Source organism: Chionomys nivalis, chromosome 2, assembly GCF_950005125.1.
Source record: "Chionomys nivalis chromosome 2, mChiNiv1.1, whole genome shotgun sequence".
In the NCBI taxonomy this organism is placed as follows: Eukaryota; Metazoa; Chordata; class Mammalia; order Rodentia; family Cricetidae; genus Chionomys; species Chionomys nivalis.
The window spans coordinates 2,225,269-2,288,688 of record NC_080087.1 but is presented as its reverse complement, the minus strand read 5'-3'; the positions used below and the strand labels follow the sequence as shown (position 1 = coordinate 2,288,688).

At 37.8% G+C, this 63,420-nt stretch overlaps 4 protein-coding genes across 5 annotated transcripts in view; 2 read left to right on the top strand and 2 right to left on the bottom strand.

Annotated features, from left to right (window-relative positions):
* Positions 1 to 9,572: 9,572 nt before the first annotated feature.
* Positions 9,573 to 27,267, top strand: LOC130869454 (olfactory receptor 5M9). Its single transcript, XM_057761647.1, has 2 exons — positions 9,573 to 10,172; positions 26,332 to 27,267. Exons 1-2 carry the CDS (start codon positions 9,573 to 9,575, stop codon positions 27,265 to 27,267), a joined length of 1,536 nt encoding a protein of 511 aa, XP_057617630.1.
* A 6,158-nt stretch (positions 27,268 to 33,425) lies between these two features.
* LOC130869833 (olfactory receptor 1038-like) lies at positions 33,426 to 38,738 on the bottom strand. 2 transcript variants are annotated; one of them, XM_057762288.1, is made up of 2 exons: positions 38,732 to 38,738; positions 33,426 to 34,381 (listed from the first exon to the last, which is right to left on the bottom strand). In XM_057762288.1, the coding sequence occupies exons 1-2, from the start codon at positions 38,736 to 38,738 to the stop codon at positions 33,426 to 33,428; spliced, it is 963 nt and encodes a 320-aa protein (XP_057618271.1). The 2 variants fall into 2 exon arrangements, with proteins under 2 accessions (XP_057618271.1, XP_057618272.1); XM_057762289.1 differs by lacking the exon at positions 38,732 to 38,738 and adding an exon at positions 35,767 to 35,773.
* Positions 38,739 to 49,063: 10,325 nt separating this feature from the next.
* LOC130869821 (olfactory receptor 1038) lies at positions 49,064 to 50,023 on the top strand. Its single transcript, XM_057762271.1, has one exon. The coding sequence runs from the start codon at positions 49,064 to 49,066 to the stop codon at positions 50,021 to 50,023; it is 960 nt and encodes a 319-aa protein (XP_057618254.1).
* A 4,490-nt stretch (positions 50,024 to 54,513) lies between these two features.
* LOC130863465 (olfactory receptor 5AL1-like) overlaps positions 54,514 to 63,420 on the bottom strand; it is a 9,069-nt gene continuing 162 nt past the window's right edge. Inside the window, exon 2 of the mRNA XM_057753475.1 lies at positions 54,514 to 55,504. Coding sequence (XP_057609458.1) covers positions 54,514 to 55,504 — 991 coding nt within the window. The remainder of the gene's footprint in view (positions 55,505 to 63,420) is intronic.

Below are 63,420 nucleotides of genomic sequence, written 5' to 3'. Positions count from 1 at the left end.
AGGGCTCCTGTAGAAAACTTCAAATAAAGTCTTAGCCACTGTATATTTCCTAATAACCTTTGAAAGTCATTAAGAGTTTTTAAGTCATCCTTCCTGATTTCTACCTTTTGCAGCTTAATTTCTTTGGGGTATAATATAGGACCTAGATATTGAAAAGGCGGGTGCCTCTGTACTTTCTCAGGAGCGATAACTAAACCTGCATAGCTTAGACACTGCTGTAACAATGCATATGTCTCTAGTAAAGTATCTTCATTTTTATGAGCCAGCAAGATGTCGTCTGTGTAATGGATTGCGTAAACCTGTGGAAATTGATTTCTAACCTCCTGTATAGCTTGGGCTACGAATTTTTGGCATAACGTAGCACTATTTAACATACCCTGGGGTAAGACATTCCATTGATACCTCCTCATTGGCTCTTTAAAATTAACTGAAGGAATGCTAAAAGCAAATCTTTGACAATCTTGTGGCGCTAACGGAATTGTATAAAAACAATATTTCAAGTCTAAAATAATCTTATGCGTGCCTTTTGGAATGGCTGCTGGAGACGGCAATCCTGGTTGTAAAGATCCCATCGGTTCCATGGTTGCATTGACCTCTCTTAAATCCTGAATTAATCTCCACTTTCCCGATTTCTTTTTAATAACAAAAATTGGAGAATTCCATGGAGAATTAGATGGTGAAATATGTCCACTATCCAGCTGTTCCTGCACTAACTGCTGGGCAGCTTGCAATTTTTCTTCTGTTAGAGGCCACTGACTCACCCATACAGGTTCATCACTTTTCCATATTATTGGGTCTGCATGGAGTGCAGGTCTTTCAGTGACCTCTCCTAAAAATACCCTAATCCTGCTTAGAAGGTCTACCATCTGACACGACAGGATCTACCTTTCCCCTATTATTTTTGCCTAAACCTTGATTAGGTAATAATCCTTGTTGAAACATCTGATTAGTAACAGCCGTGCTGGGAGAGTATAAATATACTTCCATTCTGGACATGATATCTCTGCCCCATAAGTTTACAGGTAAATGGGGAATAATATACGGCTTAAAAGTTCCTTCATGTCCTTCCTCATCTTTCCAGTGCAGTTCATTGCTACTCTGTGCAGGATTTCTAGTCTGACCAATTTCTTGTAACTGTGTAATAGTCTCTGTTTTTGGCCACTTAGAAGGCCACTGACTGGCGGTTATGACGGAAGCATCCGCACCAGTATGCAGGAGGCCAGAAAATCTTTTTCCATTTATAAACAAAGTGAGTTCTGGTCTCTGAGGACCTATGGTCTGTATCCAAAATGCATCAGATGAACCAAATCCATCTTCTCCTCTCTTCTTTTTAAGACCTCAACATAAAACCAACAATACTTAACCTCTTAGAAGAAAATTTTAGAATTAACACTCGAATGCACTGGTAGAACTCTAACACAGCCTCATTGGCATACACTTTGAGAGAAACAATAAGATCTCTTGAACTGAGAAGCTTCTATATAGCAAAGGACTTAATCAACATGACATAATAACCTATACAACTGGAAAATATCTTTAACAATCACTAATCCACTTCAAAAACATATACAGGACTAAAGAAATTAGTCACCAAAAGAACAATTAATCCACTAAAAATATATGCAACAGACCTAAACTGAAAACTCTCAATAGATGAACTTAGAATGCTGAAAGACATTGAAAAAATGCTCAAATATAACATCCCTAACCATTGGAGAAATGCAAATCTAAACAACTCTGAGACTCCATCTTATCTCTGTAACATGACCAAGATCAAAAACACTGCTCACAACTTATACTTAAGAGAAACTCCTCCATTGCTGTCGAATTCTCCGAAAATTAGGCAACAAACTATTTTAAAAGTCAGTTATACCTCCTCTGGGCCTATATACAAAGATGCTCAACCATACCACGAGGACACGTGCTCAACCATGTCCACAGCAGAATTACTTTATCATGCACAGAATCTGAAAACAACCCAAATGCGTCTCTTCTACATACATCTTTGAGTAACTCTAATCACACAAATTGAAAAACCTGTATAAGAACTTTAAACCTTTGAATAAATTTAAGCCATCAGAAAATGTAAAGATCTCCTATTCTCTTGTAAAAACAGTGCCAACCTAGCAAAACTGACAATCTTAGTGAAAGCAATCCATAGATTTAATGCAAATGCCCAAAACTTGTAACAAAATTCTTCAGACTCCGAAAAAATAATCCTCAACTTTATGAGAAAAAACAAAGACTCAGGATAGGCTAAACAATCTTAAAATCCTGTACAATCAAGTAACTTCTGAATGCATTACAATCTCTGACTTTAAACTTTACTACAGAGCCACAGTACTGGAATCAATCCACCTTGGATACGAATTCACTTGCCTATAAACAACAGACTTTTGACAAAAAGGCAGAATTATGAGATGGAAAACAAGCATTTTAACCTACTTATCTCAGAGGCTATCTTAATTTAAACCTGGCTTTTTAATTTCAGTTAAAGCTGCGCTGCACGGCAGGGGGTAGGACACAGGCTCTCTTTGTTAGACTGCGTTTCTGAGCTCTGGAAGGCAGATTTTTAACTATCTTTTTTATTTTAACTTGTAAATCATAAAATTAAGAGAATTTCTGAATCCTCTCCTCTGTTCTATAGACTGTGTGAGGTCAAATTTGCTCTCTAAACTTATTCTTGCTCCTGCTTGCCTTTTACCTGCAGGTGGCTGTGAGCACGTGGCTACTCAATCTCAGCAGTAACTTGGTGATTCTTGGGCCAAGTCATTTTTTCTTACCTTTTCCTACTAATTTAGCAGGCAATAAAAGTTGCAATTCTGCATCTATCTCACTTACAGATTTTCAATAACTCTGTCATTGTTCTGCTCCACTCTAAATTAAGTTGCCAACATATATACCCGAATACTTTTTCCTTATTCCATATCTACCTTATTTACAAATTTTTAGTACCAATTTAAATTTTACCCCTTTTTTTTCTACATTTCTTTCTCTATTCTACATCTCTGTTTCTGAGCGCTCACTACTCACGCATCCACCGATTTTTTTCTAGCGGGTTCCTCATGTCTGGTCACCTCTTCCTTGCTTTTTGGGGTGCGCTGATCAGCCTCACGTTCTCCTCCGTCGTTAGTCCGCTTTCCCTCTGGGATCCAGTAATCAGCATTCACCGTCTCTCTCGTGTTGTCCCTTCTCCGGGGTCATGGAGTTCGGCGGTCAGCACCACGTTCCTTTTCATACTTCTTGCTCCGGCATTCGTCTCGGGGTTCAGTAGTCAGCACCACGTTGTCTTTAATCTTGGGGTTCAGTCGTCAGCACCACGTTGTCTTTAATCTTGGGGTTCAGTCGTCAGCACCACGTTGTCTTTAATCTCGGGGTTCAGTCGTCAGCCCCACGTTATGGCACCATTATGTCGGAGCCATGTGGGTCCAACATAGATTCCCTAATCCGGCTGAAACGGAGTCGCGAGGAATAAAACTGACACAACTTACAAGGTCATCTTGGAAAAGGCCAGAATCTGAATATTTTGATAATTAAAAATAAATGTTTAACTGCAAACGTTATTATAATATATAATAAATAATATATCACATTATGATAATAGTATATTATAAATATAATATATAACATGTAATAAATATATAACATTATTTAAATATTTATATTTGATTATTATGTCAAACATATTCAAATGTTAAAATCTCAACTTTTCAAGGTAAGAATATAATTGCAAGTCAGTATTCAAACAGAATTCAGGACTATAAGGCCATGTGATGTCTATGTCACATTGCTTTTTCCATGTTTGTTTGTTGTAAGGCTGTGTGGTAGGAACATTTAAATGTTTGCTTCTACTTTTGTCCTGATGATTACTTAGTCTCTCTTAGTTACTTAATTAATATTCCTTAATATTTTCATTTTTCATCTGTAAGTAAAATTGTCTCTATACCACTGAATTTTATTAGTTTCATTTCTTATTTTTTCTTTACTTATCCTGGGACAACAACTTTGTGAAGAGGTGAATAGGTGCCTATCCTTGATCCCCATTTTTAGCCATACTTATTTCCTACATATATCGTGAAAGAATTACCTATAACTTTGCAGTTTTCATTGTTCATTTTTATTGTTCACAGTATATTAGTAAGTGAATTATCATATAAGTGATTATTATATATTGAATATTATCTACATAAATCCTGTACTCTCCTCCTTTGTCGTCCTTCATTCTGACCATTGTCATCTATTAGTCATCTTCAGACTCCACCATTCATCAATGTATTGTAGGTTTGAGTTCTCCCTCCTTCCCTCCCTCCCTCCCTCCCTCTCTCTCTCTCCTTTCTTCTTCTTCTTTTTTTATTGTTTGCTTTTTGAGGCAGGGTTTATCTGTGTAACAGCCCTAACTGTCTCATAGCTAGCTCTGTAGACCAGGCTGGCCTCGAAATCACAGAGATCTACCTGCTTCTGCTCCCAAATGTGTGTGATTAAAGGTGTGTGCCACCACCGTTTAGGTAGGTTTCAGTTCTCAATACAACACCAAATTTCTATATCTGTGATTATTCTTATTTTCTTTTTTAGTTAATGAAGAATTTGTTGATGTAGTTTGGTTTCCTGACTTCTGTCAAATCTGAATGGTGTATAACCTTATTTATTGATAAACTTGATGTTCTTATCTCTTGCTGAAAATTCTTAATATATTTGACAGATGTCTATACTGTACAAATTTGCTTTCTAATAATTTTATCAAGTTTAATTATGTAATTTTTCTGGCCTGAAATCACTAAAATAAGAAAATTATTAGAAAGTATTTATTTTATGTTGAGTTTTGTGACTTGACTACTCATGTTTTCATCATTGTGAGGGGTTGTACAGTCCATAGTTCTGGCTTTGAAAGGATCATAGAAAAAACAAATTCCATGAATTATGTCAAGACGTTATACTAATTGTTCTAGCAATTTTCTTGCAACAATAGTGATTTCTAATGAAAAAAAACCCTCTGAGGATCAATTCATAATCAAGCAAAATATGTAACTCAAGATGGTTAAAAGGTGATGCAATCCAATTGCTCAAATCCCAAGGTTCAAGTGATTTCATGTCTAAACCAATTACTATGTTTTCTTTAATTATTACTTTGGGGTCTGATGAAAATTAGCTTAAGGATAAACACTGACAATTACAAATAGGGCATAAATCATTTTCAGTAGCTCCTTGGCTGGGCTTTACGTGTTTCTTGGAGAATTTTACCTGAGTTCAGGTAGGAATGAAAATCATGACTTTTGTATTCCAACTTTTTTGTTTGTTTCAGTTTAGATATTCATCATGAGGAATTAAATGTTAACAAAATCCTTTTGAATACCAGTGTATGGTTTTATCTCACGGAAAGTATAATCTTGTAATTATAAAAAATGATACTATTTTTTTGTACTAAGAATAACTCTAACTCCTTTCATTCATGTTTGCTTTACTATAACAAAGACAGCTGAATGTTTTCTCCATGTGGTTAAAGCAATTAAATTCAAATTTTTGACCCACTACCAGAACAGAGTTGCCAAAATTATAACATAGGCTGTGAAATATTTCATTTCAGAAAAATAATGAGAAGCCAGGCGGTGGTGGCACACGCCTTTAATCCCAGCACTTGGGAGGCAGAGGCAGGCGGATCTCTTGTGAGTTTGAGACCAGCCTGGTCTACAAGAGCTAGTTCCAGGACAGGCTCCAAAACCACAGAGAAACCCTGTCTCAAAAAACCAAAAAAAAAAAAAATGAGAAAATAAATTGATAAGAAGATGAAAATGTGACCTAATTATTAGTAATTTAAATTTCCTTTATCTATGTCATACAGACTGCTGTGTGTAAAATTCTTTATTTAGTAACTCACAAATATCTTTGTTATTCCAAGTAACTTCATGCTTTTGCATTTCCACAAAAATGCTACATTCTCAAACTTTAATATTATAGCCAGTCACTGGGAAAACTTTTTCTAATTTTTTTAAAAGGAGACTATCGTTTCACAACAAACTATGATGTGAATTTGGAAGTTCATCCCCATTTGGACTATTATTGCATCATGATTCCCTCCTTCATCCTAAGGCAACTGAATAACACAGAATCTTTCCTGGGTAGAAATGAATTGCACCTGTGCTTTTAGCTAAATGCTGCTGTGTTTGATCTTCAATATTACGAGCCCACATGATTATGAGCCCTAGCTGGGGAGATAACTCTGATGGAGATGGGTCTTGTATTAATCTGTTGCTTTCATTGGTTAATTAATAAAGAAACTGCCTAGGTCCATTTATAGGCCAGCCCTTAGGTGGGAGGAGTAAACAGAGAGAATGCTGGGAGAAAGAAGCCGAGTCAGGAGTCGCCATGATTCTCCCACTCCAGACAGACGCAGGTTAAGATCTTTCCTGGTAAGCCAGCTCGTGGTACTACACAGAATATTAGAAATGGGTTAGATCAATATGTAAGAGATAGCCAATAAGAGGCTGGAACTAATGGGCCAGGCAGTGATTAAAAGAATACAGTTTCCGTGTAATTATTTCGGGGCATAAGCTAGCCATGCGGGCGGCCGGGTGCCGGGGACACAGCCCTGCCGCTCATATTACAACAGAGTGGCACCCAACGTGCTAATGAACTCCACGTAAAACTTGAGAGGGCTTTAAAAGGACACAGAGAGAATTTAAGACAGATTTTTGCTGTTTGTGGGTTGCGTGCCGCAAAGAAATTGACCTGACTCAGCAACAGGAAAAAACTGGCTGTTTTAAAATGCCGGCTTTCTGGGCTGTGCCGCCATCGCGATCTCTGTCTGGCTCCTGCTGGAGACGAGCTTTTGAATGGAGCATTTGGAGTAAAGTGCTATGGCTTGCTTGATGGCAATGTGGACTGCTATGTGCCTGGAACTGTGAGTGGCTCAGGGGCACCAAATGGTTCTGATGCAGGAGCAGCTCAGCTCCGCCATGAGGAACTCTGCTGGTCTCAGGCAGGAACTACCATAATTACCATAATAACAGCACAGTTAAGGTTTCCACTGGGCAGGACACACACAGGCGGTACCGTATTATCTGTATATGGTGCAACTTAAGTTTTTAAGAAGTGCTTAACATTTTAAGAAATGCTCCTGGATAGTAAAAAAAAAAAAAAAAAATTACAGATTCACAATAGAACTGATTCAGACACTGTTGGATGAATGTACATAGGCTTGAGAGAGAGAAAAAAATATATATAAAGAATAAAGGTAATGTCTTAAAGGGTAAAGTCTTTAAAGAGACAGAGTACAGATGGTTGTAGATTAAAAGAAATAAAGAAAAATAAGCCACGTAAAAATGGAAAATTCACAGAGAGTCTGGATTCTTTGTATTATTGTGTTTTCTTTAAAATTTTTGACTGTGAAGGAGCTAAGTGCAGAGAGACATTTCGTTATATGGGCTGCCAAGCTAAACCAGAATGGATATAAGGGTATTATGATTTCAGAATTTGGGTCTAAGGATATGATGCTTTCGAGAGGGTCTTCTTTTGTTTTCACAGAGGATGCGACCCTGTGGATTTTGTCTATCCCAATATGGTATGATAGACCACGCCCTCCTGAAAGGTTGCTGTGAACACCTTCAGAAAATTACTTTGCTCAACTGCCGACTGAGATGACCCTGACACACAGGTTATACCATGAAAGATCTAAATACAGCGCCCCCATTCAGCAGGAAGCAGTTTGGAGAAAAAAACTGCGCCCATGTTCCCAAATATGGTTTATAAATGCTCTTTTACATTTAAAGGGGGAAATGATATAGGTATGAATAATTTGCATTTGTATAGATTTGAAGGTCAATTTTGTTATATGTATATGCATATTTCTAATTTTGATTAAGGTATTGTGATTGTGTAGTTCATTTAAAAATGTAATGTATAATTAAGAAATATAGATTAATGGATAATCATCAATAGTCAAGCTTGTAGTCATGTTAGTTAGATTTTCTAGATATATAGAGATATATTTCAGCTAGATAGGCATTCTTCATATCTTTCAAAGACTGCAGAATATGGCATTTAATGTTTTAATAACTTAGGGCTTTTCATGACAATGAGACACGTCTGCTCCTGGCAGCACCAATCTACTTCAAGAGGATGATGGGCACCGAAGAGGCTCCTTAAGGAGTTTGATAGCCATTTGGGCAAGAAACTGCTCTTGCATGGACTGATGCATAAACTGGACACAGAGAACCCACAGAGAGAGGACTGCTGAACTTGCCTAAAGGTGAGATGTTCTTTCGTGGTTCCTGATTCATGAAAGAGTCTGCGAGACATTCTGCAGGACACAGCAAAAAGTGACTGAACTGTCTTTGGAATTTCCTGCTTCATGGAAATGTCTGCTGAAAAGTATGGGCCTATAGGCTGAAGATGGGTGCCCCAACGGTACAGAGGAACTTTGGGTGACTGTCCAGGCAGCGAGATGTCTCTGTCATTTCTAAAGTTTGAAGTTTCTTATTTCTTGTTTACTTAGGTAATATTATATCCTTCTGGAGTCTTTGATGGAGTTGAAGAATGGTTAGTTATAGTTATAGTTTTCCTTAGTTATGATAAAAGATAAAATAGATATAAATATTGTAACTGTAATTCTTGCTTGATAACTGTTTTGTTATATGTAATTTTACTATGTTAAAGTTAAAGTCTTTCTTTTTTGTTTAAACAGAAAAAGGGGAAATGATGGAGATGGGTCTTGTATTAATCTGTTGCTTTCATTGGTTAATTAATAAAGAAACTGCCTAGGTCCATTTATAGGCCAGCCCTTAGGTGGGAGGAGTAAACAGAGAGAATGCTGGGAGAAAGAAGCCGAGTCAGGAGTCGCCATGATTCTCCCACTCCAGACAGACGCAGGTTAAGATCTTTCCTGGTAAGCCAGCTCGTGGTACTACACAGAATATTAGAAATGGGTTAGATCAATATGTAAGAGATAGCCAATAAGAGGCTGGAACTAATGGGCCAGGCAGTGATTAAAAGAATACAGTTTCCGTGTAATTATTTCGGGGCATAAGCTAGCCATGCGGGCGGCCGGGTGCCGGGGACACAGCCCTGCCGCTCATATTACAACATAACTCAGTGCATAGAGCACCTGCCTTTATCCGTTCACCATATACATGAGGTCATGCATTCCCTATAACGTATTCAAACTGATTGTGGTAATATGTGTCTGTAATCTCAGTTTCCCTATATTGATAAGGTCTTTTAGTAACAAGAGATGCTAAAAGTCTCTCCCAACCAGGCAAGAGGGAAGGACCAACACCCATGCTTGTACTGACCTCTTCGTGCACATTGTAGCGTGCACATACCACTCATGCACTTCGGAGTGCATGTATGCACGCACATACACACACATTCACACCAAAGAAAGAGTTTCCTTTTTTTCTTTTTTAAGGATTTGAACATCCAGTGTAGTAGCTCTGGCATTCTAAGACCTGTGTAACAGTTTTGAGGATAAATAATAAGAGAGAGGTAGGAGAATAGGAGAAAAAAGAGAAAATATCTAACAAGTATTCTCATTTACACTTCTCTAATCTATCTAAGTGATCATGCTGGCACCTAAGAAAATGGTCAAAGGCAATTACTCCCTGGTGACTGAATTTGTTCTCTTGGGATTGACAGACCGTCCAGAGCTACAGCCTATCCTTTTTGTGCTCTTCCTGGCGATCTATCTCATCACCGTTGGAGGGAATCTTGGCATGATCGTGTTGATCAGGGTAAATTCACGCCTGCATACTCCTATGTACTACTTTCTTGCCAGCTTGTCCTGCCTGGATCTGTGCTATTCTACCAATGTGACTCCCAAGATGCTGGTGAACTTCTTATCAGAGAAGAAAACCATTTCTTATGCTGCCTGTTTAGTTCAGTGTTATTTTTTCATTTCTATGGTTATTACTGAATATTATATGCTAGCTGTGATGGCCTACGACAGGTACATGGCCATCTGTAACCCTTTGATTTACAGCAGCAAGATGTCCAAAGGGGTATGTGTGCGTCTGATTGCTGGTCCTTATGTCTATGGCTTTCTTAGTGGCCTGATGGAAACCATGTGGACATATCGCTTGACCTTCTGTGGCTCCAATATTATCAACCACTTCTACTGTGCTGACCCTCCTCTCATCAGACTTTCCTGCTCTGACACTTTCATTAAGGAAACATCTATGTTTGTGGTAGCAGGATTTAACCTCTCCAATTCCCTGCTTATAATCCTCGTTTCCTACCTGTTCATTCTCATTGCCATCCTGAGGATGCATTCTGCTGAAGGGAGGCGCAAAGCCTTTTCCACCTGTGGGTCTCATCTGGTGGCAGTGACTGTGTTTTATGGGACTCTGTTCTGCATGTATGTTAGACCTCCCACAGACAAGTCAGTCGAACAATCCAAAATCATTGCTGTGTTCTATACTTTTGTAAGCCCCATATTGAACCCCATCATTTACAGTCTGAGGAATAAGGATGTGAAACATGCTTTTTGGAAGCTGGTCAAAACAAATGTGCTTTCAAAGTAAAATCAGTTTACCTTTATAAATCAAATAAAAGTTCTGTTTATGAGAATGACATCTAAGTTTATTGCAGAAATTTAGTTCTATAGAGAAGTTGGAAAACTATATTCTTACAACAAAATGTGTAATACACAGACTCTAAATATGAGCAGTTTACATGCTATGTGCAAGAGCAATGCATGTATAAACGTGGGAAGTTTTATCCTCCTGTTTTGCAAGTTTATATTCATGACTTTATATATTACTTTTACATTATAAACATTATGTATTTGTTGCAGTAAAATATCCAATCTTAAAACAAATGTCAAAGTAAACGAGTGAACTATATGTGTCCTCCATCTCCATCTTCCAGTAGTAATTCCCAGAATGACTATTTATAGTTTTAAAAGCTTTTAGAAAAAGGATGTATATACCCACAAACAAACGTGTAATTATGTTTGTACACATAGGCACAACATTGACAAAGCACAGACTGAAGGACAGAGCTGTAACCACGCAGAAGTTCCATCATAACACATCACAGGACTGTCAGGAGGTGTGCTGGTGATGCTATTTTTTACCTTCAGTTTCAACCCCTGACAGTTACTTACTTTTTTCTACTTGTAAGAATCATTTTCAAAGCCAGGTGGTGGTGGCGCACGCCTTTAATCCCAGCACTTGGGAGGCAGAGGCAGGCGGATCTCTGTGAGTTTGATACCAGCCTGGTCTACAAGAGCTAGTTCCAGGACAGGCTCCAAAACCACAGAGAAACCCTGTCTCAAAAAAAAAAATCATTTTCAAAACCAAAAGAAGAAAACAACCCTCCCAAAACAACAACAACAAAAACAAACAAAGAAACAAATGAAATAACAACAAAAGAAACCCTTTCAGCAGAAAACACTTCTCTGCCCAGGTAGAAGCCCAGTACTTCCATGTAGTTCTTTCTTTAAATATTAGCTTATTTATTTAAAGATTTGTCTGTTTATTTTACACTTGCGGTGTGTTGTGTGTGTATGAGTGAGTGTGTGTCTCTGTGCTACATGTCTGCCTAGAGCTCTTTGAGAGTGGAAGAGGGTATCAATCCCTAGGAACTACAGGCAGCTGTGAGCTGCCATGTGGGTTCCGGGAATCAAGCTGAGTCCTGTGGAAGAGCAACCAGTGCTCTTAACTGCTGTGCCGTCTCTCCATACCCGGAGATTTATTTATTTTGAAATTAAAATTTAATTATACTATTTCTCTTTCTCTTTTCCCTTTCCTCTCTCTATTATAGAGTAAAACACACACACACAGACGAGAGAGAGAGAGAGAGAGAGAGAGAGAGAGAGAGAGAGAGAGAGAGAGAGAGGGAGAGGGAGAGAAAGAGAGAGAAAGAGAGAAGGAAATAAAATGCAGTGAAGACTAGAAGAGAACATTAGATTACCTTTATCTGGAGATACAGTTGGTCGTTAGTCACCTTGTAGGTGCTGAGAACTTATCTCAGGCCCTCTGCAAGACCAAAATGGGATTTTATCTGGTGAGTCATCTTTCTAGATCCTATTTATTGCCTTGAGGCAGGCAAAAAAGGGTTTACACAAAGAATTATGGGTACCTGTGTCCTAATGAATATTTTTTGGTTGATCTAACCAGTGAAATATCGTATCTCTTGAGCCAAGTGTTTTTCATACCTTTCCTTGTTTCTTCTTTATTAATCCATCTTTTTCAGGCTGCACAACGTATTCGATGTTTGTTCTATAGTTGAAATATTATCCACTAGTGTTCTGTGCTACGAGTACAATGACTTGTAATTTTAGAATGAAACTTCTTCCTTTAAAAAAAAAAGGAAGTATATTTTTGTAAGTATTTTCATGCTAAAGAAATCAATTTTATGGTGTATTTTTGGTAACTTTTCTCATCTGTTGTCTGAGCAAAGACAGCCAGTGTTTACTAAACATCTTCATAAGGGATTCATTGCTCCTAGTGTCAAGAGGTTTGTGAAGAGTCTTCGGGTAGTTTATTTTTGCAGAGAGTGTAGCCTTTTAAGAAAAATAAAAACAGACAACACAACTTTTGGGTGCTATTATCCAAGACAGTTGAAGTGCTTATATAGTCAAAGAAGTGTGAGTTTCTTCTCAGTACACTGAAGCCAACTCTATGACTAAGACACAAGCTTCTTATGCTTCACCACCCAACAGAATTTGGAGCATCGATTCAGAACTGCCTTTGCTGATTTGGATATAAATGGAAAAGAGAGAGACATGGAATGTCCTTATTTATGTCAGCAACATTGCTTTTCAAAGTTGTTTTATACCCAAGAGTTTATTTTGGTTCAATATTACACAAAAATGACATTTTTAGATTATCATTTCTATACTAAACTACACAATTATTTATCCTCAATGATATAATTTAAATATTTTTACTTTGAATGTAATATTGTTTATATATTCTTCTAAAACACACATTTTAAATATTTGCTAGTTTGTCGTATTCCCCTTAATAATGTATACACATGGCGATCTAAACAGGTCTTTTACTTACTTAGTAAAACCAGTCTCTTTATTATTCATATTTTCTCAGAACTCAGAGTCTATGCATGCCTCTATACTGACATTGTAATGGCCCAAATAAAGGTTCACTAATAATGGTTTATATAGAATTTTAAGCTTAACATACCTTTTATGTCAGATAATTTCATGGATCTAATGTATGTGTGAAAACATTTGAACATATTCATACATGTGCACATGAAGATGAAAAACAGCATTCATTTAAAAATTCATTGCATCTATTTATTTGTGTGGGGGCCCAACTTGCAATAGTTGGTTTCTTCTTAATAGTCTTGTTGAATCACTCACCTTTTTATTTGCTTTCCAAGTGATTCACATGAATCTCCCATTTATTACCAATATGTGTTTTGCAAAATGAATTATGAAATATCATCATTGTTTTTTTTTTAGAGCACACAAGTCTGTCTTTCTTTCTAATGCTTATGTGATAGTTTCATTTTATGGTTTCTTTGAATGTGAAGGGGATAATTCATTAAATTACTATGATTTCATAATAAAATCATGGCTTTTAAAGATGCTTTTACAGTTATTTTTTACATTATAGACTTCTCGCTCTTCTCCCATCCTTCCAATTGTAATATTCATGTGGCCACATATTCCACTTCTCATGTTCTTTTATGAATAATGTTTATACTGACTAAAGAACAAAATTTGAAAGTAGATGTACCTCTGTAAAATATGTTCTCTTGAGTTAACTTATAGAATTAAGCTGGCACCTTTGTTTCCAAACTACCCAACCTGCACGGAGATCTGATCTAGGCACCAGGAGAGACAGCAGCGGGGTGAGTTTGTGACCGGTGGCGGCGGAAGCAGCCCTGGACAGGGAACTCTGAAGTTCCTCATCCCCCACCCTATACTCCCTGGGGTCCCTGCAGGGGCTCTACACCCTGCATACTGCCTCTCTCTTCTTGTCCCACCCAGTTTGCATCCAGAACCCTTCTTCCTTCTGCCCCCTTTCCTCTTTGGGCACATAACACCATCCAGCCCAGTCTGTCTGGCGCTGGGGGCAAATCCTCAGGGCAAGTAGGCAGGCGAGACTTCCTTCGTTTCTCCAGCCTGCCTGCACCAAGCAAGGTAAGGCCTTTGTTTACAAACTACCCAACCTGCACGGAGATCTGATCTAGGCACCAGGAGAGACAGCAGCGGGGTGAGTTTGTGACCTGACCGGCAGCAGAAGCAGCCCTGGACAGGGAACTCTGAAGTTCCTCATCCCCCACCCTATACTCCCTGGGCTCCCTGCTGGGGCTCTACACCCCGCATACTGCCTCTCTCTTCTTGTCCCACCCAGCTTGCATCCAGAACCCTTCTTCCTTCTGCCCCCTTTCCTCTTTGGGCACATAACACCATCCAGCCCAGTTTGTCTGGCGCTGGGGGCAAATCCTCAGGGCAAGTAGGCAGGCGAGACTTCCTTTGGTTCACTGGCCTGCCTGCACCAAGCAAGGTAAGGCCTTTGTTTACGAACTACCCAACCTGCACGGAGATCTGATCTTGGCACCAGGAGAGCCATCAGTGGGAGAGCTAATCTGGGTACCAGGAGAGCCGTCTTTGGGCACGGAGATCTGATATTGGTACCACGAGAGACATCACTGGAGCACCAGGAAAGCTACCACTGCAGGGTGCCATAACTGGGAAAGTACATCAGTAGGCAAGGAGACCTGATCCGGTAAAAGAAGATCCATAGGGGAGCATTCGGAGAAAGAGATGGGCAGGCGCCAATGCAAGAATTCACCCAACAATCTGAAAAACTATATGAAACCACCAGAACCCAGCGACCTCACAACAGGAGGACATGAACACCTTAATCATGAAGAAGTAGATAAAATTGACTTTATGAAAGTGATTGACGCCCTTAAACAGCATGTAAAAAATGCCCTTATAGAAATGGATGAGAAGTATAACAGAAAGTTTGAAGAATTGAGTAAATCAGTGAGTGATACCCTAGGAAACCAAAGAAAAACAATCAAACAAATAATGGAAACAGTTCAAGACTTAAAAACTGAAATGGAGGCAAAGAAGAAAACACAAACAGAAGGCCAGTTGGACAGGGAAAATCTAGGTAAATGAATAGAGACTACAGAAGCAAGCATAACCAACAGAATACAAGAGATAGAAGAAAGAATCTCAGATTCTGAAGATACCATAGAGAAAATAAACACGCTGATCAAAGAAAACAGCAAGGCCAACAAATTCTCATCACAAAACATTCAGGAAATATGGGACACAATAAAAAGACCAAACCTAAGAATAATAGGAATAGAAAAAGGAGAAGAAGCGCAGCTCAACGGTCCAGAAAATATATTTAATAAAATTATAGAAGAAAACTTTCCCAACCTAAAGAAAGATATACCTATGAAGGTTCAAGAAGCATACAGAACACCGAATAGGCTGGATCAAAAAAAAATCCTCTCGCCATATAATAATCAAAACACAAAGCATACAGAATAAAGAAAGAATACTAAGAGCAGCAAAGGAAAAAGGCCAAGTTACTTATAAAGGTAAACCTATCAGACTTACACCTGACTTCTCTATGGAAACCATGAAAGCCAGAAGGTCCTGGATAGATGTACTGCAGAAACTAAGAGACCATGGATGCAAGCCCAGACTACTATACCCAGCCAAGGTTTCGTTCACTATAAATGGAGAAAACAAAATTTTCCAGGATAAAAACAAATTTAAACAATACGTAGCCACAAATCCAGCCTTACAGAAAGTAATAGAAGGAAAATCACTAATCAAGGAGTCCAACAATGACCACAGTAACTCAGACATCTAGAGACCCTTTACCAGCACATCTCAAAGAAGGGAAACACACAAAATCTACTACTAAAAAAAATGACCAGAGTTAACAACCACTGGTCATTAATATCACTTAATGTCAATGGACTCAACTCACCTATAAAAAGGCACAGACTAAGAGATTGGATACGAAAACAGGATCCAACATTCTGCTGTTTACAAGAAACACACCTCAACCACAAAGACAGGCACCTACTCAGAGTAAAGGGCTGGGATAAGACTTATCAAGTAAATGACCTAGGAAACAAGCAGGTGTGGCCATACTAATTTCTAACAAAGTTGACTTCAAACTTAAATCAATCAGAAGAGATGGAGAGGGACATTTTCTACTCATAACAGGAACAATTCATCAGGATGAAATCTCAATCCTGAATATCTATGCCCCCAATATAAAAGCACCCACGTACGTAAAAGAAACATTGTTAAAACTCAAGGCAGCCATCAAACCGCACACATTAATAGTAGGAGACTTTAATACTCCTCTCTCACCAATGGACAGGTCAATTAGACAGAAACCTAACAGAGAAATAAGAGAATTAATGGAGGTAATGAATCAAATGGACTTAACAGACATCTATAGAATATTCCACCCAAATAGGAAAGAATATACCTTCTTCTCTGCAGCTCATGGAACCTTCTCAAAAATCGACCACATACTCGGTAACAAAGCAAACATTCACAGTTACAAAAAAATATTAATAACCACCTGTATCTTATCAGATCACCATGGATTAAAGCTAGAATTCAGCAACAATGCTACCCCCAGAAAGCCTACAAACTCATGGAAAATGAATAGTCAACTACTGAACCATACCTGGATTAAGGAAGAAATAAAGAAAGAAATTAAAGTCTTCCTTGAAGACAATGAAAATAAAGAAACAACATACTCAAACCTATGGGACACTATGAAAGCAGTCCTGAGAGGAAAGTTCATAGCACTAACTGCCCACTTAAAGAAAACAGAGAAAGCACACATTGGAGACTTAACAGCCCACCTGAAAGCTCTAGAAAAAAAAGAAGCAGACTCACCTAGAAGGGGTAGAAGACTGGAAATAATCAAACTGAGGGCTGAAATCAACAAAATAGAGACACAGAAAACAATTGAAAGAATCAATAAATCAAAAAGCTGGTTCCTGGAGAAAATCAACAAGATTGATAAACCCCTATCCAAACTAATCAAACGGCAGAGAGAGAATTTGCAAATTAATAAGATCAGAAATGAAAAGGGAGACATAACCACAGACACAGAGGAAATTCAGAGAATCATTAGATCTTACTACAAAAGCCTGTATGCCACAAAACTGGAAAATGTAAAAGAAATGGACACTTTTTTAGATAAATACCATATACCAAAGTTAAACCAGGACCAGGTGAACAACTTAAATAGACCTGTTAGTCGTGAAGAATTAGAAGCGGTTATCAAAAACCTCCCTTCCAAAAAAAGTCCAGGACCAGATGGTTTCAATGCGGAATTCTACCAGAACTTCCAAGAAGACCTAATACCTATACTCCTTAAGGTATTTCACAATATAGAAACAGAAGAGTCATTGCCAAATTCCTTTTATGAAGCTACAGTAACTCTGATACCAAAACCACACAAAGACCCAACCAAGAAAGAAAATTACAGGCCAATCTCACTCATGAACATCGACGCAAAAATCCTCAACAAAATTCTGGCAAACCGAATCCAAGAACACATTAGAAAAATTATCCATTATGATCAAGTAGGCTTCATCCCAGAGATGCAGGGCTGGTTTAACATACGCAAATCTATCAATGTAATCCATCATATAAATAAACTGAAAGAAAAAAACCATATGATCGTTTCATTAGACGCTGAAAAAGCATTTGACAAAATTCAACATCCCTTTATGATAAAAGTCTTGGAGAGATTAGGGATACAAGGGTCATACCTAAATTTAATTAAAGCTATATACAGCAAGCCGACAGCTAATATCAAATTAAATGGAGAGAAACTTAAAGCCATCCCACTAAAATCAGGAACATGCCAAGGCTGTCCACTCTCTCCATGCCTCTTCAATATAGTTCTCGAAGTTTTAGCAATAGCAATAAGACAACATAAGGGGATCAAGGGGATTCAAATTAGAAAGGAAGAAGTTAAACTTGCATTATTTGCAGATGATATGATAGTGTACATGAGCGACCCCAAAAACTCCACCAAAGAACTCCTACAGCTGATAAACGCCTTTAGTAATGTGGCAGGATACAAGATCAACTCCAAAAAATCAGTCGCCCTCTTATACACAAAGGATATGGAAGCAGAGAGGGAAATAAGAGAATCATCACCTTTCACGATAGCCACAAAAAGCATAAAATATCTTGGGGTAACTCTAACCAAGGAAGTGAAAGATCTATTTGACAAGAACTTTAAGGCATTGAAGAAAGAAATTGAAGAGGATACCAGAAAATGGAAGGATCTCCCTTGCTCCTGGATTGGGAGGATCAACATAGTAAAAATGGCAATTCTACCAAGGGCAATTTATAGATTCAATGCAATCCCCATTAAAATCCCATCAAAATTCTTCACAGATCTTGAAAGGACAATAATCAACTTTATATGGAGAAACAAAAAACCCAGCATAGCCAAAACAATCTTATATAATAAAGGAACTTCTGGAGGCATTACCATCCCTGACTTCAAACTCTATTACAGAGCTACAGTAATGAAAACAGCGTGGTACTGGCATAAAAACAGAGCAGTCGACCAATGGAATCGTATAGAAGACCCGGATTTTAACCCACAAACCTATGAACAACTAATTTTCGATAAAGGAGCTAAAAGTATACAATGGAAGAAAGAAAGCATCTTCAACAAATGGTGCTGGCACAATTGGATGTCAACCTGTAGAAGAATGAAAATAGACCCATATCTATCACCATGCACAAAACTCAAGTCCAAATGGATCAAAGACCTCAATATCAATCTGAACACACTGAACCTGATAGAAGAGAAAATGGGAAGTACCCTACAACATATGGGCACAAGAGATCGCTTCCTATGTATAACCCCAGCAGCACAGACATTAAGGGCAACATTGAATAAATGGGACCTCCTGAAACTGAGAAGCTTCTGTAAAGCAAAGGACACTGTCATTAAGACAAAAAGGCAGACGACTGAATGGGAGAAGATCTTCACCAACCCCGCTACAGACAAAGGTCTGATCTCCAAAATATATAAAGAACTCAAGAAACTAGACTTTAAAAGGATAATTAACCCAATTAAAAAATGGGGCACTGAACTGAACAGAGAATTCTCATCAGAAGAAGTTAAAATGGCCAAAAGATACTTAAGGTCATGCTCAACCTTCTTAGCGATCAGAGAAATGCAAATCAAAACAACTTTGAGATATCATCTTACACCTGTCAGAATGGCTAAAATCAAAAACACCAAGGATAGCCTTTGCTGGAGAGGTTGTGGAGAAAGGGGTACCCTCATCCATTGCTGGTGGGACTGCAAACTTGTGCAACCACTTTGGAAATCAGTGTGGCGGTTTCTCAGAAAAATTGGGATCAACCTACCCCTGGACCCAGCAATAGCACTCTTGGGAATATACCCAAGAGATGCCCTAGCATATGACAAAAGCATTTGTCCAACTGTTGCGGAAGGTCCTTCCGCTCCTCCAGCCAATAGCCGCCAAGATACCAGCCCATTGGGGCGTGGTATCTTTCCCTTTAAAAAAAGCGGCCACTTCCCTCCTCTCTCTCTTTACTTCCTGCTCCGGTTCCGGCGACTAGACTTCTTCCTAATTGCGTGCGCAGAGGGCCGTTGTCTGGGACCGTGATCTGTAAGTTTATTCCCCTTTAAATAAATACCACCCTATTAATCACAATTCCAAACTGGTGTGGGATTGTTTATGACTTGCGCCTTCATCTGGCGCCCTTGCGTGCGGCAAAGAAATTGTCCTGACTCAGCAACAGGAAAAAACTGGCTGTTTTAAAATGCCGCCATTTCTGGGCTGTGCCGCCATCGCAATCTCTGTCTGACTCCTGCGGGAGACAGAGCTTTTGAATGGAGCATTTGGAGTAAAGTGCTACAATTTGTTTGATGGCAACTAGACTCACTGTGTGCCTAAAAGGAAGTCATTTTGTGCTGCGGCTCAGAGGCACAAGCAGCTCCACCATGCTACTGGTGCAATGTGCAAGAATCAGAGGCACGAGCGGCTCCGCCATGTTGGACTGGGCGGGGCAAGCAGGCAGTACCTGTTTTTGACCTAGGAATGACACAGCTTAGATTCTTAAGTGCTTAGCGATTTAAAAGCGCAAAACAAAGTGCTCCTGGATAGTAAAAAAATTACAGATTCACAATAGAACTGATTCAGACACTGTTGGATGAATGTACGAAGGCTTGAGAGAGAGAAAAAATATATATAAAGAATAAAGTTAATGTCTTAAAAAAAGGGTAAAGTCTTTAAAGAGACAGACTACAGATAGTTATAGATTAAGAGAAATAAAGAAAAAATAAGCCACGTAAAAATGGAAAATTCACAGAGAGTCTGGATTCTTTGTATTATTGTGTTTTCTTTAAAATTTTTGACTGTAAAGGAGCTAAGTGCAGAGAGACATTTCATTATATGGGCTGCCAAGCTAAACCAGAATGGATACAAGGGTATTATGATTTCAGAATATGGGTCTAAGGATATGATGCTTTGGAGAGGGTCTTCTTTTGTTTTCACAGAGGATGCGACCCTGTGGATTTCTTCTATCCCAATATGGTATGATAGACCACGCCCTCCTGAAAGGTTACTGTGAACCCCTTCAAAAAATTACTTCACACAACTGCCAACCGAGATGACCCTGACACACAGGTCACACCATGAAAGATCTGAATAACAGCGCCCCCATTCAGCAGGAAGCAGTTTGGAGAGAAAACTGCGCCCATGTTCCCATATATTGTTTATAAATGTTCTTTTTTACATTTAAAGGGGGAAATGATATAGATATAAATAATTTGCATTGGTATAGATTTTAAGGTCAATTTTGTTATATGTATATGTATTTCTGATCTTGATTAAGGTATTGTGATTGTGTAGTTCATTTAAAAATGTAATGTATAATTAAGAAATATAGATTAATGGATAATCATCAATAGTCAAGCTTGTAGTCATGTTAGTTAGATTTTCTAGATATATAGAGATATATTTCAGCTAGATAGACATTCTTCATATCTTTCAAAGACTGCAGAATATGGCATTTAAAATATTTTAATAACTTAGGGCTTTTTATGAAAATGAGACACATCTGCTCCTGACAGCACCAATCTACTTCAAGAGGAAGATGGGCATCGAAGAGGCTCCTTATGGAGTTTGATAGACATTTGGGCAAGAAACTGCTCTTGCCTGGACTGATGCATAAACGACACAAAGAACCCACAGAAAGAGGACTGCTGAACTTGCCTAAAGGTGAGATGGTCTTTTGGGGTTCCTGACTCATAAAAGAGTCTGCAAGACATTCTGCAGGACACAGCAAAAAGTGACTGAACTGTCTTTGGAATTTCCTGCTTGACGAAAATGTCTGCTGGATACTATGGGCCTGTAGGCTGAAGATGGATGCCACAATGGTACAGAGGAACTTTGGGTGACTGTCCAGGCAGTGAGATGTCTCTGTCATTTCTAGAGTTTTGGATCTCTTGTTTGCTTAGGTAATATTATATCCTTCTGGAGTCTTTGATGGAGTTGAAGAATGGTTAGATATAGTTATAGTTTTCCTTAGTTATGATAAAGGATAAAATAGAAATAAATATTGTAACTGTAATTCTTGCTTGATAACTGTTTTGTTATATGTAATTTTACTATGTCAAAGTGAACGCCTTTCTTTCTTGTTTAAACAGAAAAAGGGGAAATGATGGAGGTGGGTCATCTTTCTATCTGTTGTTTCATTGGTTAAGTAATAAAGAAACTAACTTGGCCCATTTATAGGCCAGCCCTTAGGTGGGTGGAGTAAACAGACAGGATGCTGGGAGAAAGAAGCCGAGTCGAGAGTCGCCATGATTCTCCCACTCCAGACAGACGCAGGTTAAGATCTTTCCTGGTAAGCCAGCTCGTGGTACTACACAAAATATTAGAAATGGGTTAGATCAATATGTAAGAGCTAGCCAATAAGAGGCTGGAACTAATGGGCCAGGCAGTGATTAAAAGAATACAGTTTCCGTGTAATTATTTCGGGGCATAAGCTAGCCATGTGGGCGGCTGGGTGCCGGGGACGCAGCCCCGCCGCTCCTATTACAACATCCAACTATATTCATAGCAGCATTATTTGTAATAGCCAGAACCTGGAAGCAACGTGATGCCCTTCAATAGAAGAATGGATGAAGAAAGTGTGGAATATATATACATTAGAGTACTACTCTGCGGTAAAAAACAATGACTTCTCAAATTTTGCATGCAAATGGATGGAAATAGAAAATACGATCCTGAGTGAGGTAACCCAGACCCAAAAAGAAGATCATGGGATGTACTCACTCATAATTGGTTTCTAGCCATGGATAGGGGCCACTGGGTCTATAATTTGTGATCCTAAAGAAGCTAAACAAGAGGGTAAACCCAAGGAAAAACATATAGATATCCTCCCAGCTATGGGAAATAGACAAGATTGATGGGCAAAAAATGGGAATCTTGGGGGGTGGGGTGGGATGGGGATGAGGGGAGATGGGGAGAGAAAAGTGTGAAGGAGAGGATGAGGGGAACTGGGGGAATCGGTGTGATTGGGGGTAAAGGAAGGTTGGATGGGGGAGCAGGGAAACTCATACCTTAGTTAAGGGAGCCACCTAAGGGTTGGCAAGAGACTTGAACCTGGAATGGCTACCAGAAGCCCAGGGCAATGTCCCCAGTTAGTTCATTGGGGCACCTGAGGATAGGGAACCTGAAATGAACCTATCCTATAATCATACTGATGAATATCTTGCATATCGCCATAGAACCTTCATCTAGCGATGGATGGAGATAGAGACAGAGACCCACACTGGAGCACCGGACTGAGCTCCCAAGGTTATAATGAGGAGCAGAAGGAGAGAGAACATGAACAAGGAAGACAGGACCATGAGGGGTGCACCCAACCACTGAGACAGGGGGGCCGATCTATTGGGAGCTCACCAAGGCCAGCTGGACTGCTACTGAAAAAAACATGGGATAAAACCGGACTCTCTGAATGTGTTGGACAATGAGAGCTGACGAGAGGCCAAGGAGAATGGCACAGGAACTTTCATCTGGCGATGGATCGAGAGAGAGACAGAGACCCAATTTGGATCAACCGTCTGAGCTCTTAAGGTCCAAATGAGGAGCAGAAGGAGGGAGAACATGAGCAAGGAAATCAGGACCACGAGGCGTGCACCCACCCACTGTGACAGTGGAACTGATCTATTGGGAGCTCTCCAAGGCCAGCTGGACTGGGACTGAATAAGCATGGGTTGAAACTGGACTCTCTGAACAAGGCGGACAATGAAGGCTGATGAGAAGCCAAGGACAATGGCACTAGGTTTCGATCCTAATACATGAACTGGCTTTGTGGGAGCGTAGCCTGTTTGGATGCTCACCTTCCTGGACCTAGATAGAAGTGGGAGGACCTTGGTCTTCCAGTAGAGCAGGGAATTTGGACTGCTCTTCAGTATCGAGAGGGAGAGGAACTGGACTAGGGGGAGGAGAAGTGGAGTGGGGATAGGGGGAGGGGAGCGTGGGGAGGGGGCAATATGTGGGAGGAGGGGGAGGGAAATGGGAAACGGGGAGCAGTTGGAAATTTTAAGTAAAAAAGAATAAAAAAAAGAATTAAGCTGGCATTTCTCTGGAATATTTTGTTTGTGTAAGGCACCATCATATTTTTGTTAATTTTTCCATTTCAATGAAAATTTATTCAGGATACTCTGTGTTTTACCAGTTATATTGTAATCTGTCAAATAAAGATATATGTTTTTGTGTGTTCACTTACATAGTACAATGATCTACAGAAATTTTTCAACTTATTCTATTAAAAATCATATTCTTAGAAAATCAGCTTTGTTTTGGTATAGAAAAGATACAGCTTCGTTTTCTGGAGTTCTTGTGTATTAAATCATTAGTTTCTTGTGCAAAGGTCTTCCTATAATGGACTTTCTTCATAATAGGTGTGAGGAAATTTAGGACAACTGAGTTCTTAGATGTTGAAGTATGTGGAGGAAAATTTGCCTGAGTACAGTTCTGTCCTCAACTTAGCAAACAAAACTGATGAAGAATCCAGTTGAGATTTCATGGATTTGTCAGCTGTCTGAACTGGATTTAAAGATATTCCCTCACAGTTATTTTACATGTGAATATTTTCTTCAGTCTGAGGTTAACACTAATCCCAAACCCATAAAGTCAGATAATGAAATATGTTAAAGTTAGATAATACAAATAATTATATATATATTTTAATTCTTCATATGCAATTGTTCAGAGATATGGTTATCCCATGCTATCTGAGATCCCACACTCACACTATGAAACCTTTTCTATTCTTTGTAAACAAAATGATCAAAGGTGGTACATTTGCACAAATTCACATAGAATATTGACACAGTTGTTTGATTAAGGATGAACTTCATAGTTCATTTCCTAATTTACTGTGTAGTTCCATCCACCCATCCAAATGCTGACAAGTAGCTTACATGTTGAACCCCAACCCCTTTGACATCTGAAATCGACACAAAGAAGAATCCAGCACATATTGTTGAAGTGATCTATCCTCACACATATGTTTTGGATCTGTAATTGACATTTTGCAGAGGAAAGTGGACAGGACCATGTGCCAGTGGGAAGCAAATGAGACAATGTCAAGAATATTGATCTCAGTTTTGAGAACTATTATTTTTATCAAGTTTACACAACTTCCACCCAGGAGATGTCGCTAGTGTTTCAGCCACGATTTCTTTCGTAATTATTTTGGTAGTACCTTTGGGAGATTACCTCAGTGTTCTTAATGAGCAAGATGATATCATAAATAGTGGGAAATGACCATTTATTGTTCTCTTCTGCCTTCAAGGTAGGTCTGCATGTTTTAGGGTAGTTGCAGTGTAGATTGATAGTTGAACATGGTAATATTTCATGCCACTTTAAAAGAAAAATTAATACAATTTTCCCTGACTTATTTGTTAACAAAAATATTTATTGGACTACTTTTTTTTAAATATGCATGAATGAATTTGGGAATTGATTTGAGTAACTAATTCAGTTATATATAATTTTGTTGTTTATCATTTTGAGAAAAGTACAATGTTAGTACAATCAAATTTTTTCTGTCTGTAAATTATACATTCTACCATTTTGGTAGATGATATTCATTTATGTAATAAAATAATATTCTTGCAGAAGTCAATTGTCATTTGAGAGTTCATCAGAATTTAGCACAGAATAAAGAAGTGACGGCCCTTTGTCTCTGAAGGTTAGACATCTCTGGGGTTACAGAAATCCAAGTTAATTCATAGAAACTTAAGTGGAAATTGAATGATTTGTTTCTGTCTTAGAGAATATTCAACAATGTCAGTTAACATTAAAATATTATTAGGCTAAGTTATCAAATACATTTGAGAAGAGGCTATAATGCTGTAGCTTCTGTTTTTATATGTAAAACTGGCATGCCATTTGCAAAGACTGCCAAATTAAATTCTAATGAGAAAATATGTATTATTTACTTTAAGTCAAGGTATTTTTTACATAGGAATGCCCATGACTTCAGCTGTATAAACTGAGGGAACTTCAAGCTATAAAAGATGCTTGTATATTCTCAATGCAGTTTCACTGATAAAAATTGTATATGAACATTCCACCATATGTTTTGAATATCAAAATCATCAAATTTCTGTGCCCCTCAAAATGAGTGTAGAAATAAATAAATTCTGATTTTGTTATTTATATTGAAGCTATAGATTTTACAAAATCTACAATGAGGAAAGATTTGCATAATAATTGTCCTAAGAGGTAATATTCAACTCTTTTGCATTTTATTTATTCATCTCTCACAAAATACATCCCGACTACAGTTTCCCCTCCCTCCTATTGTAAGAGATTTTCACACAAACAGTATTAATTAAAACTAATTTGCAAATTACCCCCAAATACTTAATTAGCAGAAATTCATTACACTTAGAATGATTGTTTATGATAAGACATGCTAACTAGGGACTAATCACACAGTAAAGCATTGCTGTGGAAATCTTGATTTTGGAGTTTCTGCATCTTCCATCATTTTAATAGTTTATAACCTATAAAATTTCCTAACTATAGATTAAATAAAATTCTCTATGTCTGTACCAGACTACCCTGTATCAGATTTGAAAATTTAGAACCTTTTCTGTTACACAATCAAGCAAACCATTTTACATATAGTATATTTAATTCCAACAGTAGACACATGGGAAAAAACTGCATAATTTTTAAAGTGTATACCAAGGAACAGAAAATTTTAAATCAAAACTTTTAAGAATGAGAAATGTATTTATAAATGTTTTTCTTTGCAGGAATCACAGGCTCTATATTAAGGCAATGCCAAATTTTACAGATGTAACAGAATTCCTTCTTGTGGGCCTGACAAGGAGACAGGAATTACAGGTTCTCTTTTTTGTGGTGTTCTTGGTGGTTTACATGCTCACTCTGCTGGGCAACGTTGGTGTGATAATTTTGATCAGCGTCAGCCCTCAGCTTCAGAGTCCTATGTATTTTTTTCTAAGTCATTTGTCCTTCGTGGATGTGTTTTTCTCCTCCAATGTTACCCCCAAAATGCTGGAAAACTTATTATCTGAGAGAAAAACAATTTCTTACGTGGGGTGTCTGATCCAGTGCTACTTTTTCATTGCCCTGGTCCACGTGGAGGTCTACATTCTGGCTGTGATGGCCTTCGATCGCTACATGGCCATCTGCAACCCTTTGCTCTATAGCAGCAAGATGTCCAGGGTTGTCTGCGTCCGCCTCATTTCTGTGCCTTATGTCTACGGATTCTCAGTGAGTCTTATTTGCACTCTGTGGACATATGGTTTATACTTCTGTGGAAACTTTGAAATCAACCATTTCTACTGTGCCGATCCTCCTCTCATCAAGATTGCCTGCGGAGGAGTGTACATCAAAGAGTACACGATGATTGTGATTGCCGGGATTAACTTCACATATTCCCTGTCTGTAGTTCTCATATCATATTCGCTCATTGTGGTTGCGGTGTTGCGCATGCGCTCTGCTGACGGCAGGAAAAAGGCCTTCTCCACCTGTGGATCACACTTGACAGCTGTTTCCATGTTTTACGGAACCCTTATATTCATGTATCTCAGAAGACCAACGGAGGAGTCTGTGGAGCAGGGAAAGATGGTGGCTGTGTTTTATACTACTGTGATTCCCATGCTGAACCCAATGATATACAGTCTCAGGAACAAAGATGTGAAAGAAGCTGTCAGCAAGGCAATCGCCAAGGCAAACTTGAGAAAGTGACAGAGAAGCAGATATTTTATAGGCCTGTTAATACAAATGTTTATGACCAAGCACAAAATCCCTAGCTTGAAACCTTTCTATGAACAACCCTTACACAAGGTCTAAGATCCAGCTTTGCAACATGATTGTCTTTTAATAAGCATGTTTTCTCTTACATACTCAACCATGTTATGAAAACATATATTATTTAAAATCTTGTGTTAATTCAATTGGAGGTAATCACTAATAGGTTTGGCTAATAAATGTTAATGTGGAAGTCCCATACTTGTTTTTATTTTATTTTTTAATTCATTTATTTTTTAAAAGAAAACAATCTATCTTTTTTCATTTTACATATCAATCCCAGTTCCCTCTCCCTCCCCTCCTCCTATTCCCTCCAACTATTCCCCCACCCCATCCCCCATCTACTTCCCAGAGCGGGTAAGGCACACTACTTTGGGGAAGGTCCAAGTCCCTCCCTACTGTGTCTAGGCTGAGCAAGGCCTCCCTCCAAAGAGAAAAGGTTCCCTAGAAGCCAGTACAAGAAGTAGGGTTAAGTCCTTGTGGGGGTGGGTGGAGAAGAAAGGGTGGAAGGGAGAGGTCCTGCTCTCACTGTTAGAAACCGTACTAAGAGACAAAGTTACAGGACTGTCACACACTTGGAGAGGGCCTAGGTCGGTCTCTGCAGGCTCCTTTACTGTTGGTCCTGCCTCCCTGAGCTCGGGTCAGCTGTCTCTGTGAGTTCCCCCATCATGACCACCCCCTGGCTGGTATAATCCCTCCTCCATTTCTTCAGTAAGACGCTTAAAGCTCAATGCAGTGCTTATCTGTGGATCTCTGCCTCTGCTTCCATCAGTTACTAAATAGAGTAAATCTGATAGCAATTAGGGAAATCACCAATATGCTTACAGTTGATGACCAGTTCAGGCACCTTCTCCACTATTGCTAGAGTCTTAGCTGAGGTCATCCTTTGGAGTTCCTGGGGTTTCCCTGGCACCAGGGTTCTCCCTAGCCCAGAAACAGGATAAATAACTAGGAGGGCCCAAAGAGGAATGCATAGATTTCCTTGAGAATGGAAAGTAGAAAAGATCTCCTAGGTAACTGGGGCAGAGTTTGGGGGAATGGCAGGATGGGAACTAGAGGGAGCCTTTTGGGTGGGCTGGGTGCTGAAGGAGGATTGGAGGCAGGATCGAGCGGGAGAGAAACAGGTTATGCTTTTTTGTCCTTTTTGAGTCACCACTTACTTCCTTGAATGAATGAAGTTCTCCCATGGTTAGAATGACTTAAGCCCATATGTTTTTCAAAGAGGAGTATCTAACTTAATGCTTTTTGAAACATAGCCTAAGACACTGAGAGGAAGCAATCCAGATGCAATAAGGCAAATACTGCATGTTTTCTCTCACGCGTAGGTGGTTTCTAATTTCAATTCTACTATTTTGTGTGTTTAACATGAGCACATTTGAAAACTAAGAAACTATAAACAGTACTCATTAGAAGATCTGCTTATAAAAAAGAGATAAAATGAAAATAGAAAGAGGGACTTCTGTGTAGGGATATAGCCCCACCCATTGGGGGCGTGTTCGCCTCGGGCTAATGTTTACTGATAAATCTGCTGGGGGCGTGATCCCAGCAGCCCTTTTTCTTTTGCTCCACTATTCCTGTTCTCCACGGGAACCTGTGGTCCTGTAAGTCTATTTCCTTATTAAAGCTGTATATATCTATATAATCTGTCTGCATTCATTTACGCCGCCACATTTTGGCGCCCAAAGTGGGGCTATTTTGCCCCCGACCCGGCACAGGGGGGGCGCAAGCTCCAATCTTTCCCAGCTAGTTACCGGAGCTCAGGAAGTGCGATTTACAGTGCGCTCCCTGCTCGCTTTCCCTTCCCCCATTCCAGGCCACTACAGTCACAGAGCAGTGACCCCCACAGAGCAGTTAATAGCTCCCTGCTTCTTCCAAACCCTCACTGCCTGATTTAAGGGAAGCACCTGCGGTTTTGAAGCAAAAGCCGCCAACCCCTTCCCTTAACAGGCAGTACAATAATTTTTGTTTTGAGTTAATTGTTTCAGACCGGCTCTGGCTTAGACCACGTGGACTCAGGTGCATTTCTTTCGCCACCACTGGCAGAAAAACTTCATTACAGGTACATAATTTTCTTTTATAAATAAGAAAAATGTCTAAAAACATTACCATTCAAGACTTTAACAGCCTTTTCAGTTGTACCATGTGGGAGATTTTACAAGAAGTGTCTGTCAGCCCACAGATATGGGTCTTTCTGGGATTCGTAGTTTTCCTTGGTACTGTATGGTTTGATAATAAAAATATGATAAAGTCTTTACAAGACGAGGTTGAACGCTTAAAAACAATTGAAAATGACAACAATCTTCTCAAAAATCAGTTTGAAGTTCTCCAGGCAGAGAACAGATCTTTGTTTAACACAACTCGACAAACTGAACAAAATTTAGAAGAGGTACAGGCTGATGTTAAGGAGAAATTCATTACTATGAAAGAGGAAACAGCTGATTTGAGTCGTAAGCTTCAGTCCCTTTCAGTAAAAACTAAAACATTAACGGCTGATATGAAGAAGGGGGATTAACTGGTTTTATGGGATGATTGGTATCTGTAAATTACTGTTTATAGAAAATTGTATTGGTACTGTTTCTTGTATATTGATATATTGAATATTGAATGTGAGTGTTCCTACCTCTATTTTTGTATGAGTATGCTTATAACTTTGTCTATATTGTATTGATACATCTACCATATTACATTGTACATTTCTACCTCTGATACTATGACACTGTTTACAGTTGAAGATCATTGTCTTCATATATTGCACAGTTGTTTATTCTTTTAGTCTTCAACTTAGATAGGTATTGAGAATTATATGTTTGTCATATTTATTTTTAAGTTAATCAGGTCTTTTAGTTACATAGAGATTATATTTAGTATAGATAGTATGATCTTCAGCCTCTTCAAGAGCTATAGAAAATGGCCTTTAATCTAACCTAAAATTTCTGTGCCAACGAGACACAATTACTCCTGGCAACACCACTCTACTCCCGAGAGAATGTTGAGCACCAAAGACACTCCACTGGGAGCTTGTCTTCTTGGCAGAACTGGCCTTTGGGTTAAGAAAAGCCCATACCTCAACTTCTGACAAAGATACAGACTATCCCTAAGTGGATAAAACAGGATTGTCTTATCCTGCCAAGACAGGATAGGATAGTTCTAAGAATGGTATGCCAGTTATGTTAGGCCTTAGCCAAAGTTGGTTGACTCAACATTACAAACGAGACTTTGGGTGATTGCCCAGGTAGTCAGTTGTCTCTGTCAATTGTTGCACATTTTGGATATCTCTCGATTGTTAAGTAATATTTATTCCCTTCTCAGATCTTTGACGGAGTTAAAGATTATATAATTGTAGTTACTCTCTATGTTATTTAGACTCCTTGAGATAGAATGTTTAACAAAAGTTTTGTTCTCAATATTGTTTGTTATATTTATTATTTGTTATTATTGTATATAGTTGTATTTGGTTTAGTTCTATCTTATTTAGACAAAAGGGGGAGATGTAGGGATATAGCCCCACCCATTGGGGGCGTGTTCGCCTCTGGCTAATGTTTACGGATAAATCTGCCGGGCGTGATCCCAGCAGCCCTTTTTGTTTTGCTCCGCTTTTCCTGTTCTCCACGGGAACCTGTGGTCCTTTAAGTCTATTTCCTTATTAAAGCTGTATATATCTATATAATCTGTCTACATTCATTTACACCGCCACACTTCTGGGAGCAGATAAACATGGATGCAAACATAGAGTTCAAGAAAATGGAGAGGCAAAATTAAAGATTGCTAATCAAAATGAAGGATGTACGTAAAAGACATATGAAAGCTTGTTGTCTTGAAACACAGTTTTAATATATTTGGAGGAGATTGTAGAGTCCTTGAGATATGAAAGAAAGAGGTCAGGGAGATATTGTGTTTAAATGTTTATGGGGAAGGGAAGCAGGGAGGTGAGGAATAGGAGAAGGTTAGTGGTTAATTAAGCAAAACTATCCAGAAATGGGCAAACCTATTAAGACCTACTAGTTTTAAAAGTAATTAAAAGTATAATTTTGAAAATATTATTTGTATACAGATCCCCTTCTGGGCAGATAATATTATTCCTAGAAGGCAGGGATTATTCAATTTTCACAAGTGTGAGTTACATCATCATGTGTTTAATGAGGTGTTGGGTTACTTTCCCTTGACTACTCTCAGACAGATCTCTACTCTTAGACTTTTGACAGTGACAATTTTGGCTACTTAGACTTAAGAGACTCCATTTTACAACTATTCTATTGCAATATCTTCACTTTTTCAAGAACTGAAAAAATATTTTGAAATTACTTGGGTAATTGAGACATAAGTCTTCAGTTTTCCTTGAGATAAGTAAGAGAAACAGTCTCCAGAAACTGATTTTCAGATTTCCACAATGAAAATGTCAGCTTGTCAAGGAATGTGTTAAGTGGTTCCATAAAAGTTTTTCTAAACTGATAAACCTAAAGGGCTTGCATAAAAGGAAAGATGATAGATGGTGATGATGATGAAGATAGGTAGGTAGATAGATAGATAGATAGATAGATAGATAGATAGATAGATAGACAGACAACTAGATTATAGGCATTCCCTCACGTGACTTTTGGCTTGAATAAACCAAAATACTTGCAAAGAAAAATATGCATTGGTAGATGATTTAATTCAAAATGTGTTGAATATCCTGTGAACTCAAAAGTCTTCCAGCCTCAGCATGAAGGCTTGAAAATTAAGCCCAATGAGGATGAGCTGGCATAAGTCTCAGAGTCGGAAGGTTTGAAAATCATTATCTGGTGTCTGAGGGGAGACAGACACTCAGCTCAATGACCAAGGAAGAAAAATCACCCTATAACTACATTTTCTATTCTGTGTCTTAGACAGATCAGATTATGTCTGGCCACATTAGTGAGATGGCTTTCTCTGTTGATTTTAAGTGCTAACCTCTTCTAGAAAACCCTTATGGATACACCTAGAGATAAAGAATTGGCAACATTGTGTAGTCCACTTGGCACATAACCTTAACGGTGACGTAAACTAATTTCAGAAAGTCACAACTATTGTGTTTGTAAAAGATATAGTGAAAAGTGATGACTAGCATACATGGTACAGATAAAGTGCAAGGAGTTACATAGGATCATGTGATATCCATGGACTTGGAGAGTTATCCCCATAGTTAAGAATACTTGCTTCTTTTACATAGGAACACGGTTAAAGACTCAGCAGCAACTAGTGGGTTAGGGAATCTGATACTCTCTTCTAGCTTTCAAGCATACCAGATATGCACATGATGAACTTTACAGATGGGTAGGAAATAAACTTACTAGCAAAATTAAGTACATTTTAAAAGTTTTTCCTAGAATATCACATCTCTGGTTTAACTACTAATATTTTACTAAATGCATTGAACAGAAAAGAAAGTAGAAAGCCAAAGATAGATTTACCAACTGTGTTCACTTTCTGTTCAGTGACATCAGAGCTAAAATTCATTCAACAAAGAGTTTATCAAGGCCTTAAAGTAGTGTCTTTTGAAAAAAATCTAGTGTGTGTGTGTGTGTGTGTGTGTTCATGTGTTAGTAGAGGCACACCTGTGCCATTACATCTGTGTGGAGGTCAGAGAATAATCTCTGTTGTTGTCTGTCACCTCCTATCTTGTTTGAGACACATCTCCTACCCTTCATCATAGCCTACATAATGTTAGTTGACTTATAAGCTTCTGGGATCTTCTGTCCCAGCCTCCAATCTTCCCATAGGAGTACTGAGACTATAGATGTCCATTAACATGTTAAAATTTAGGTGGGAATTTTAGGTTCAAAGTCAGAACCTCATGCTTGTATGGAAAGTGTTTTATTGACTAAATAATATCCTAGAAAACTCTCTCTCTCTCTCTCTCTCTCTCTCTCTCTCTCTCTCTCTCTCTCTCTTTCTCTCTCATCTATCATTTACAAATAATCTGTCTACTTCTCTGATGAACTTCTATTGTGTTTGTCATGTTTGAGAACTCTAACAAATGGAAGCAAATGGAAGGACTTTACTCATCAGAAGTATGATAAAAATGAATTTATTTCAGAGATACAAAGAGACATATCTGTGTATTGCATTGGTCCTGGTCAAGAAATTCCTTTCTTAAGGTGCCTTAGAGGTACTACATAGCATTTTTCAAGGGCTTTCCTCAGAGCATTCTTTACCTCCTGGTTCCTTAAACTGTAGATCATGGGATTGAGCATGGGGATGACAATTGTGTAAAACACTGAGGCCATTTTGTCTGTGTCGAGGGAATGGCTTGATTTTGGCTGCAGGTACATGAAGATGAGTGTTCCATAGAATATGGTCACAGCTGTGAGATGAGAAGCACATGTTGAGAAGGCTTTGCACCTGCCTTCTGTGGACTGGATTCTCAATATGGCAGCCACAATGTACAAGTAAGAAATAAGGACAGTAGTCAAAGAACTGATCATGTTGAATCCAGCAAAGATGAATATCAGAATCTCCTTGAGGCTGGTGTCAGAGCAGGCAAGAGCCATCAAAGGGACATCATCACAATAAAAATGATTGATTATATTAGGACCACAATAAATCAGTTGGAAAGTAACTACTGTGTGGAGCAAAGCAACCACAAAGCTGTATAAGTAGGGACCCATTACAAGCCATAGACATACCTTCTGAGACATGACCACCATATACAGAAGAGGGTTACAAATGGCCACATAGCGATCGTAAGCCATGACAGCAAGGAGGAACATCTCTGAAATCAAGAAGTTCAGGAAAAACCCAAGCTGGGTTGCGCAAGCATAGAAAGATATAGACCTTCTATTGGTGAGTAGGGTCTCCAGGAATTTGGGGGCTACTGAAGAGGAATAGCAAAGATCCACAAATGCCAGATTACTGAGAAAGAAGTACATGGGGGTGTGAAGTCGAGAATCCAACCTGATTAGTGAAATCATTCCTACATTTCCCACCACAGTCAGACTGTAGACCACTAGAATGAGCAGAAAGAGAATGATTTCTATCTCTCTATGGACTGCAAACCCTAACAGAATGAATTCTGTCACACCAGTGTAGTTCCCTTTAGGCATTTCTTCAAGTGTTAACAGCTGAAAAGAAAAAACAAACAAGGTAAGACTAAAAAGACAAATTGCTGGGGGACAAAGACATTGATATCAAATTCAACTGTTCTGTGTTATGGTTTGTGAGACAATGCTGTTCAATACAGCAGCACAGCAAATATATCAATTGTATATTCTTTCAACAGCTTCCAATTTTCAAAGCAAATATGCAAATTTTAATAACATAAAGTAAACCAACTGGGCTGTGGCTACTGTTCAATAGTTGATTACTTCCCTAGCATATCATATCTAAAAGAGAAAGAACACTGCCCTCTCATTCACGTTCATTTGATGATAAGAACACTTTTTGATAGTTTGGTGTGGGTGATCTGAAAAGTTATCATTTTAATTTAATTTCCTTTTAAAATATAAGTTTAAAACTATATATTTTTGCCCATTGTGTTTGTTAAAACCTAGACATCAACTATATATCTTTATCATCTATATCTATATCTACTATTTTGCTATATATCACAAATATAAATATCTATCATCTATCTATATCTTTATCTATCTTTGCATCCATTCATGTATCTATCTATCTATCTATCTATCTATCTATCTATCTATCTATCTATCTATCTATCTATCTATCATCTATCATCCATCATCTATCTATCTATCTATCTATCTATCTATCTATCTATCTATCTATCTATCTATTTATCATCTATCTATCTATTTATCTATCTATCATCTATCTATATCTATCTTTATCTATCTTTGCATCCATTCATCTATCTATCATCTATCTATCTATCTATCTATCTATCTATCTATCTATCTATGACACAAGACATGTTCTGTCCCAACAATTTAGTTTCTAATTGGTAGATTCAAAGCCCATTTTGAAAGAAAGAAGGTTGTTAGAATAAAACTGATGAACTCACCTGAGTAATTAAAATAATTTTAATAACTCACATCAGCATTTTGGGAAACAAATGGAATAGAAAATCAGACAAATTTAATACTGGTCCGTATTGCTCAAATTTCAGATGTGGGAATGTAGAGATTGCACTTCCATTTCCAGACCTCTGTGGCAAATCTCTCTGCAGGTGCTGTGAAGGAAACAATGGGGACTTGGTTGGCACAGGACACTTTCCTTTAAAAGTTCACCAAGATAAAGCTTATTCTCCTTCATGATATATCCATATTAAAATGGAAAGTTATAAAACACATGAAGCCCCATGAAAACACATGTTTTTAAATCTCACTTCTTGAGAAGATTGCCGCGCACCGCGCCCCCGTGTTTACACTCTGTGCGCTGGCACACAGTTCGCGAGCTTCGGGCAAGGGGCTGGAGGTTAAAACACACAGACACACACAGACAGAGAGACAGCAACACGGGTCATCCTTGAATTCCCCAAGAATGCCCCCTTTATTCTGTTCAGGGGCAGATTATATAGAGATAGCCACACCCCAGCCAAACCCACCAGAAACAACTCTCCTGCCATCAGGAACTCCTGAAGGTCTCGTGCTCAGAGCAGCTGAAGGCACTCAGATCAGGAGATTACAAGAAATTCAGGATCTGGGGTCTCACTGCTCCCAACAATTGTCCTCATTTTAATGTGTTGCCTCCAACCATGGATCTGTATTTGACATACACTTTCTTTCAAACCATTCAAAGTCTCTTAGGAGAAAGCCAATTCTCAGTCAAACAAATGTTCTTTTTGCACAAGAACTGTTCATTTCATTCATCAAATTTTCTATAGCATTTGCAAGAACAGAGGAGCATTTGAGGGAATATTTACTTTGTACATAGGATTGTTGAAGTGTTGTATGTAGGCATCAGCTCTGTGTAGCTTCAGCACAACTGGACAAGTTCTGAGTAGGAAAATTAATGGAAGACTTGAGGGAGGGAGCGACTGCAAACATCAGCAGAATGTCACTTCTTACCTGGTTATGGAAGAAATCTTGGCCTGAGTGTTGCCATTATCTTTAAGGCTCTTCTCTAGGAGTGACACTGGTGTATATATGTCTATGATGTTTCTTTTTCAGTGTTTGTTCCTAGTATTCCTTACATGGTAGTCTCCAAGGTCACTGGCTCTCTTGGGTCTAACTGGCATTTGGAAATTCTAAGGAGAAAATGACTGTCCTCTGGAGGCAAAGGTGTCATGAGGTCATATTTGAATCAGAATCATCTCACCCACCATGAAGTAACAGGATTCGCTTATATGTATGAATTCTAATTTGTGCAAACACAAGGCTGGGCTTGAATGAATGGTAAACCAGGGAAGTAGCACATCTCTTTTTAATGTGGTTACTTTTTTTGATCTTCTTCTCTCTCTCTTGCTTTGTTTCCAGCTTAGTAAGATGGTTTCGATTGAAGAGTGTTTTAACAGCTCCCAATCTTGTGTTTTACATCTATGAGTTAGAGAGTTTTAATTAGACAATTTATTTCATTTTTTCTTTTGCAAGTGTAAAAGTGAAAATAATAAAAATTATCTTTAAGGAAAGCATAACTCCAATTTTTAAATATATTAAAAATAGTGTTTGAGAGCTTCATATAATATCGTTGGTAGTCATTTGTATTCTATATTATTTTAGTATACAATTAAGTGAGGGCCTTCCTCAATGCACATTGCTGATGTTTGTTTTGTTGATGCAGAGTAGAAGACAAAATTTTCACCATGGCTCATGATAAACAATACAACTTTCCCCCTTTTGATTTTCTGGATTTCTTGATGCCTGCACTAAATCTCCCGTTCTTTTCTCTATCCTAACCTCAAACTCACCAGTTTCATTCAGCCTTGTGAATTTGTGTTTTCTTAGATACTCTTTAATTATTTTTATACTGACATTTCCTATATGTTTTTTTTTCAGGGCTCACTGTAGTCTTTAATAAATCTGAATTTTACATCAGTATGTGGTCTTAACCAAACATTCCAATTTTTATTCTTATATTCTTCATACAATTGGTTAATTATTGGATCCTTACTTAATGATAACTTACTTATGTCATTTACTTAAAATATCAAGAAACTACAAGTTCCAAATAGTATACAGTTTCCTGAGACACAGTTGTGAGTAAATGCAGATAAAATTCACAGCTTTAAGCAGTACTTGATAATAGAGGAGTGTGATATAAATGCACAGTGAAACATCTTTTCCAAAATTATACTCCATAGTGGAGAAAATCTATGGCTGTATGAGAAGGGGTGGCATAGGGATTAGGGAGAAAATTGTGATGATAGAAGCAATTTCTACTTCTCAATTTCATTTACTGCATGATAATCAAAATTGAATCACAACACAGAAGCTTAATTATGTTGCCTTTTCTTATTGCTGTCTTCCTAATTCTATTTATGTTTATTATTAATACTCAAATAAATTTAAAAATTTCATTGAAAGAATGTCTTTCTTCTTTATACTTTCATTTTTTATTTTCATGCATGTGTATGTGCTTGTGTCTGTGTGTATGTATACACCTATACATATATGTGTGCATATGTGTGTGCAGGTTTTGACAGAGGCCAGAAGTGGGTGTCAGATCTCCTTACGTGAGGCACCTTACGTGGATGTTGGAAACCTAATTCAGGTCTTAAAGAGCAGAAAGTGCTCAACCATCTCTTCAGGGCTCTTCTCTTTCCCTTTGTTCTTAACATACTTACCAGCTCTTACCAACAAGCTTAAACAGTCTAAATTTACTAGAATAATCTTTATAACATGAATATAAAGCAAATAGACACATTATCATACTTAAGTTTTTCACTACCTAATTCTATCAGGTTGCATTTTTAAAACCCATTTTCTCTGTGACCATATCTTTTCTGTTGATAACCCCTTAACGCTGTTGAACATGAAATCACAATTTCCAGTTTGAACCCCTGCTACAGTATACAGACTACTCTTTTCTGGGGCCTTTTCACAAGTTGATTCAATGAACACAAAGCAACTCCTGACTTCACTTTTCTATTAAGAAAATATAACTTCAATTACAGTTATACATTTGCAAATTTGTGTAATAGAAGAATAAAATTAGAAACCAATATAATGTTTCTCTCTTATCTAAACATTGGTGAATAGTATCAATAGGATGTTTCTCTCTTATCCAGACATTGATCAATAGTATTAATTGCATCTGTGTAGACCACACTGACTTCTGTATTTTCACTTTCCCTTTCATTTAAATCCAAATCCCACTACACATATGCTTCCTTTACTTAATTTTTTAGCATGCCTGCTTTCAGTGTTTCTTATGAAATTCAAGGAGATTTGGTGGCTATGTGTAGATATCCTCTGTGATGCTTTTCCTTGCAAACAAGCATGTATGAAATTTTTTCTATTTATTCATATCAAAAATTTCATACTCCTCATTTAAACAAGTTTATGTCAGTAGGGCTAAACCAGGGTGACTTATGGAAACATATGTGTTTGAGGCTGGTTGTGTTTTGGCTGGTTATGTTTTCAGAAAACGATCAAGGCACAGTCAAGCATTTTATTTAAGCTCAGTTCAAAATGCTATTATGCATAAGTAGGAATCAATAATCTAATCATTGAAACTTGCAGACTATCACACTTATTCAAGTTGCTGACACAGAATATCTCATTGTTCATTGTTCAGACGTACATGGGCATATTTGAGCTTTATTTCACATCTTTAGATGAATTGGGTCTGTACTGATTGACTCCTGGATTTCTCTGTTGAGTAAAGAGAGGCCGGGCAGCTCTTAGTTTCCTTAATGTATTTGGTCTAGCAGTGACTTCTATACTTAGTGAATGTCAAACATTTTAATTAGGTTACTAGCTGCAGTTTCCCTATCAATCTGAAAAGTTTTAATGAGTGATCATATTCTCTAATTAGCTGTGCATTGTAATATCTCAACACAGAGTTTAGGAGGTCCTAAGTCCCTGCTGTTGGCCATACTGTAAAATATGAAAGCAGAGAGCTCAGTCATTCTAATTCTTGTCAGATCTCAAAAATTCAGAGGAACTAAGGTAGCAAGCAAAGTGCCATTTTCTTTAAGTGCAATTTTTCATTCCTTGTTTCTAATTAAACAACTACTGATCATTCGGGGAAAAGAAACTAAAACCAGAGTTTGTTTTAGTGTTGATGATGAAACTGTCTCTTTGGGTCCTATTATAAAACTCCTCATTGCCAAGAGAATTCCCAATACTATAAATTCAGTTTACTTGCTAATCAGTGTCCAGGGGCCTTATTAGAGTGAAGGGTTCTTTAGCTTTTTCATGGGGACATATTATCTGAAAGCACTCTCAGCAAACACAAAGTTTCAACTTTTTCATTAAGATTAATGAATTTAGTTTGAATATATTGAAATAATTATGACTCCCCAGTGCCAGCTCTTTCTTCTACATTGCAGCACTTTCCTTTGGGAAACAAAACAGTTTAGTAGGAAAATTTTGAGCTTGCTTTCACTCAGTTTGTGTCCAGAATCTTTACAATTTACCTGGACACACATGGGAAGATCATAGAGTCCAAACCTCAATTATGCAATGAAAATAGTATTTACAACAGGACTACTTAATGTCAGTTTTAATACTGAGTGACTAAGATATGTCACAAGTAAGTTATTAGAAATATATCTATACATTGTGTCATTGATCCTCACAAGTACTGCATAATTTTGGTTTAATTTTCTAATATTTCAGATAAGAAAATAAAGTCTCAAATTAGATAAATAAATTGACTACATGCAAGACTGAAGGACTTAGTCACTACTATACACACATATTTTATATATATTAAATTATATGTCTATATTTATTCAATGATAAGTAGGCACACAATCCCTTTAGTAACAATAACAACTTGTAATTTGTATATACTTGTATTATCTGTAGTAATAAAATCATGAATATTGTGTTGATTAAGTAGATAGACAGATTTAAGGATAGAAAAATAAATATAGATAGGTTAAGGTTATTTATTTGACCAAATTTTACCTAGGGTATCAAGCTTCTTTCTAGGCCCATATGTGTTTGTAATATTCAGCTTTAGAAAAGAACCCTGCCAAGGTAGTTCACCTAGGACCTCTCCTATCTAAAAACATCATTCTCAATACACAGTCTGCCTCCTTATCCCTCACATTGAATAATGTTGGATCAACATTGCCTGCTTTCATTAATAGTTCAGTCAGTTTGGTTTAGCCAGGATCCCCTTAATTCTTTCTGTTTCCTTACAGTCATTTAAAATCCATGGATACCCCCTCTATCCTTAGTTTGGAGCCCCCTTTCCACTCTATTTTTAGGGTACTGTCTGATATTCACCCACATTGGAGCAAGTCATTACCTCTTTCTTGTACATACTGTGATGGCCTTAAATGATATGTTAATAAGTCACATTTTTGGATACATTTTTGACCCATACATACTACACACATTTATACATGAAAGTTGAATTGTTTGATGTGGATCTTTTTTTTTCTAAATGTCTTAGCCAAAGCAATTTTTATTTTTCAACTAGGATTATCATTGCTTACTCACAAATATAGTAAAACAGTCCAATTACTCATTCTCTTGCCTCCTTTTAAAACAGCAGATATATTTTATGTGTATGAGTGTTTTGCCTGAATATACTTATGTGTACCGAGTATGTGTCTGGTACCTATAGAGGTCAGAACAAAACTTTGGATCACCTGGAACTGGTGGTTTGAACTGCCATGTGGGTATTAGAAATTGAACTTGGGTCCTCTAAAAGAACAAGTGCTTTTAAACACTGAGACATCTCTCCAGCTCCTTTTCTCATTTCTTATAGGTTCATATATACAGACCAAAATTTTTATTTCTTAACTTGGAATTTTATTCATCTTATGTTAATGTCCCATTTAGAAATTTTTGGATTATGATATAGCTTTAAATTAAGTTAGGTCTCTTATAAATTTTACAAAACATTTTGTAAAACAATTTCTGCTAATATCATTCTCATTTGTAATATCTATTGCTTTTTTATTATAGGAGTCAGATAAAATGTGTGTGACTTATAAGGCTCCATAAATTCATGGCCTCTTCGACTCTGTTATTTCCCCTTCCTTGTCATTCATTGGTTGAAGTTGGACTTTGTGCCTTTGCTCCCATTATGCCACGAAGTTCTTTTTATTTTTCTTTGGCCACATAATCTTATTGTTTTATTTTTAAATTACATTTCTTTAGGTTTTGAGAATTTAACAGATGCTATTGTACTTATATCACTTCCATCTCTCCGTTTGCCCATTCTTACTTCCCCTGTGTCATGATACTGTTTTTATTTGTTCTTGTTATATGTACATATGTGTGTATCCCAAATGTCCTTTAACTGATCAATGGATAATGAGAGTGATATATATATATATATATATATATATATATATATATATATATATACATACACAAAGTGGAATTCTATTCAATGTCATAGAAAAACAAAACCATGAAATTTGAAGATAAATTCATGAGATTGAAAATATTATATTGAAGGGTGTCTCAGATACAGAAAGACAAGTACTACATGTTCTCTCTTCCTTTTGGATCCTAGCTCTGAATCTGCCACTTTGAGTATGCAACCTGAAATGTTTTTTAATGTCTATTCAAATCCAGGCCTTTAACTTAACACCTAGAGAAATAATTTACCTTATTTAGTCAGTCTTTCTTTTACTTGGTTCCTAACAGGAGAAACAAACAAACAAAAAACCCAGTAGGACAGGAGATACACTTCAGTGTAAAACTCTTGTAAATATGTGGAAGGTCATGGGTTCACACTCAGGCCAATGAAGAAAAGTTGACCAATATTTTTTCAGTGCAGTGGAATCTTAAATACAGACATATAGTAGGTAATTTAGCTGCAGATCATGGGGCCTGGCCTTAGCAGTGGTTTGTATACTCAGTGAAACTCCATTATATAAATTAATTTTTCATTTGCCAGCAGTTAACATTTGGAGAAAGCTTCTAAGCTAGGGGTGAGGACTTGTATCTACTTTGCACTGGGACTCCATCAGGCCCAGATCTGTGCAGAACCTATGCATGCTACCTTAGTCTCTGTGAATTCAGATGTGGTGTGGGAGGTCCCTTTGTCTGTGTGTTGCTTTTCTTGGTTAATGAGTAAAGAAACTGCCTTGCCCTATTAATAGGGCAGAACTTAAGTAGGTGGGGAAGACAGAACTGAATGCTGGGAGCAAGAAAGGCGGAGTCAGGGGGATGCCATAGAGTTGCTGCCTCCGGAGATAGACTGCTGAAACTTTGCTGGTAGGCCCGACCTTGTGGCGATACACAAATTAGTAGAAATGAGTTAAATTAAGATGTAAGAGTTGGCCAATAAGAAGCTAGAGCTAACGGTCCAAGCAGCAATTTAATTAATACAGTTTCTGTGTGATTATTTTGGTTCTGGGTGGCCGGGATGAACAAACAGCCTTCCTCCAACACATATATGCATTGGTCCAGTTGTGTTTAGAATACCTTGTTTACATGGTGTTCTCCATCCCCTTGGCTCTTACGTTCCTCCTCTTTCCCGTGGTTTTCTGAACTGTGAGGTGAGGGATTTGATGGAGACATCCAAAACAGTAGCAGTATTCTAAGGTCTCTAACTCTGTGTACAGTTTCTAGGTGTGGTTCTCTGTATTTGTTCTTGTCTGCTTCAGGAGGAAACTCTGAGAGTAGCTGAGTGAGACACTATTCTATGAGTATAGCAGAATGCTGTTAAGAGTCATTTTCTTGCTATGTTCCTTGATCAGAACAGTGTATTTTGTTTTCATGTAGGTTCCTGGACTATCTACTATTAGTTCCTTGGACAGTCAAACAGTGCCAGGGATGGGTTTGATCTCATGGACTGCAGTTTAAATCCTTTCAGATACTGGTGGATCATTCCCACCAGCTTTGTGCCTCTATTGCACTAGGGCACCTTTGTTGAAGAATATTCCTTTACAATGTGCGAATATGTGTCATTGTGATTGGCTTAATAAAGAGCTGAATGGCCAATACCTAGGCAGGAAGAGGTTAGGTGGGACTTCTGGTGACAGAGAGGACTCGGGAGAAGAAGAAAGTTGAGTTACCATCCAGATGCTGAAGAAGCAGGATTTGCAAAACGGAGATGAAGTAACAAGCACATGGAAGAACACAGATCAAAAAATATGGGTAAATTTAAGTTATAAGAGCTAGTTAGAAACATTTCTTTATTGATTCTCTGTCATTGGTGCTTCCTGTTTTTAAGAATCCTCCTTCTATTTAGATTTATACCACATTTTAAATTGAGTTGTTTTCTTGATGTGCAGGATTTTTTGTTCTTTTTCTCTATATAGTTTAGATATTATCCCTATATTCAATATACAGGTAGCAAAACTCTTTCCCCATTCTGTAGGCTGCCACTTTGTCTGAATGACTGTGTTCTTTGTCATTCATGAGCTTTTCAGGTTCATGTAGTCTTTTATTATTTATGGTTCATAGTGTCTGTGCTATGGCTGTTCTATTCAGAAAGTCCCCTTACTGTGCTAGTAAGTTCAAGACTATTCCCCACTCTCTCTTCTTTCAGAATTTAGTCTGACTGTACCTTGAAGTCTTTAATAATTTTTAGTTGAGTTTCATGCAGGGTAAAAAGTATGACTATATTTGTATTTTTCTACATGCATCTATTCATTCTGAACAACACCATTTGTTGAAGAGACCCTATCTTTTTCCATTGTTTATTCCTGACCTCTTTATCAAAAATCAGGTGCCTATAGGTGTGTGAATTTATTGACAGTTCTTCACACACACACACACACATACACACACATAAACGCACATTGGAGGAAGAAAGACAACCATACAAATTAATTTTGAGGAACATTCAAAGATAGACAATGTTCATTTTCATTAAAGATAATAGAATAATCATAAAAAATGTTTAATAATTTTTCTATTCACCATGCTAGAGGTTGAATGTGATATAAATTGTTTATTTATTTATTACCAGGTTTATGTTCTTATTTATAGCACTACTACTGTCTTATTGGCATTTGAAAGAGTGGGATTTGAAAGAGATTCACAAAAAACTAATTATATTTTACTAAATCTTTTACCTATGTTGACTCATTCAGTCTTCTCAAAAAATGCCATAAGAAAAGTAATACCTTTCTTTAATTTTAAGATTGTGGAAATATGAGTTTTGTCCAAAATCTATAATCATTGATTTTCATTTTACAGAGCTAAATTTCATAATGACAGTGAGCAAAACATTGCAATTTCTTATGGTTCACCCCCACCCTCCGTGGTGCAGCTCACATTTGCTCTAAAGGAAATATTTAATTGGAATGTTGCAAGAGCGCCCCCTCAGGATTCTAGTTAAGAGATTTCTTGAAAATCCACGATGTAATTTGCACAGCTTGTCTTCCACTAAGGAAAACACAGAAGGAAATGTAATAACTTTAGTGTACCTCGGGAGAGGCTGAGATCTAAAGGGACCTAAGAAATAATAAATCACCAAGACAACTTCAGAATGAACTCACTGGAAGCCTAGCTTATTGCTAAGAAGGTAAGTCAGGTGGAGTTTGGGTGCCAATGTAACAGCCAATCTGGCAGTGCACACCAGTCTCTCATTAGGAAACTTCCTCGTTGGTGAGCCGTGGTATTCAATGAAGTCAAATTCTGTTCTGCGTTTCCTGTCTTCACAGCTTTCCTACGATGTGCATTTTACCTAAATCACTACCGTTTAAAACAAAAAGATACAATATTTTATATTCTAGCTGCTGTGGTGGGGAGACAGCAAAGAGGGAGTGGGGCTTCCCACCGTGGTTTTACGGCAGTCTATATGATACGTGTATGTTTGGTTTATGTGCAGAGCTGGTTAGAGTTGAGGAAAGGTCAGAGGTGGAACTCCTGTGCTACAGTGTGAGTGTAGCTTGTAGCTCAGTTGCCAATCTCTGGTGAGGAAAAAAGTGCAATAAGCATTGAAAGACGCTAGTGTGAAGAAACCTGGAGAAGGCTTAAAAGGAACTTAAAAGAGCCCCAGGTGTTCCTCTAACACTAAGCAGCAAATACAGCGGGAGGTGTCTGCCTGAGTCATTACTTCCTCCTTTTTTTTAAAAAAAAAAAATTAGCAAATGACTTTTCTCTGGAAAGCATTACTGCTATGTCAGATTCCAAAATTTGTAAAAGGCCAAAGAATCAACATCATTGAGCATTTAGTTTAAAGGGAAATTTAATTTCCCCGACAAATATATTTCAGAAGAGAAATGGGCAAAACAGAAATTGTAGAGATCAGATCAGAAGATGACAAATTAAAGGGAGATATGAATACTGGAAAATGAGTTATGGTTGTTTACGTATTTGTTGTGCACGGTGAACTAATTATAAAAAATAAGCATTTTCCCCTCAACTAATACAGTTTAGTAAACACAAATTTTCTGTTAATAATATCTGCCAAACAGGTAATTTTTATGTGTTATACATGTGTATATACATATAGAGAGGAAAACAGAGAGAGAAAGAGAATTTCTAGAGTTAAAACTGTCTTCCTATAAAATGGTTAAAATAACCTGACTTTTCAATTTTATGGTTAAAGCCAAAATTAATTTGTATTTGAAATTTGTCCTATTAATGAAATATATATTATATTTCTGATAACTCTGATTAAAAGAAATAAAATGTTTAGGTTTTGGAAACCAAAATGTTTATAGACGTTGGGATCTTGCAGATTGCTCAGCAGCTAAAAGTGTCACTGAACTTGATGATCTGAGTTCAATCCCTGGGACTCACATGGTAGAAGAGAACAGATTCTTGTCATTTGTTCTTTTATCTCTCAGATAATGTGTTTCATGGGACATAAACCTGAACACACATACATGTGCATAAACAGATAGATAGATAGATAGATAGATAGATAGATAGATAGATAGATAGATAGAGGATACATGATAGATACATAACCTGTGAAATGCTTATGTACATTGAAGCAAAAACTTAGTTTACAGATAGGCATGGAGGAACATACATGCATCCTGAACCAACAGGAGGTTGAGGCATGTGATTCATGAATTTGCTGTAACTTGAGCTGCAAAACAAGTATGAGGCTAAAGATACATTAAAAATAGGTTGTAAATAAATTAGGGGTGAATGAGAAAGCTGACTTTTGTGTGTGAAAGCAGAGAAAGGTTGGTCTTACAAGAAGACAACAAATGAGAACCACAGACACTAATACATTCTCTTGTGAAGTTTCCAGAAAAAAAAAGTGAGACAAAGGAAGCAATTTGCTTTCTGAAAATTATTCGTATAGTTATAACACTTATCAAATCTTTGACTTGAACTCTATTTGCCTGGTAGAGACGTAAGTAATCCCAACATATCATAGACAACACCAAAAGATAGAAGTAAAGTAACTAAAAATATGGCTGAGCCCTGCTTGTCAATCCAGCTAGTGAGAGGGTTCTACAGGCTATGGTTCAGAATCATGACTCACTGTACTTTACAAAACGTTCTGGGGATATTAAAGATGGCGATCTCTGAATGCTGCTCTTAAGACCAAGGGTTTCTGTTAGACTGTGTTGAGCTGTTAAAAAGAAAATAGGTAACTCTGCTGTGTAGGGGCATCTGTGGGAAAAGTTTGCTGAAAGAAAGTTGCAATGAAGCAAGAAACATGACTCATTTTTGCATAAAAGCTGTAGTAAAATGTGTCAATGGCTTACGCGGATTTCCTCTAAAAACTGACAGATATGTGGACTGGGAGAAACAGCAATGACGCAGGACAAACTAAGAAATGAGCTGGAAGCAACAAATGAACTATTTTTTTTTAAAAAAAGTAAGAATTAATTTAGATAATCAAGAGTTGTAAATTAAACATTACATAAAATCATGGATTTATGTGTTAGTTGTGTTCTGTTTTCTCAAAATTAAAACTGACAGAGCAAACCATTAAAGTCTGTGCAGCACAGAGGTGACTAGAAACAGGGACTATACTGTACTGTACCCTCTATGTGAACACTATTATATCCTGCTTTCTTTTTCTTTTTCTTTTCAAATGTAAATTAAGGTCAATAGACAACCTCCATCCCAGCAAAAAAAACAAGAAACTCAGATGACTTCATCTACTTAAATAAATTCATGTTAAGTGCTAAGGTAGGTTATAAGATAGAAATAGTATTTAATTACAACAGAAAAAAGTAACAAATCCAGTCAATTAAAATTGACACATTGTGGTGCTTAAAATGAGAATATTCTTTATTGGCTCATATATTTTAATGTTTGGTCCATAGTTGGTGGAATTGTTTGGAAAAGATTAAGAAGTTTGGCCTAAGGGAGGAAATGTGTCACTGGGGGTGGGCTTTTAGTTTTCAATAGCTCAAGCCATTCCTACTTAACTTTCTGTCTCATGCTGCGGATAAAATGTAAACTCTCAGCTAATGCTACCCCCATGTCTGCTTGACTGCTGCAAAGTTCCTACTGTGAAGGTCAAGAGCTCTAATCCTCTGGAACTATGAGCCAGAAGTTAAATTTCTTTTATGTTACCTTGGTCCTTGTACTTCATTACAGCATAGAACAGAAACTAAAACAACATAAAGGAATTAGAGTTATCTCTCAGGGTTTTCTTTCTTGTTATTATTCTCAGCTTACATCAAAAATGTTCTCTAAACTGTACAGATTGTCATAGGCTATTTACAATGGAATGTTTACTTAAAATTCATTAGATGTTCAACCAAGTCAAATGTTATAGTTATGTTTAACTATTTCAATACATTGGCACGCATTTATGGAGAAAGACACACACATAATGCATATGTAATTCAGAATAGCTGATTTCATGAACTATCTGAAATATATTTCCTTTTGGGTGATATGCTAAATATATGTTGAATTATAAATTTGAATAAAATTGTATGTTTTACATTTTTATGTAAAAATCATGTCATCATAATAATTCTTTTTGGGATGTTGAGCAATTATGACTCACTGAAAGGCATAGCCACTATAATACCAAGTGTGTGGTGGGTTGTCCACACATCAGATGTTTACTAAGCACATATGTACAACACTAATTTGCATCGGCAATTATGAAAAAAGGAGACATGAATTTATAATAGATATGTGTTGAGAGGACACAGCAAATTTGAAGGGAGAGTGTAGGTGGTACATATATGACTGAGATATACTCTCTCTATGTATGAAATTTTTGAAGAGTACAATTTTAAAATATGCAATGTTTGCAAATTTCTGATGAAATTTTTCTTAGTTTCTATAGAATAAATTATTTACTCTCCAAATGAAGGAGGAAAAAATAAAATAAATACCTATGTAATATATACAATTATATTGACATATTATATGCAAAATTCTCTTGGTATATCTTCTATATGTTTTATCAGGAAAGTATAGAATTAAAATTAGAGACTGTAAATATAATTCTACTTGCATATTATGTATTTTTTTGTTGTGTTCCTTTTAAATGTTTAAAAACAAATTGACAACAATTTTATGGTCAGTTTCCCCACATATTTTATAACATTATGTTTTATTTAATGATCATTTCCATTATTTTTAAAAATAAAAAGCATTATAATTTGAAGGACAGGAGTATGGAATGACTCCTGTCCTTCAAATTATAATGAAGAACACTCATTAAAGTATGTGTTTGCTGCCAGGGTGACATTTTACAAAGCAGGAACACACGGGCATCCTTTCTCCCAGGACTGACTGGGGCACTAAGAAATTGTGTTTTTATTCTTCCACACTATCTTCCAGAATCAATGGCTGAAGTCAACATCTCCTGTGTCACCGTGTTTATTCTCAAGGGGATCACAGACCGGCCAGAACTTCAAGCCCCATGTTTTGTGATGTTTTTAACAATCTATCTGGTCACGGTCCTAGGCAACCTCGGGTTGATTGTTGTAATCAGGATTGATTCTAGACTCCACACACCCATGTATTTCTTCCTCAGTCACCTGGCCTTTGTTGACCTCTGTTACTCCTCCGCCATCACACCGAAGATGATGGTGAACTTTGTTGTGGAGCAGAACACCATCCCCTTCCATGCTTGTGCTACACAGCTGGGCTGTTTCCTTACCTTCATGATCACGGAGTGCTTTCTTCTGGCCTCTATGGCTTATGATCGCTACGTTGCCATTTGCAGCCCACTGCATTATTCCACACTGATGTCTAAGAGAGTGTGCATTCAGTTAGTGGCAGTCCCTTATGTGTACAGCTTCCTAGTTGCCCTTTTCCACACAATCATCACCTTTCGCTTGACCTACTGTGGGCCTAATATAATCAACCACTTCTACTGTGATGATCTCCCACTCTTAGCTCTGTCCTGCTCAGACACTCACCTGAAAGAAATTCTCATCTTTGCTTTTGCGGGCTTTGATATGATCTGCTCTTCTTCCATAGTTCTCACCTCCTACCTCTTTATCATTGCTGCCATCCTGAGAATCCGCTCTAACCAGGGGCGACGCAAGGCCATTTCCACTTGCGGCTCCCACATGGTGGCTGTTACTATTTTCTATGGCACACTCATCTTCATGTATCTACAGCCCAAATCAAACCATTCCCTGGACACAGACAAAATGGCTTCAGTGTTTTACACAGTAGTTATCCCCATGTTGAACCCCCTCATCTATAGCCTAAGAAATAAAGAGGTGAAAGAAGCCTCTAAGAAAGCTTTAGATAAAGGATATGAAACCTTAAAAATATTAAAATTAAGAAAATAATAGCAGCATGCTCTATTATATATGAGTAGGAAAATAAATCAAACTTTCAATTGTAATTCTTTCCCATGTAGTTTAAAATGTCTTTGTTACTTCAACAGACTTAGACATTTTTTTGTGATGATCCAACTAGATCATGGGAAATACATTTTCCTGATAGACAGGGTGGAGCATAAGTATAATCCCAACACTTAAGAGACAAATGCAAGAAGAACATAATTTTGAAACCAGCCCAGTCAGCATAGTGAAACCAAGAATCAATCCAACCAACCACCACCAACAAAAAATGACACTGCCCCAGTTATTAAAAGTCTGGACAGACAAGCAAAGTCACATGCACATGTTCAAATTATACTCTACCCAGTGAACACAGGTGTGTGTTACAAGTAGAGGAGGTGTGCCCTAGTTTAAGGCCAGGTTCTGAACAAGACTGTAAATCCATTCCTGATATTGCAAAGACCCTGCTTTTGATTTCCCAAAATAACACACAGATGGTCTTTCAAAAATGTTTGGACCATGTTCACTAGGAGTCAACGTGTTGCTAAGTGTCAGTTGTCTGAATGTTGTCACATAAGGGTTTAATTCATGGGAATGTGGAGAGTTTCCATTTCTTGTGAAGAACAAAACCCGTTTGAGTTTCCCGGAACCAGCCCAATATCAATCAAGTGATGATATTTATTACCATCAAATAAATCTATGAAGTGTGTTGTGTTTATTTACAATCTGTCTAACTTGATAAATTGCCTTGTAAATATCACACAGTAAAGTTCAAGTCTGTATGAGCTATGGTTTTGGTAAAGCTGTATTTGTGAAAATTGAAAGGTATTGGATTACTTAGATTAGATCGACACTAGGTTTGTAAATGCAAACAAGGGCATTTCCTTTTCTGACACGGGTTTGCCTGTAGCCCATGCTGATTATGTACTCATTACATAACTGAGGATGACACTGAGTTTCTGATCCTCCTCTGACTACCTCTTGAATGCTGGAATAATAGTCATGCTAACACCTGAACCATCAAAAGTACAGAGTGGCAAAGAGAACAGGGATTTCAAAGTGTGGGATCTCATAACACCTCATTCATCATGGTTGGTCAGGTTAACCTGACTGGGGAATGAGGAAATCAAGACAGGACAGACACACATGCACGCATATTGGAAAAGCTGAGATTGTGTTGACTGTGCTCAATCTGTTGGAGTGGTAACAAACATGCAGTGACCAGAAACCTTAGCACTTATGTGCAGTGAAGTCGAGGGCTTAGCTAGTGTTGGTAAGAGATTTCTGCACTGGAGCGGCCTCAGAGGGCATTCATTTGTGAGGAGGAAGGAGCTGTGGTTGTTAATTTCTGCAAACTCTGGCAACATCTGCATACGAACCAGAGGAAGGCTGTGCCAATCTCCTATGGGTCTCAGGATTTGGTACACGTTAATCCCTTCACTCAGGATTTTTGTACTCCTTACATATTCACTCAAAGGTCCCTCTCCTCCTTATATCTCATTGTAAGAATTTGAAGTAACAGCTAAAAAGAACCTGCCTTTTGATATGAAAGAACCACACTGATAGCAAATGATAGCTAAAGAAGACAATGGTCTGCCTTCTGTGTGGTGCCTCTTTGTTTAATTTTCTTTCCAATGGGAAATGAACAGTGTAGGAGGAAGCCACTTGTGTGTTCCCAGCCACCCAGCCCCAAATTAATCACACAGAAACTGTATTGATTAAATCACTGCTTAGCCTATTAACTCTAGCTTCTTACTGGCTAATTCTTATATCTTAATTTAACCCATTTCTATTAATCTTTTTATGACCACATGGCTGTGGCTTACTGGGTTGCCAGCCCACCATCTGTCTCCAGCAGCTTCATGGCTTCCCTGACTCCGCCCTATTTGTCCCAGTATATAGACTAGCCTTTCCCACCTAGTTATGTTCTGCCCTTGCCAAAAGACTCACAATGGGTCTTCCAGAAACAGGCTCTTGCATTTACCTCTGAAGATATTCAAATCTAGTTTAAGAGGGATCCATATAACACCATACTCTGAGGACAATGTTTTAGATGACTGAGGGTAGCCTGCACTTCGTCTTCAGTTGTGCATACAGATCTGAGGAATTAGTATAAATAGGATCAATGTTAGGCATCATTGCTTTGTATTGTATCTGTGTCCTTTCCCCTAAACTTTTAATTGGATTTCTGCTCAATTCTTCAGAGGTTTTAATCATTTAATGACTTTTTAAAACAGGAAGAAAAATGACAATTTATAATAAACCTACCTTGTCCTTCTCCTACCATTAAAATAAGGATAAGAAATTTTTGAAATGTGGATGAACATTGTAATCACTAATTTATCAACCACTACTACTGTCAGTGTCCTGATCTAGACCACAGGAATAACCCAGCCACGTTCTTCATTGGTCAGCTTTTCCTTTCCATTTTATTTAGTTCAGATACAGCACCCTTGCCTGCAGTCATCTTCCTCAGGTATCCAGATCTGAGATAATGATCCAACATTCTCACACTGACCAAATCAATCAAATGTGAACTTCTCTGGCCTCCACTACCTGTGCTATTCTCAGTATCACCTAGGCAGTTTACCTAAGAGGTCTCTAGGCAGAATTATCTTCTCTATGACGTCATACTAAAAATAAACTTTATTTCAACTTCATAACATTTGTCTCTGGTTACACTGTGTCTGTTAGAAATCCCTCCCACTCCCTGATTTTGGCCTTCCAGTTAGAATTACGGAAACATTTATATAGACACAGTGGGAAAAACATTATAGCTATTTAAAAATTAATATTTACAATTTTTCAAAATTTCATTCAATTCTTGGTTCTTCCAGCTGTGAGATGTATGTGTATTAGTGAACTATACAAACTATCTTGTATGTATGTACACTTTAAAAACCACCTGAATTGGCTATGGAAAAAATTAACTGAAGCACCTCTGTAACATGAACAAGCCTGAATTGGCTATGGAAAAATTAACTGAAGCACCTCTGTAACATGAACAAGCCTGAATTGGCTATGGAAAAATTAACTGAAGCACCTCTGTAACACGTACAAGCCTGGCTGGTTGGGGTTTTTTTCCTGCCAGGTTCCCACAGCTGTTTAGCCCACACCATAACTTACATAAAATGATTTATCTAGAAGTGACACAGGAAAGAATTCAGTAAGTGTGGTAAGGTATTTTACAATGAAAAGCTGGAAACTAAAGATATCATTTTTTTTTATTAATCAAATCTTTGCAAAAGATAGCATCTTTTTGTTCATGATGATGGATATTTTATGTAGTTCATGTAAGGGAACTTCAAACACTTTTTGAAAGTATGTTCATTCATGTACACATGCAAAGACATTTCAAATTCATTAAATATTTAAAAGAATTAAGTGAGGTAATTCCACAATCTTTATTTGATAACACTGTGTGTGTGTATGTGTGTGTGTGTGTGTGTGTGTGTGTGTGTGTTTGGGTGCAGTGTATGTGAATGTATGTATATTTGTGAAAGTAGAGGTATTATCCTCTATCTCTCTTCTCCTTACATATTGAATTTGTTTCTCTCACTGAATTCAGAGGGCCCTAGCTGGCTACTCAGGCTGGGCATAAATCCTGTTTCTGCTCTCTAGGAGCTAGAGTTGAACAGATGCATTGGCATGCTGATTTTGTTTTTATCCTCTGACATGTATCTATCTCTCCATTCCCTTAGCATTTAACTTAACCTGTACTTCAATGTTTTCATTTTGTTTACTTTAAAGGGATAAATACCATTTCCAAATATTTCATAAATAGTTATTACACAACAACCTGAGGCTGGGAAAGATAAATCCTTGATATATTACAGAGTAATTAAACAAAAGAGCCAGAAATATCTTAAAAACTCTTACTACTTCTAGATTATTTACATATTAACTTGTATAAGATGAAAAAATATTGATTGATTACAATGTAAGCTGAAATGTTCAACATTATACAGACTTCAAAAAAGACTCTAGTACCATATACTATATTAATTGACAGAAGATATTCACATAAATATGCATAAATGTATATATATATGTCTACTTACAATTAATGATTAAGATGTTCATTAAGATTAAGACCAATTTTGACAGATAGAAATGTGTATAGCTCACTAATAAAGCTCTACTACATAATATGCAAGGTTCTGAATTTTACCATGGATGATAGACACATCCACACATATGCATACACACATGAACACATACACACATGTCACATACAAAACACAAAGATACAGACAGACAGACACACACACAATATATATATACATATACACATATAAATACACACATACACACATGCATACCCACACATGCATATATGGCATACACACATATGCATACATACATACATACATGCACCTGTGCCATTCCAGTGAGTCATAGTACTCAGCATGTATGGTGGATCTCTGTCACTCAACATTGTCACTTCAACTAAGGCAAAATTAAATGTCTTCTGGCTATTCTAAGTGTTTCTCAGATTAATGGGTGGGCAAAGTCAATTTATCAGTAATTCTCTGCAAGGCACTTTTGACTTCCTGATTCATCAAGCTGTATATTAGTGGGTTTAACATAGGAATAACTACCACATAAAACACAGAAGCAAATTTATCTGTGTTCAGAGAGTGAGTTGACTTGGGCTGCAGGTACATAAAAATTATTGTCCCGTAAAATATGGTGATCGAGGTCAGGTGGGACACACAGGTAGAAAAGGCTTTCCTTCTTCCATCAGCAGAACGAATCCTCAGGATGGCAAAGACGATGAGGACATAAGAAACGACCACAATCAAAAGAGAGCAAAAGGTGTTGAAGCCAGCAATGACTAGCAACATCAGCTCCTTGACATGAGTGTCAGAACAGGCCAGAGCAACCAAGGGAACATCATCACAGTAGAAGTGGTTGATCACATTGGAGCCACAGAAAGACAAGCGGAAGGTTGCCACTGCCTGTGCAAGCCCAACAGTGAATCCATAGATGTAGGTGCTGGCGATCATCTGGAGACAGAGCTTCCTCGCCATGAGGACTGCATAGAGAGGATTCCAGATGGCCACGTACCGATCATAGGCCATGATTGACAGCAAGTACATCTCACAAACAACAAACGTGATGAAACAGCACACCTGGGTGGCACATGCATAGAAGGTTATACTTCTGACTTCTCGAAGAAAATTTACAAATGTGTTTGGGGTAACTGAGGATGTATAACAGAAATCAACGAAAGCCAAGTGGCTGAGGAAAAAGTACATGGGGGTGTGAAGCTGAGGACTGACTTGGATTAATGCAATCAGTCCTAGATTTCCAAAGACACTAACTAAGTAGATTACGAGAAATACAGCAAACAGGATGACTTGAAGGTCTGGGTCATCTGTCAGTCCCACCAGGATGAACTCAAACACCGCGGAAGTGTTGCCTTCGGCCCTAGACTGTACAGATTTTCCTGTGAAAGGCACCTTCAAGCCTGTCTTCCTTTGGCTATAATCACATAGAAACCAATAGTTAATTCTGGTTCACTGATCTTACATTGAAAACATTTTGAGGGATATCTTTACATTGAGTTAGCTTTTACAGAAAATCATTTCCCCAGTTTATAAATTCCAAGTGTAAATCTATAGGAATTTCTTATAGATAGAAAGATGGTCTATCATATTAAAAATATCTGCAGAAGTCTCCACATAATTGTAACTATAGGAACTGAAACCTTTTTTCACAGTGTTCTGTCACATCCTTGCTAATTTCTGAACTCTAAACATTAACCATGACAATTCTCACATTCCTTAGTATTTTCACTGGTATTCGGTGAGTCGTGTCTACTTTTGACTGTGATATTAACAATCTCCTATATATTTTCAATCCCAGGATTGAAGTTTGGATTTTCCTTTAAAATTGCTTCCTTTCAGACTAGTTCTTTGCCTAGATTACTCTTTACATTTATCAGATTTTGCAGTAGGCTAAAATAATGTTTTATTGAGAATGGAATTATTATTCCACATCAATTATTTTATAATGTATAGATTCTTTATGTAGGGACATAGCCCCACCCATTGGGGGCGTGTTCACCTCGGGCTAATGTTTACGGATAAATCTGCCGGGCGTGAGCCCAGCAGCCCTTTTTTTCTTTGGCTCCGCTTTTCCGGTGCTCCGCGGGAACCTGTGGTCCTGTAAGTTTATTTCCTTATTAAAGCTGTATATATCTATATAATCTGTCTACATTCATTTGCTCCGCCACATTTGGCGTCCCAACGTCGGGCTATTTTGCCCCCGACCCGGCACAGGGGGGGCGCAAGCTCCACCTTTCCCGGCCAGTTGCCTGAGCTCAGGAAGGCGATTTACAGCGCGCTCCCTGCTCGCTCTCCCTTCCCCCACTCCAGGCCACTACAGTCGCAGAGCAGCGACCCCCCCACAGAGCAGTTAATAGCTCCCTGCTTCTTCCAAACCCTCACTGCCTGATTTAACTGAAGCACCCGCGGTTTTGAAGTAAAAGCCACCAACCCCTTTCCTTAACAGGCAGTACAATAATTTTTGTTTTGAGTTAATTGTTTCAGACCGGCTCTGGCTTAGACCACGTGGACTCAGGTGCATTTCTTTAGCCACCACTGGCAGGAAAACTTCATTACAGGTACATAATTTTCTTTTATAAATAAGAAAAATGTCTGAAAACATTACCATTCAAGACTTTAACAGCCTTTTCAGTTGTACCATGTGGGAGATTTTACAAGAAGTGTCTGTCAGCCCACAGATATGGATCTTTCTGGGATTCGTAGTTTTCCTTGGTACTGTATGGTTTGATAATAGAAATATGATAAAGTCTTTACGAGACGAGGTTGAACGCTTAAAAACAATTGAGAATGACAACAATCTTCTCAAAAATCAGTTTGAAGTTCTCCAGGCAGAGAACAGATCTTTGTTTAACACAACTCGACAAACTGAAAAAAACTTAGAAGAGGTACAGGCTGATGTTGAGGAGAAATTCATTACTATGGAAGAGGGAACAGCTGATTTGGATCGTAAGCTTCAATCCCTTTCTGAAACATTAACGGCTGATATTAAGGAGAAATTCATTACTGTGGAAGAAGGAACAGCTGATTTGGATCGTAAGCTTCAGTCCCTTTCAGTAGGAACAGAAACATTAACTGAGAGAATCAAAACTGCTGAATGTGACAATCGGATTTTGTCTAAAGCTTATGACAGATTGACAGAAAGATTATCTGTACAAGAAGGCACGGTATATGCTATAAAACTTATGTCCAAAGATGAGACATTATCTCTAATGGACAAACTTCATACTTTAGAATCCTCAATGAAGGCTTTAGAACATAATTCTGGACAGGAGATTCAGACATTAAAGAAGGCAATGGTGAATAGAATTGAAAAGATTGAGGAATTTCTAAATTCTGAGGAAGAAGAGCAAGAGGTAGAAAGGCATATTTTAACTAAATCTGTGGGTAAATCCCTCCGGGACAATTCCCACAAAGCTCTACCTACAGTTCTACCTGCCTTTCCAGTTGTAACAACTGAGAAAGTAGTTGGTTCCAGAAACCCTAGGGTCATCAAGGAAGATACATGGGAACCTGTCCATATGAATGATCTCAAAGAAATTAAACAGGCTGTAATGACTTTTGGAATGAATGCCTCTTTTGTTAAAGAGATGCTAAGATCTTGGGCCATGACGAATAGGGTCACGCCCAATGACTGGTTTCAACTGAGCTCTGCTGTCCTTGAGAGTGGAACGCAATTGAAATGGAAATGCTTATTCAGGCAAGAGGCTAGACTTTTAGAACAGCAGGAAAGAGCAAAGGGAATTGAGATTTCCATAGATCAAATTTTGGGAGAGGGGCTATTTTCTGAGCCTCAGGAACAAGCTAATTTGGATGAAAACATACTCTCTGTGTGTACTACAGCAGCCTTAAGGGCTTGGGACAGGGTGCAAGACCCAGGACAGAGGATGGAATCATTTGTCAGAGTTAAACAGGGTCAGAGAGAACCCTTTAGTGACTTTTTACAAAGAATAACTAAAGCTGTACAAATAGGGATATCTGACCCAGAAGTAAGACGTATAATGATCGAGACTTTGGCTTATGAAAATGCAAATGTGGAATGCAAAAGGATTTTGGGACCTTTAAAGCTCAGATCAGCACCATTAGAAGAATGGGTCTTGCATACACTAGATGTTGATACATTTGACTATGGCACTGAAGCATGGGTAGAAGAAGCAATTTCCAATGGTAAAAGGAGACATCAGAATACCAAATGTTTTAATTGTGGCAAAATGGGTCATATGAAAAGGAATTGTAGACAACGGATTTTCAGGAATAATAATAATGCATCTTCTAGAAATAACAGAAATAGGAGGACTCAGCCTTCAGGTTTATGTAGAAGATGTGGAAAGGGCAGACACTGGACGAATGAGTGCAGGTCTACAAGAGATAGACAAGGCAACCTGATACAGACGGGAAACGTGAGAGGGGGGGCCTCACAGGCCCCCATGGCAAACATGGTTCAGTCATTTCCAGTTACTACAGAGAACGTGACTCGTCAGGACAATTAGAAAGCCCCATGCCTACTGTTACAAGCAATAATGATCAGAAAGATGAGTTCCGTGTGTTTTGGCAAACTTCTATAAATGACCAAAGACCAAAGCTGAGAGTGTGTGTAAATGGCATTTTTATTACTGGCCTGCTGGACACAGGTGCGGATGTAAGTATCATTACCCCAGAATCTTGGCATCCATATTGGCCTCTTCAGAATGTAAATGTTCAGCTCCTGGGAATTGGAACCCTATCTCGAGTAAGGCAGAGCACGAGATGGGTTGGATGTATAGGTCCAGAGGGACAAATAGGAAAATTAAGGCCATATGTAGCCAATATTGCAATGAATTTATGGGGTCGTGACCTATTACAACAATGGAATACCCAAATTAACATCCCTGCTACTTCTAGAGCCTATATTTCTGGGGATAATATTAAAAGATATTACAAACGGAGAAAACCGGCCATTCGGGCTGTACAAGAACAAGCAATTGATGTCCCTTCAGAGATACCAACAGCCTTGCCTTTAAAATGGTTGACTGAGAAACCAATATGGACAAAGCAATGGCCTTTAGCTGAGGAAAAGTTACAGGCTTTAGAACAGTTGGTACAAGAGCAATTAGATGCTGGACATATAGAAGAATCTACCAGCCCTTGGAATTCTCCTGTATTTGTGGTTAAGAAAAAATCAGGTAAATGGAGAATGGTGACAGATCTCAGGGCTATCAACAAGGTTATTCAACCTATGGGCCCTCTGCAATCTGGAATTCCTTTGCCCTCTTTATTGCCAAAAGGATGGCCTCTCATAGTTATTGATTTAAAGGATTGTTTTTTCACTATACCTTTACAAAAAGAAGATAGAGAAAAATTTGCCTTCACAGTGCCTACTTATAATAATTCTCAACCTTCGAGGAGGTACCACTGGACCGTCCTCCCCCAGGGTATGTTAAATAGCCCCTCCCTGTGCCAATATTTTGTGAATCAACCATTGCAAATAATACGCAAGAAATTTCCCAAATCGATAGTATATCACTACATGGACGACATTTTGTTATCCGATTCAAACATGGATACCTTGAACAGACTGTTTGAAGAAATAAAAATACTTTTACCAAAATGGGGATTGCAAATTGCTCCTGAAAAGATTCAGAAGGGAGATTCTGTTAATTATTTAGGTTATAAAATAGGTTTACAAAAAATTAAGACACAAAAGGCACAAATTCGGAGAGATCGCCTACGGACTCTTAATGACTTTCAAAGACTATTAGGGGACATTTCCAGTCTACGGCCAGCTATTGGGATAACACCTGATCTAATAATTCATTTGAACAAAACCTTGGATGGTGACAAAGATTTAAACAGTCCCAGAGAATTAACAGCTGAAGCAGAAAAGGAACTGACAATGATTGAGGAAAAATTACAACAGGCGCATGTGGACAGGGTAAATCCAGAGCTCGACTGTATTCTCGTCATACTACCATCAAAAATTTCCCCTACAGGAATTTTAATGCAGAGAGATGATATTATCTTGGAATGGATCTTTTTACCACATAAACCAAGTAAGAAACTGAAAACTTATGTAGAAAAAGTCTCTGAGTTAATTATAAAAGGCAAGTTGAGACTTCGTCAACTAGCAGGCATAGACCCAGCAGAAATTATAGTGCCTTTCACTGCTGATGAACTAAAGAAATTATGGGAAGATAATGAACCATGGCAAAGAGCTTGTGCTAATTTCTTGGGAGACATTAATAACAACTATCCAAAAAGCAAGAGGCTTAACTTCATAAAGAGAACTTCTTGGATTCTTCCTCGAATCGTCCGTGATACTCCAATAACTGGAGCCCGTACGTTCTATACTGATGCCAATAAATCAGGGAAGGCAGGTTACAAATCAGAAGACTTGGGTAAGGTGGAACAAAGTCCTTATGATTCTGTCCAGAAGGCAGAATTATATGCCATTCTTATGGTGCTAAGGGATTTTAAAGAACCTATTAATATAGTTACTGATTCACAATATGCAGAAAGAGTTATTTTACATATTGAAACTGCTGAATTTATACCTGATGATACAGAACTAACCTCTTTGTTTATCCAGGTGCAAGATTTGATTAGGAACAGGCTTTGCCCTATGTACATAACACACATCCGATCCCATACGGGTCTGCCAGGTCCTCTAGCACAAGGTAATGCAGAAATTGATCAATTATTGATTGGTAGTGTGCTACAAGCCTCTGAATTTCATAAAAAACATCATGTTAATAGCAAAGGTTTGAAGAAAGAGTTTTCTATTACATGGCAACAAGCTAGGGAGATTGTAAAGAAATGCCCTACTTGCTCTTTCTATAACCAAACGCCACTGCCCGCAGGGGCTAATCCAAAGGGCACCCAAAGGAATGAAATCTGGCAGATGGATGTGTTCCACTTTGCAGAATTTGGCAAATTAAAATATGTTCATCACACCATTGACACGTATTCAGGCTTTCAGTGGGCAACGGCTTTAAGTTCAGAAAAAGCTGATTCAGTTATCACTCATTTATTAGAAGTCATGGCTATTATGGGTATACCTACACAAATAAAGACAGATAATGGTCCTGCTTATGTCTCTAGAAAAATGAAACGGTTTTTTGATTATTACAATATCAAGCATGTTACAGGTATACCATACAATCCTACAGGTCAAGCAGTCATAGAAAGATCAAATCGAACTATAAAGGATATGTTGAACAAACAGAAAGGGGTGGAAAACACCCCCAGAAATAGGTTACATAATGCTTTGTTAACCTTGAATTTCCTCAACGCTAATGAGAAGGGAACATCGGCTGCAGAAAGACATTGGATAATGGAAAAGTCTACTGAACTAAATCAACCAGTTTATTTCAAGGATGTGCTGACCTCACAATGGAAGCCAGGAGATGTGGTGCGTTGGGGAAGGGGATTTGCTCTTGTCTCCACAGGTGAGGAAAAATTGTGGATTCCAACAAAATTGATAAAGGTTCGTTTTGATGAAGAGAAGCCAGTTGGGAAAGATAAATAACAATTCAATCACATGGATGGCAATCATACTGATGGTAAGTAATACAAATAGGTTGGGGGCAGGGTTCTCTTCTTATCTCCACAGGAAAATACCCATCTTCAAAGAATTTAAGGTACCCCTAATATTTAATTACTGATGGAGGGACTTGTTCTGTAAGTATTAATTTATATATATATATATGTCTTAAACTTTATTTGCTTTTCCTCATATCTGTGTCTTTCTTTATATGTCAGTATATGTCCTTGTTGTTAATGTTTAAATTTCCCATAACAAGCAACAAATTTTCCTACAGTAATCTTTGAAGTTTCCAGGATGAAGATGGGGCCCCACAACATCAACTCCATCTGGTTTTTATGACGTCATGATTTTTTTTTTAAAAAGCGCTAATATTAGACCTGTTTTTTGGTACCAACTACAAGAGACAATTTCGAATGGTGCACATTTTTGACAACACTCTGGTCGGACCTTCTCAAAATGCTCTGAGACTAGTTACAATTTTCTTAGGTCAAAGGTTAATTTGGGAATTTTACCATCATTTGCTTTCACAGGACCCCCTAAGAAGAACGTCGCCCCCATGTCAGCTAGAAGCAATCTTAGAGGACGACGTCCCCTCTCCCAACAGAGTTTGCCCTCAGGGTTGGGGACATCTTTTAGTGGTTGGTTTAGGGTTGAGGGGATGGGGTGATAATTTTTTGAAAAAAAAAAAAAAAAAAAAGAGAGAAGAGGAAGAAGAAGGGGGATTAACTGGTTTTTTGGGATGATTGGTATTTGTGAATTACTGTTTATAGAAAATTGTACTGGTACTGTTTCTTGTATACTGATATGTTGAATATTGAATGTGAGTGTTCCTACCTCTATTTTTGTATGAGTATGCTTATAACTTTGTCTATATTGTATTGATACTTCTACCATATTACATTGTACATTTCTACCTCTGATACTATGACATTGTTTACAGTTGAAGATCATTGTCTTCATATATTGCACAGTTGTTTATTCTTTTAGTCTTCAAAGTTAGATAGGTATTGAGAATTATATGTTTGTCATATTTATTTTTAAGTTTATCAGGTCTTTTAGTTACATAGAGATTATATTTAGTATAGATAGTATGATCTTCAGCCTCTTTGAAGAGCTGTAGAAAATGGCCTTTAATCTAACCTAAAATTTCTATGCCAAAGAGACACAATTACTCCTGGCAACACCACTCTACTCCCGAGAGAACGTTGAGCACCAAAGACACTCCACTGGGAGTTTGTCTTCTTGGCAGAACTGGCCTTTGGGTTAAGAAAAGCCCATACCTCAACTTCTGACAAAGATACAGAATATCCCTAAGTGGATGAAACAGGATTGTCTTATCTTGCCAAGACAGGGTAGGATAGTCCTAAGAAAGTTCCTTGCCTTTAATAATGGTATGCCAGTTATGTTAGGCCTTAGCCAAAGTTGGTTGACTCAACATTGCAAACGAGACTTTGGGTGATTGCCCAGGTAGTCAGTTGTCTCTGTCAATTGTTGCACATTTTGGATATCTCTCGATTGTTAAGTAATCTTTATTCCCTTCTCAGATCTTTGACGGAGTTGAAGATTATATAATTGTAGTTACTCTCTATGTTATTTAGACTCCTTGAGATAGAATGTTTAGCAAAAGTTTTGTTCTCAATATTGTTTGTTATATTTATTATTTGTTATTATTGTATATAGTTGTATTTGGTTTGGTTCTATCTTATTTAGACAAAAGGGGGAGATGTAGGGACATAGCCCCACCCATTGGGGGCGTGTTCGCCTCGGGCTAATGTTTACGGATAAATCTGCCGGGCGTGAGCCCAGCAGCC

What these genes read in the sequence shown, in the direction of transcription:
- LOC130869454 (XM_057761647.1), top strand. Translation starts at nt 9,573, where the DNA reads ATGGTCAAAGGCAATTACTCCCTGGTGACTGAATTTGTTCTCTTGGGA. An exon ending in TTAAGGAAACATCTATGTTT is followed by an intron (nt 10,173 to 26,331) that starts GTGGTAGCAGGA and finishes CTCTATATTAAG; the next exon opens with GCAATGCCAAATTTTACAGA.
- LOC130869821 (XM_057762271.1), top strand. Translation starts at nt 49,064, where the DNA reads ATGGCTGAAGTCAACATCTCCTGTGTCACCGTGTTTATTCTCAAGGGG.